We start from the raw sequence: 60,948 nt of genomic DNA on the forward strand, positions 1-60,948 counted from the left end.
TAGAGTATCTCTCCAAGATTTCCACTCCGCTGCTGTTTCATCAGAGAGAGGTTGGTCCCAATCGACGGTTTCTGATACTATTTTCCTTAATAGGAGTTTCTCTTGAATAATCACTGGAGCCAAAAATCCAAGAGGATCGTAGAGACTGTTTATCGTAGATAAAATTTCTCTCCGAGTGATCGGTTTGTTTTCTGATGATAATTGAAATAAGAAGTTATCAGTGTTTACGTCCCAGCTGAGACCAAGACTACGTTGTAGGGGTTTGCTGTCGCATTCTAAGTCTAGATCTTTAAGATTTGAAGCCAAATCACTGGCATGAAATGTAGACATAACTTCCGCACAATTAGAGGCAAACTTGTGAAGGCGTAAGTTTCCATATTTTGATAATGCTTGCTGTGTGTCCTTCATGAGCTTTACGGCTTCTTCTTTAGTAGGACATGACGTTAGACCGTCGTCGACATAGAAGTCTCTTGTAACAAAGCTAGTCACGTGACTGCCAAACTCTTGTTCTGATGCTTGAGCTGCTTTTCTGAGTCCAAGCGTAGCAACGGCAGGTGACGGACTATTTCCGAAAACATGAACCCTCATGCGGTATTCGACAAGGTTCTTCTGTAGGTCATTGTTTTTATGCCATAAAAATCTCAGATAATTTCGGTGGTCTTTTCTGACAACAAAGCAGTGAAACATATGTTGAACGTCTGCAGTTAAGTGAAACTCCGTTACATTTGGTGGAAGAATCAAACACACCTCTTATCTGATCGGGTTTCTTCGGATGATAAACACCAAACAATGGCAAATACCAGCACTCCTGATGTTCGTGCAATGGTGGAGCGAGCTCTGCATGATTATTATCTAAGATTTTACTCATAAATGTAAGAAAATGTTCCCGCTTCACTGGGTTTCTATTCAGACTGGCGTCTAACATGTTAGCACGGTGAAGAGCCTGTGGTCTGTTGCTTGGCAATGGCTGTCTTGGCACTCGGAACGGTAACGGTGCTACCCAACTTCCTTTCGAGTCTCTGACAAATTCGTTGTCCATCTGTTTCATGAACATTTTGTCCTCATATGACTGTCCAGGCTTATCATCGTCCCTTGTTTTTTCAAAGAGTGGCGATGGTAAATCTTTCGTTACAGGGTCTGTGTAGTTTTCCCGGATGTCAAACTTGCTTGTGCATGGTTGAAAGGTTGAAGGTTGTCCTGTAGGTAAAATGTTGGTTATTTTAACATTTAACTCAAGAGGAACATGCTGCTTGTTAATGCAGGTTTCTCCTATCACTACCCAACCAAGTTTCAATTGTTGTGCATATGGAGTTCTGGGTGGTCCTATGCGCTGGTCGAGGACATGGTGTGCCTCTATAAGGTCTCTGCCAATTAAGAGAAGAATTTGCCAATTTTCCTCTATAGACGGAATGCTACCTCTAAGTTCTTTTAAATGAGGGTGATGCATTGTTACTTCAGGAGTAGGTATTTCGTCCCTATTATTTGGAATATGATCACATTCAATCAGTACAGGAAGGTCAAACTTGTCATTACAGTTGATTGATTCCATGATGAAACCTCTTCCTCTTTTCCCGGAGGTGACTACTTTGCCGGAGCATGTTGATAAAGTATAGTTCTCCGGTTTATCTTTGACGTCGAAAAAATTAAAGAATTCGGGCGATGCTAGTGACCGGTTGCTTTGGTCATCAATGATGGCGTACATGCGAATAACTTTGTCCTGGTTATCTTTGTGATAAACATTCACAGGCAGTATTTTAGCACAAGATTTCCCGCTATATGTATCTTTGCAGATCTCAGTACAGGTAGAGTTAACTGAGGTTGCCTTAGTTTCAGCCGATTCTATAGGCTCCCCGCCGTAGGCTTGCTTAGGCGAGCTAGACTGAGAACTCGCAGGTTGCTGTGGTCTAGTGATGTGAAGTGCGGTAGTGTGTTGTTTACTTCCACATTCTTTACAACTTATGCGTGCGTTGCATTCCCGGCTTCTGTGTTTGGTAGAATCACAACACTTGTAACAGACATTGTTTTCTTTCAAAAGACCTTTGCGTTCCTCTATTGATTTGGCTCGGAACGCTCGACATTCATTTAAGGAATGCTTTGTATTGTGCAGAATACAAAGACCTTGTTTGCTGGCGTCTCCGGATAGCTGCTCAACCGCTGTTTTGTGAGTACCAACTTTAGTCTTGGGGTAAGACGTGAACCTTGGCGCAGCACCTTTTGTATTTGGTGTGACTTTTGACCCAAAGATTAATCCAGGATCGTTTTTAATTCTACTGATTTCACTGATGAATGCAGATAACTCTGTAAAAGGAGGAAAGGCAACGCCGTGATTAGATTTGTATCTAGACGCCCTTGTAACCCACTTTTCCTGAAGTCCATATGGTAGTTTTTCAATGACAGGGTTTATTCCGGTCGGTGAATCAAAATAAGCTAGCAGACATCCCAGCTTGGGATTTTCCTTGTGGTATTCTATTTCTGATAGAATGTCAGACAGTTCATAGAGACGTGCGTTGTCCTTATTCGTCAAGGTCGGGAATTTGTCAAGTTTACTCCTGAGAGAGGCTTCCAACATTTCTGGAGCACCATACCGCTCGTCAAGCCTCTTCCATAATCTCTGTAGACCTATTGTAGGATTATTGGCGTTCGACGCTCTTATGCTTATGGCATGTTTAGCAGACTCAGGACCGAGCCACTTGATTAATAAATCAATCTGTTCCGAGTCAGCTACTTGTAACTCGTCTGTTACGTTTTTAAAGCTTGCCTTCCATGTATGGAAGGATTCTGCCCGATCGTTAAAGCTTGTTAATCGGGAGAAAAGCAGGTCCTTACGCAAGAGAAATCTAGTAATCTCCGATGTTGGGTTGATTTGTTGCTGGTGTGCAACAGGGATCTCTTCTTTTACACCATGTTTTTTGTGTGAAACAGGGATCTCTTCTATAAAGTCTTGTTTTGTGCGTAAGACAGGGATCGCTTCTTTGACACCCTGTTTTTGGTGTTCAGTAGGGTTCTCATCTGAAAGGCCTAGTTTTTGTATGCCAGTTACTAATCCCAGATCTGGGATTAAGGTAACTTCCGGTGACTTAGTATCTGAAGGCAAGACGGCAGAGGTCTGCGACAGCAAGTTCAGTGCCACGGATGGCACGAACGCTGGTGCTTCGTGACTCAGCTCGATCTTAACAGGAATTTGTTTTTTCTTTTGAGGTCCTGTTACTTCCTTTACAACAGTTGATACAGGAAGTTTATTGACGAAATCTTGCACACGCTGGAGCGGGTCTTCCTTTTCATCAGGAAGATCGCTAAATGCTTGGCTGCCGTCGTATTCCAGGACACGAGCCTCGGCTTCTGCGGCTGCAGCTTCTCTTTGTGCTTCTAGAATGTTCATAGCAGCTTTAATTTCGGCCTTTTCCCGTGTTGCACGTGCAGCCTCCTGTTCCATTAAAGTTTTCCTGCGTATGGCCTCGCGTTTCATTTCAGCTCTCTGGTGTGCAGCCTCAGCATTTCTACGTATAGCCTCTTGCTCCGCCCCGGCTTTTCTGCGTGTGGCTTCTTGATCTGCTCTGATGGCTTCTTGTTCTGCTCTGATGGCTTCTTGTTCTGCCTCGGCCTTTATTTCATTTTGCTTGAAAAGAGTCTGTTCTTCTATCATTGCCTCCTGCTTTAGGAGCAAGGCCTGTTTTTCAGCAAAGGCTATCTGAGTTCTGGCAGCCTCTGCTTTAGCACGCTTCTTCCGTGCAAGACTTGAAATGTCAGAGACGTGGGAGCTCCCACTGTGTGAGGATTTCTTGCCTCTAGATGTCTTTGTTTTTGTAGATTTAGCCTTTGTAAGAGCGAGGCGATGCTCGTGTAGTTTTTCCATAACTAGCTCCACTTTGGACAGACGTAAATCCAAAGAGAGTTTACATGCATCAATTTCTTTTTGACTCTCCAATGTTCGGGTCCTTTTCAGAAAGTCTAGGTATTCATCTGTGAGCCTACGATAATTATTACAGGCTTTAACAAGTTTGTCCTGGACTGTTAGGAGTTGCTGGAGATCGTTAGGAGGCGTTGTTACTTCCAATAACTTGGATTCAATGTCTGCCCAGAGAGCTTCTAGTTCCTGACAGAACTTGTCACGTTTTTCAGTGAAAGCTCCTTGTCCTTTTTCCGTGAGGTCACGTACTCGCCTAGCCTCGGGAGTTTCATCTGACTGTGATATATTAGACGGATTTTCTAATAGTTCAAGGACATCTCCTTCTTGGGGCTGAATCTCTTCTTGTTGTTCCACATGACTGGGATCCATGTTGACTCAACGTTGTTGGGTTGCTGTCGAGTTCACACAAGATATGTAGTCCACTGCCAGTGTAAAGGTATGTACGTATGTACGTTGCTACGTTGTCGTTCCTTGTCTGGATATGTAAAGACAGGTTGTCGTCAATTTACTATGCTGAGCCTGACTCAGCTAGTATAACCAAGGGACTGTATCGCAATCTCGGCAAATTATAAAGAATAACAACTTGTGGGTGAAGATTGTAGATTATAATTCCACCAGAAATGATACAGGAGTTTTACAGCGCGTGTATTGTTTGGTAAACTGAAAGAAATAAAAATACAATATTTTACAATATGCACGAAAGAAATATATGAATGTTCAAAGCAACGTTAATATCAAGTCAAAAACGAAAGTAGAATTTGCAGTTCAATTCATAGAAATAACAATTACAGTTCGTATTTGTTGAATAAACGTGGAATTCAAGTTAACGGAATTAACGGTATATATATTTAACAGTTTATAATTGATTTGAAACGTACTTGACGGTGATTTGTCACAATATCCACAGGTGCAGTTTTGTCGTGGCATCCATTTGTAATAGACAGGCGAGGAAGAGAAAGTAAGCAGTAGTGAAAATACGGACAAGTCTAGATTATTTCCGGAAATACGGATGTCTAAAAATTCAATCCAAGAGACTATACAGTTAATATAATTGCGAATGTGATCCAGAATAAGTATAGATGTTTCAGGCTTTTGCTTTGTTGTTGAAAAGACCATACTTTTTGTTTTATTTATGTTTAGAGAAAGCTGCCAGTTTTCACAAAACATGGAAACTTTATTAAGACTATTTTGGAGACCCTCCTTAGATTCTGATAGTAAAAGCAGATCATCAGCAAACAGGAGGGAGCCTAGTTTACTATTTATGAGCTCCAATGGACTTGAGTTGTCATCTTCCAAACCTTTAGTGATATCATTTATAAAAATATTGAACAAAGTAGGACTTAATGAGTCCCATTGTTTCACACCTCTAGTAATGTCAAAATAGTCAGAAATGTGATCTTTATATTTTAAAGAGGATTTTGTATTTAAATATTGTTGTTTTATTACCCTGTAAAAAGACTTTCCTACTCCCATTTTGCATAATTTATATAGAAGGGCTGTCCTCCATACAGAGTCAAATGCCTTTCTTAAGTCAATGAAGCATGCATATATTTTTTTGTTATTTTTGTGTATATATTTATTAATTAAAGATTTTAATATGAAAATACTGTCAGCAGTTCTGTGGTTTTCTCTGAAGCCAAACTGACAGTTATTCAGCTGTTTATCCACAACTGTGATTAGTCTATTATTGAGTACAGCATTGAATATTTTAGGAAGATTACTGATTGAAGATATACCTCTGTAATTATTGGGATCAGATTTGTCTCCCTTCTTATGAAGTGCTATTATATATGAGTCCTTCCATGATTTTGGGTATATACCCGTTTTTAGAATTAAATCAAATATTTTAACAATTGACTTAATTATTACTTGATTTGAGGTTTTAATTATTTCATTTATAATGCTATCTGGTCCAGCAGACTTTTGAAGTTTTAGTCCTCTGATTACCTTATTTACTTCTGAACAAGATATTGGAGCATCTGTTTCAGCTTTGAAATCTATATTATTTTCTAATAGCTTTAATTGTGATTCAATGTCTATCATAAAAGTAAGAGTACCTTAATCTGAATTATCTGCCCTTGCATTTGAGTTGCCTCCCCTTATGTGGCAAAGTTGGAAAAAATTGATTAAACAAAATTTTTCTATTTTTTGTAAAATACAACTATTAATATGATAAAACATGTCATTTTCTATATCGAATTGAAAGTTCTTACACATGAATTACCTACTACTCTCAAAATGTGCACATTCTGTTAAAGATCTAGACCTTGTTTTCTGGTATTTTCAAATCCAAGATGGAGGAAGACACCCTATCTATCTTAATTCAAGTGAACTAGATTTTTTTTAAATTAACACACACACACACACACACACACACACACACACACACACACACACGCGCGCCAATAACAATAAAAAACATGAACATAATCTGAAACTAGTCCAACATCCATATAAGACAAGAAAACTATCTAAAACTAGTACAACAACAACCATGATAATACAAAAAACAATCTAAAACTTATCCAACAACCATGTAGTTCATGAAAACCATATAAAACTAATCCAACAACACTTTAGGACATGAAAACCATATAAAACTAATCCAACAACCATTTAGGACATGAAAACAATCTGAAACTAATCCAACAACCATAAAAGAAAATGTTGACAAATATGTGTCCATAGTTTATGGATGCCCCACTTGCACTAACATTTTCCATGATCAGTGGACCGTGAAATTGGGGTCAAAAATTTAATTTGGCATTAAAATTAAAAAGATCATATCATAGGGAACATGTACTAAATCCAAAACTACCTTGACCGAAAACTTTAACCTGAAGCGGGACAGACGGACGGACGAACGAACGAACGGACCCACAGACCAGAAAACATAATTTCCCTCTACTATAGTAGGTGGGGCATAAAATTTTAAAAAAGGCCGTCGCTGTAGACCTTTTAAAGTGAAAGGGACAACCACTGCATTTCTATGCACAAATGAGGGTTACATGCGTATAATTCTATAATTACAGTCACTTGCAGTTCAGTAGTCTCATAGAAAGACTTATTCAAAGGTGTAAGTTTGATTGTTTTATACATACTCGATGGGAATGAGTACAGACAGTGCTTTCTAACGTTCTCTCACGGTTCCCTCTGTGCCCAGAGAACATCTCATAATTGATTACTAAGTATCTGTTAAATTTGTTTAATTTAATGTGCTTATCTTGCCTGGAATATTTGATACTGGACGTAAGAAAACAACTGCACGTTAAATCTAAACGTCTTCCGGGGAGTTGGGTGATATTATGTAATTTTTTGGGTCATTAAATTTAACAGTACGTCGTTTTTTAATTATTCAAAATGTGATATCTGTACTTCTTTTATTCGATCGCCTACTTGACACCATGTTAATGTGTTTGTTATGATTTATTCGGGTTTTGTCTCATTGATGTTGATATTATACATTATTGATTTTACACTCATCTTGCAAAAATTTCAATTTAACCTTAGAATGACTCTATTCGTGGCTCTCGTCGAGACTATACATTTTGCTTTAGGTATTTTTGATTAAGCGATTGCGAACTCTTTGAAGTGGTGCTTTGATAACCATTGTCATGAGGATTTTACATGAAAATGTGTTTGTTTGGGGCTTTGTTCAGTATTATAATTCATTATATTAGGTGAGAAAAGACATTCATATTTAATGTGTCAAATTTCATTTCATCTGGTCTTATAAGAACAATCAATTGTCCGAGCTGGTTTTGACTGGGGATCAAAACACAAATTTACTTTCAATATCAGTCATATTAAATACGTTTTATGTGTCATTCATTCAACAAATTAAACTGTCTTGTATCTGTTTCTATTAGATATTTTGTTTAATATGTAAATACTCGGTAACTTCAAGTAAATATAAAATATAAGATCATCCTCCAGTTGTGAAAAAAGGAAATCAAATAGGGAAGTCAAGCGACGAGACCACGAATAATAAAAAAAAAACACCAATGAATTGCAAATGTCAATATAAATGGCGTGCAATGACTTTTCAATCTTCAAGTTAGTCGTTTTGTACTTTTCGTTAACCCATTTTGTTGTTTCCTTTTAATTTGGATTTATTACTTAGCTAAAAGTTTCTTGTTGTTTGCTGAAACGACCTCATAGTAGTTTATGGAACTCGAATATCGTCTGCTATACGTTCCACAATATTTTAATGTAGTTATCTATTTAACATTTTGCCAATGACGTTGAAATAGATAACAACTATACACCGTGACTTTTACAGCATTTTCTTAATCTAGACTGTTTATAAAACCAAGCCGACCGATAACAAAGGAACATTCAAAGTCATAAGTGGACAATAAATTGACAACGCCATGGCTTAAAAAGAAGAAAGAAACACGACTAGAAAAGCAACAGTATAAAAAAACACAACATAGAAAACTAAATACTGAACAACACGATTCCCATCAAAAACTGGTAATGATCTCATGTGCTCCAGAATTGTAAGCAAATCCTTATCCATATGTGGCACCCGTCGTTTTTCTCATGTTAGTACCAACTCGGTTGGTCCTTATCTGGAGGGTCATATTCCGGAAAAAAGATAGTACATCTGGTTCTCATTTGAATGCGAATTGTTTGTTGAAAACAATTCGTCCTTAAAACGTAATAAATATGTTGTTTCATTTAAAGGATTTTTTTTACTAAATACGAATTACCCTGCATGTACTTGTATCTTCTCAATGTTGAAATAAAGACAATATAAAAAAGAAGATGTGGTATGATTGCCAATGAGACAACTATCCACAAAAGACCAAAATAACACAGACATTAACAACTATAGGTCACCGTACGGCCTTCAACAATGAGCAAAGCCCATACCGCATAGTGAGCTACAAAAGGCCCCGATAAGACAATGTAAAACAATTCAAACGAGAAAACTAACGGCCTTATTTAAGTAAAAAAAATGAACGAAAAACAAATATGTAACACATAAACAAACGACAACCACTAATTTACAGGTTCCTGACTTGGGACACATACATAAATAATGTGGCGGGGTTAAACATGTTAGCGGGATCCCAACCCTCCCCCTAACCTGGGACAGTGGTATAACAGTACAACATAAGAACGAACTATAAAAATCAGTTGAAAAAGGCTTAACTCATCAGATGGACAAAAATACAGTGGACGTGGCCCGGTACTTATACATCCCGACACAAAAAGACACAATGAACAGATCTGAGAGTACTCGCAGTTATCTGACAGCTAGTTCAAAGCCACTAACAACTAATAAAAAAAAATCATGCAACTAAGACTAAACAAGTTCTCTTTTCATTTGGATTTTACAGCTCTTTTTTATGTTGATGTACCAGTGCTTTATTGTGTTGCTGTATCAGCGAGGTTTTGTCACGGTACTAAGATACTATATATACATTGTAGTAATTATTACAGCGAGGTTTTGTCACGGTACTAAGATACTATATACATTGTAGTAATTATCAAAATAAAAAAAATCATTTCATGGAAATAATAGATATATCACCTCTGTGGTAACCAGCATATTGCACTATTTATATTATGCATGTAGCGTTTAATTTTCTAATGGAGAATATTTTATTCCCTCAGATTATTATCTCCACGTATCAAATTAAATCAATAAACGTTGAAACGCAACAAAATATGCAGTAAAAATGTATCTAAGCTATTTAAACAAAACCTTTCTAAACAAATATTGTAGGTACGGTCCGACTTCATTGGAAACAGGTTAATAGCATTTTTTACCTTTATTAGTTTCGGATGATAATCAGGAGCGTTATTGTCTCTCAGTTTACAATTCAGTCTGTAGGATTTACAGCCATGCAATAATTATTTATCGGGATTCTAGTATTGTACGTATACATAATTAATATACAAGATACGACATAATATCAATAGTCTTGTGAACATAACAATGCCGTCGTAAAAACATATAATATAAAATATATTTTGCGTAATATTTACAAGTGCAGTGCAATTAACTTTTAATGTCTTAGTAGATATTGTTTTCTGTACCACTGCATAGTTTAATAGGATTACTCGGACTACTAGAAGTTGTTCATATAGTAGACATAACGCCATTGCAGAATGGAAGTTTTATGCTACGTTTACATAAGATGACATATATAAACATATTTATTTAGTTAGATTAGCAGGTTTGCATACCGAATAAGATGAAGGAACATTCAGATGGTCACCAACCAGAAACTGGTAAGTTCAAATGATAGTTATTAATGGTTAAAACTTATTTCTTCTGTCGCTTACTTTGCGTCCAGTGGCATATATTGCAATTTATACAACATGTACTATCTTCAAGGTTGGTCATCTGGGACGAAGGACTAGAATTTGGAGTGCCACTTACAATTGAAAACATATTGGATAGGAGCTGGACATTAACCTTCTAACATGCCACCTACAGACCACTCCGGATTCTTGTTGCAAAGACTCTGTAACGTGAAAAACACACACCCTATACGAGGAATCAATTAAACGTATGGGACAGAAGAGGTCATACATGTAGAATGCTCATATTTGATACCCTGACCAATTCCGTGGGTATTATCATCCCAATTTAGAATTATACTACATCCATTTATAAAATTTAATCCATTTACTACCTACATGTATTTTTACATTTTTCATTAGTTGTGCTTGGACTGCTTATGATCAAGTTTGTGTACGCGAGACATGTATGCATTTTTATTAGATTAGCAACAACGCAATCATTCAATGCTAACGCTTGAGGAACAAGTGGCAAGGCTTAAACTAATATATGTTATATTCATATGCGTTCTTTAAATGTTGTATCAATGGTAATTTTAAAAATACTCTTTCACAATCCGCGATCCACAAATTAAACTAAACAGAAAAGAAAAGAAAAAAAAAGTAAGGATCATGTTTTATGATGTTGCCATCATTGTAAATCTGGCTGCACATACATGTATGATTAAAACAATCAATTCAGATTCCTTTTTGTCCAAAATATCTATGAGCATAATCATTGTTCATGCTGTATCCCTTATACATTTCTGACATTCAAAGTTGTATGAACCTTGTTCTCATCTGATCTATACGAAGTTTGTTTCAATTTATGGACAATTAGTTTTTATTACGTCGCAGCGATAGCAACTAAGCTAGACAAAACAAAAATTGAGGTACAGAGACTTGAATAACAAACAAGTGTCCATAAAAATGCAGCAAGCTTCAAATGGCACGAAACTTTCAATCGAGTGAAAAACAACCAGCAAAATCTGTAAAATTACAAAATATTGTCCTGTCAACCAGAATAGGAACTACAGTGACAATTTGCCTGCATTTTCAAACTCAGTACAAAAACGTATTCTACAAATTATCAAAAGCAAACCAAATGTTTATTTAATCAGAGAGATAGGTCCGACAAAATACTTGGCGTAATTCTTAAAGAATCTCTAATTATTTTTTCAGGTTTATCTCTAGGATATATCTTTACAATTCTATCTGGGGTCATTGTATTGTTTGCTGCTGTTGTGGTCTATCTATCATGGATGTACTGTCGTCGAAAGAAGAAACTTCTTTCATCGGAACTGTCTATAGAAACCGATGAATCTCCGAACTCACTTCATAGTAGCAACCTTAAAATCAGTCAGAGCACCCCAGATCTAGCAAAGCAGTCTCAATCAAAATTAGACTTTTTCCGTCGAAGAGGACTTTTTAAATCAAACCAGAGACAAGCAACACTGCCAACTGTGTCGCAACGGCATCTAACATTCCAGCGACAGTTATCAAATATAGAATTTCAAATACAAAGTGTAAGACAAAAGGAACAGCCGAAACTTGGCAAAATAAAACCCGAATTATACAAACAATCGTCTGTTGATAGCATAAGGAGTGAGCATAGACTCTGTGGAAAACTATATTTCAGTCTCAATTACCTCCATGATAATGAGGAATTAAAAGTAAACATAATCAGTGCAGAAGACCTTCCTGCACGCGACTTCTCTGGTACATCAGATCCGTATGTCAAAATTTACCTGCTTCCGGACAGGAAAAATAAATGTCAAACAAAGGTACACAGAAAGACATTAGATCCAGAATTTAATGAGTCATTTACATTTTCGGCGTTATATCAAGAACTTCAAGATCGTACACTTCAGTTAAATGTCTACGACTTTGATAGGTTTTCAAGACATGATTTAATAGGTGCTGTTGTTTTAAAAGACATATTGTCCGAAGGAAGTTTAGCTAAAGAAACCTTTTTTGTCAGAGATGTTCTTAGTACAATGCAGGTAAGCTTTCAAGCATATAATTTAAATTAACTTTTACTTCTTCATGGATGCGAACCTTGTCATACGTGTGAAACTGGAAAAAAGTAAAAACTCTTTCCCCGTATTTATGAGCAATACGTTATATACCATATTCCAGAGATTAACCATATAGATATTTGGTTAATCGGAGATTATATAAGAATGGTGATTGAGACGAATATGTTGGGGGACATGAATTTTAGAATGAGATGAAGACAATTGTACTTTTATTCAAAGGGAGAAAATGGAGAGGTCTCATTGGTACTCATACCACATCTTCTTGTTTCCACTTACCTTTTGTATTATAACTATGAACTAGAATATGAAACTTTAGATGATCATAGAACAAAAGGGTCGTAAATTGTCATAGGATATGGCGTTCGTAAAGTGTATGTTTGTTTTTTTGTTGTTGTTGGTTTGGGTTGTTTGTGTGTGTGTGTGGGAGGGGGGGGGGGGGGGTGGGCGTATGACATTTGCGCCGATTTTGAAAATTTTCATTCTTTCATTTGCGCCGATTTTATTTTTTCATTTGCGCCGATTTTATATTTTTTCCTAATTGGATTTACAGGTAAGTTACAGGTAAATTCATACTTTTACATTGACTGATCACAGAGTGTAAAGACAAATCAAGTGACATTGCAATTGGTAAATGGCTATCTCAATGTTTCGGGTTACCATTCCTTTCCCTAAATGAAATCGATAACTGCTTCACATTTGACATTGTCTGACTCTCCTTCTGATGACAAAGGTCATATATTCTTAGACAACGTTCAAGTACATATTCCATAACGGTCAACCAATTCGTGATGGCGTCCATAAAATTAACGAAGGGATGATTTCAACTTCACCATTTGGAACTCTTGGTTTAATAGCTTCCTTGCGAGAAAATGCGAACTCTAGAAATGCCCCCACCAGTACGTATGCCAGACAAAGAAAAAATGGCCTTCGTTATCGACAATTACGCCAAATATAGAAGAGACGAAATCATAAGAAAGGAATATATTAGATGTGTTGCCTATACATTCTCGGCAAGATCAGATTTATGATTTGAATGTATTCCGTTTTTATGGATTTGAATGCGACACATATATTTTTAATTCGTCATTTTAGTATAAACAAAGTGCTTTTATCTTAGGTTTTTATTTCTTGATTTTAAGCAGGAGACAAGTTATATACATGTTATGATTGACAATTCATAACACATGTACAACTGGCTAACGGAAGAGTTCTTTAATAATAAATGAAAATAACATTACTGGGATGGAGAGTTGTCTCATTGGCACTCATACCACATCTTCTTATATCATTTCACCTGTAATTTACCTGTTATTTACCTGTAAAAAAAAATCGGCGCAAATGAAAAAAAAAATCGGCGCAAATGAAAGAAAAAATCGGCGCAAATGAAATGCAGATCGGCGCAAATGCAAAACGCCGGGGGGGGGGGGGGGGGGGGGGGTATAATAATTTTTGAGTGCAATACCTGCTATAAAAAGCCGATTGACAATTTAGTAATTTAGATAGCTTCTTTAAACGGTAATAAATAGATGTCGACATTCTTAGCATGTTTGATCCGGTGAGAATTTTCTTTGAATATAATAGTCTGCAAGATATATTACGATTACTTGCATGTTACCGATATGTAATATTTCAGTAATGGTATCTATATTGTCTGACGGAGGTCACCTAACTGTTTTAATGGCTAGATACTCTTAAGGTTTATGACCCCTTCTGTAGCCATTTTTTGTCGAGCCTGCAACTTTTGTTGCAGAAAGCTCGACATAGGGATAGTGATCCGGCGGCGGCGGCGTTAGCTAACTTCTTAAAAGCTTTATATTTTAGAAGGTAGAAGACCTGGATGCTTCATACTTTGTATATATATAGATGCCTCATGTTACGAACTTTCCGTCAGTCACATGTCCAATGTCCTTGACCTCATTTTCATGGTTCAGTGACTACTTGAAAAAAAAGTTAAGATTTTTTGTATTGTTAAATTCTCTCTTATTATAAGTAATTGGATAACTGTATTTGGTATGTGCGTACCTTACAAGGTCCTCATGCCCGTCAGACAGTTTTCACTTGACCTCGACCTCATTTCATGGATCAGTGAACAAGGTTAAGTTTTGGTGGTCAAGTCCATATCTCAGATACTATAAGCAATAGGTTTAGTATATTGGGTGTATGGAAGGACTGTAAGGTGTACATGTCCAACTGGCAGGTGTCATCTGACCTTGACCTCATTTTCATGGTTCAGTGGTTATAGTTAAGTTTTTGTGTTTTGGTCTGTTTTTCTTATACTATATGCAATATGTCTACTATATTTGGTGTATGGAAATATTTTATGATTTATATGTCTGTTACCCAGGTTTTATTTGACCTTGACCTCATTTTCACGGTCCATTGCTAAGTGTTAAGTGTTTGTGTTTTGGTCTGTTTTTCTTAATTTATAAGCAATAAGTCAACTATATTTGTTGTATTGAAGAATTGTTAGCTGTACATGTCTGGCATGGTTCATCTGACCTTGACCTCATTTCATGGTTCATTGATCAATGTTTCGTTTTCTTTGGTTAATGTTGAGTTTATGTGACAGTTGTAATAAAGCTTTATATTTAGGTCTATCAACACAATATCAATGATTAGTAAAGAAGGCAAGACATTTCAGCGTGTGCACTCTTGTGTACTAAATTTTCAAACTTTAATTGTATCAAAACTACAGATATAATGAATAATAGAGATAGGCCATTTTGTACATAGACCGAGGGGAAACTTGATGCAAAGCATTACTATTTACTGTTTCATTGCATTTAATAGAAAAAGAGTACTTTGTGGCAAATAAACCAAGATTTTTATAGAAAATCCACAGCCTTTATTACAAAGATTGTTGTTATAAAATTTGAAACATAGATAACTCACTTGCTTTTCTATGGGTGCTAGTGTTTATTTTTTACAAAAAGTTCTAACCAACCTGTAAATTCCAAATTACCTCGTGCTGAGTCACCAAAGTCGAGCGCACCCTAAAAGGTGTACTTTATTTGGTCCAAATTTTTATTTGTTATAACCAATAACTACAATAATAAACTTGTTTTAAGGAAATCAATGCTAGCACTGCATGCAATAATCCTATATCTATCAGTCATCAAATCGCCAAATATGAGAGTACAAGAATAAAGGTTGTGGATTTTCTACAAAATTTGCATATGTTTAGCATTGAATCAACATAAGGGTACATAATCCTTAAGAATGGGCGTGTCATGTTTGGTTCTTCTTGGCCCAGTTATATCAAAGGACACTTTTTTTTTTTTTCAAAGTTAACGGATGTCGTCAGACGACTATAATTTAGTCTATAGTGATAGCACTTTACCCAAACACTAATCAATTTCATGAAGAAAAAAAAATCTATTGCAAAATATCGCTTAGTAACAGTATCTTACAATATAATAGTTTAACTTTAAAATGTAGGACATAGTGCATGTTTATAACTGTAAAATTGATGTTCTTTACCATCAAAGATATAAGAAAAAATGGTAATTGTAACCATGAGATATGGACCAAACTATTTCTTAACACTTCAAAATCACATATATCAAATGTGTCTTTATCATGAATGTCACAATCATCTCTCGATGGAATTAAAGAACTTTCTTCACCGGACTTTGTGATTACATCTGGTGCTGTTTCGTTTCTAAGAAAACGAATCTGAGTGATTTATTGTAATTTAACTCTTCGATTGAGATAAAACAATCACAATTGGATATAAAACTTGGTGAAACAGATTTGATAATAACCTTCAGAAAGAGAAATGTATTTTATGCATGCTATGCGTAAAACAGGCAATTTAAACCTCTCGAATTACAAGGATTTATACGATTGTCTTGAATGTCACAATAATAATTTGTCTCAAATTATAGAACCAAAATATCTAACAGAAATGAGAGCTAAATATTGCTAGATGTATAAATTTGGGCACAGGACGTTTGCGCTTTTTTACCTGTAAAACGATAGGACATTTGCGCTTTAAATCTTGATTCACCTCTATTAATTTGACCGGACATTTGCGCTTTTTACCTATAGTCGTCTACTTGTAATTTTAATGAGAAGTAATCATTACGTTAATAAATTTAATTTTTATTTGTCATTAGTACGACAAATGGTCCAGAATCCTTCCATGCCCACTATAATGAACAGTTCTACTCGACTCATCCTGTAATATTTTTTTTTTTTACCTTTTTAAAGAGTATCATTGAACAACAGTCGGTGAATTACATTAATATTCATTACATTGTTGAATAGGCACCCCGGTCTAGAATTGAGAAAAAGAAACTTTATTATTTATTTGAAATGTGGGCGAAATACTAATCAGAACAGATAGCAAGAGCTAAATTTGTTCACTCCTTGTGCTTCAGTTATCCAGCCAAACTGACCTGTGATGACTACACATGTTTTATGTCTTTATAATAATAACTTTTAGCTGAATATAAACTTTAACACATATATCAATGTGCTATGAAATGTGCTATGAAACGATTTTTAAACTTTTAATCATAAGGAAAAATATAACTTAAACCCTTTAAGGTCAAACATGCCGGTCCCTAGCCAAGATAAAAGGGGAGGATAGTCATAAAAATCAAATATTGCAAAAGCACAAATGTCCTATGTAAAAAGAGCAAATGTCCTTTTTTTTAAAAGCGCAAATGTCCCTTTTTAAAAGCGCAAATGTCTTATGATATGAAGCGCAAGTGTCCAAAATAAAAAGCGCAAATGTCCTATGAAAAAGCGCAAACGTCCCGCGCCGATAAAATTTTACTGCCTTCTTTTTTTAATTGCTATGCAAATAATATAGTTATCAAAAGTACCAGGATTATTATTTAGTACGCCAGACGTTTTTTCTTCTACATAAGACTCATCAGTGACGCTCAAATCAAAATAGTTATAAAGCCAAACAATACAAAGTTGAAGAGCTTAGAGGATCCAAAATTCCAAAAAGTTGTGCCAAATACAGCTAAGGTAATCTATTCCTGGGACAAAAAAAAATCTTTGTTTTTCGATAAATTCAAAGTTTTGTATCAGGAAATTTATAAAAATGATCACATAATTGATATTCATGTCAACACCGAAATTCTGACTACTGGGCTGGTGATACCCTCGGGGACGAAACGTCCACCAGCAGTGGCATCGACCCAATGGTGTAAGTAGTTCGGAAAGATTTCAAATTGTCTAGATAGCAAACCATGATCACACACACATCATCATCTAAGTAAAATTATTTTCCCTTTTTTTTGTCCTTTTTATTTTTCGTTTTTTTAATTTCTTATTTTAATTTTTTTTTTTTTTTTTTATTTTAATTTTTTTTTCTTATGTTTCTGTTTTCTAAATATTCATTTATTTATATATCTTTTTTTCTGTATTATTATTTTTTTTTCTTTTTTCTTCAATTTTCCGTCTTTTGATCCATTTATATATATATATATATACTAAATAGATATACCATTCTATACATGCATGCTCATACATATATTTTTGTATTATATTGTTATAAATGTTAAATGGAGAAGACTTCATAAGTCTGTTTGACTTGTGTCTTATCCAATTTGTATTTAAACAAATAAAATATGTTTAAACTAAATAGTTATCAAAAGTACCAGGATTATAATTTAGTACGCCAGACGCGCGTTTCGTCTACATAAGACTCATCAGTGACGCTCATATCAAAATAGTTATAAAGCCTAACAATACAAAGTTGAAGAGCATAGAGGATCCAAAATTCCAAAAAGTTGTGCCAAATACGGCTAAAGTAATCTATTCCTGGGACAAGAAAATCCTTAGTTTTTCGAAAAATTCAAAGTTTTGTATCAGGAAATTTTTAAAAAAATGATCACATAATTGATATTCATGTCAACACCGAAGTGCTGACTACTGGGCTGGTGATACCCTCGGGGATGAAACGTCCACCAGCAGTGCCATCGACCAAGTGGTGTAAATAGTTATCAAAAGTACCAGGATTATAATTTAGTACGCCAGACGCGCGTTTCGTCATCATAACACTTATCAGTGATGCTCATATCAAAATAGTTATAAAGCAAACCATACAAAGTTGAAGAGCATAGAGGATCAAAAATTCAAAAATGTTGTGCCAAATACAGCTAAGGTAATCTATTCCTGGGACAAAAAAAATCTTAGTTTTTCGATAAATTCAAAGTTTTGTATCAGGAAATTTATAAAAATGGTCACATAATTGATATTTATGACAACACCGAAGTTCTGACTACTAGGCTGGTGATACCCTCGGGGACGAAACGTCCACCAGCAGTAGCATCGACCCAGTGGTGTAAATAGTTATCAAAAGTACCAGGAGTATGATTTAGAACACAGACGCGCGTTTCGTCTACATAAGACTCATCAGTGATGCTCATATCAAAATAGTTATAAAGCCAAACAATACAAATAATCTTTATCAAAACTGTTGGTTAGATAAAAATAAGAATAACGGACATATTTTCCTCTTGAAATCATTCAGAGTCGTGTTTTATTTGGTAGATCTGTTGTTGCCTGTAAACCTGGTGTAATCTCCCTTTTGCCTCTATAAGTCAGCAGTCGAGCAGTGATCAAGGATTCAAGACATTTTCATAGCTATTTTTTCATTCAGTGAAAAATACCCCTAGAAATATAAGTATTATAATTAATTTTTCACTATTTCAAGTATCAACTTTGTTGGCAAGGATTTATTTTCTCGATCATTAAGATCAAATAACGCGAGGCTATATGCTTGCAATTTTATCTTCCCTAAGTTATCAAAAGCGATACCCCTTCGCTAAATTTTTTTACTTCACAGTATAACGTTCCTCTGTTATTGTGCTAGAAAGTATAATCCACAAATAGTGTTGAGAACTTTGGTCATTAATAATGTAACAATATGTCCAGAGAACCAGTTAATGACAAAATTTACACACACAGTCAACGATTATCAATTACAAAAATGGTTTTGTCCGTAGCATTGATTGAAGTGCCCGTTAATGCGGCAAGGTAATTTGTCGTGGATGTCTGAGGATTTTATTGAAAGCAGACATTCCACTTATGTTCTGTGATTTATCCGTTTTTATAACCTGGATGTCATGTGACATTTTCAGCTGTCTATACTACCGTTATTAGTCATTTATTATTTTATCTCTTCAACAACACTTTCATATACAGCCGAATTAAAATTTCTTCCTGATTGTTCTGTACTTTTGTTTTATTATTATCCATCAATATTTCAGGATAACGTGATCGATTATTTACTGTTTTCTTAGAGTCCAATGACAAATAGTTCAAGAAATATGGAGGTTCTACACAGTAGTACGATCGGGAAAAAGGATGGGAATTTTCGATATCACTTGAAAACGAAGCAGGGTCTTTTGATAGGGGTAGACATTTTGCAAGTTCAAAGAGTTGTTGCATTGGTTCTTTAACTTGAAGAGATCTTAATACTTTCTTGTTATGAGACATCATGTTTCGACTCGGCGCGGCTGCGTATTTATTTGCATTTTTTTTATATACATCCCTTATAGACAAATCAGCAACCTTCTCGAACATCGGTTTAGCTACCGAACGAACGACTGAGATTTAAGGATGACAATATTTCTAAAACCATGGTGGCTAGCATGAACACAAGAAACAGTAATGGTTAACGTTGTGTTTCATAGGTGAATTTTAATATGATTTCTAAGGGAAAAAAAGGTTTTTAAACGTTTTGTTGCTATAAATAACCGTAGGTCTACTTACTTGACGGTCCAAGCTAACACCCAAATTATAGATAGTAACATACACAATCAAATTTTATAGTACACTTGGAAAACAGACACAATAAGCACAGCTGCCCTAAATTAAACCTTGTAAAATGAATTGCCTTCGGCAAGACTTCAGCTATCGTGTAGTGCAGAAATTGTAGAAAGTAAACTAAAAGCATGCTTAGAGCTCACACTTAGATTTGTTTACAGTTATACTGCATTTGTTCTTTTGATTTCTGCTCTCATTCGTTCTTAACAACAACTTGTTTCAATTTGTCTATCGGTTAATACTTTTATTTCCTTAAGTACATTCGATTTTTTGCCCTATCGCTACTCTATTACATATTTTATCAAGTTATCTAGAAACTATAGTGATATGCTTCGTAGTAATCTAAATGATTACATTGTTTATATCTTATTATATAATACTGCCATAATTTGAACTATATCTATCAATCATACCTTCATTTTCAAATGCAGTTCACATTTACCTTCCTTCACTGCAGTAACCTTATTATCCATAAAATATTTGCCACTGGGTATCAAGAAAACAAAAATCAATATTCAACCTCTGAATTTTTGTTGTTGACAATAGCTTGTAAGATGTTATAGCATGAAAGAAAATACACCATTTGCCATTACGCCATAAACGTATTGAGGTAACAATGCTCATATTGAGTTAATTTTGTTTCCTTATTTGTTTTATAAAAAGAATGATGAATTACCAAATATACTTGAACAAGCCAACTACTTTACCTACAACTGACTTTACAGAGAAAAAAATATATTCAAATCACGACCAACAAAACATTTGGTATATAGATTTGGAACAGTCACAAAAGTACCAACCTGTTTATAATTGACATATCTGGACTGTACGTCGTCATAATTAAACACAAGTAAACAGTCCAGCTTCAAATAAGATGAGTACTACGCAACATATGTTTAAATTTTTTATTATACTTCACGTTAAAATGCCATATTTTGATTGGCTAATACGAGGGTGTAAATTTACTTTATCACATGGCTGAGCGGGTGACAATATTTTTTAATGTTACCCTCTCATACAGACCAATAAAAAATCGATAATTTAAAGGACAATGAATTGAATTTACATCAAGTAATTAAATAAAATGCTTAAATTCTACGTTTTGGCTCAAATTTTATTATTTGACTATTAAAATAATAAAAATAAAAAAAAAAACATCTTGCTTTTTTTTTTCCTAAGACCCTTAACGTTGTTATGTACGTGACGTCATAGAAAATACTTTTGATATATAAGTAATCTGTTGAAGACAATAATAATAGGACCTTCGGTATAATAAAGTAAATAACACATAGCTGAGAGGGTGATAGAGCAGATTGGTACCCCTCGAAAAAGCATTGTCAACCTTGGCTGCGATTGACAATGTTTCTCGGGGTAACAATCTGCTCTATCACCCTCTCAGCTATGTGTATTTATATAATTTTCTCAATTAAAAACTAAAGTAGAAGGTTGCTACGATAGACAAATGTTTGGTTGTACACAAAAACGTTCCTAACAGGATTCAAGAAGTATCATACTCACAGTCACTTGTCTTAGAAAAACTTTATTTATTCCTTAATAGTAATGCTTATAGGAAAACAATTTCTGAGACAAGTGCCTGTGATCATAATAATAAAATCAGTATTTTGAGTCAGTTTATGTATTTAAATTCTTTATAATCTCTAGAAAATGTGATTTATAAATTGGTGAGAACTGCTGGACAATGGTTTCTATATGTAAATTTCAATATATCATTCTGATATTTACACGATAGTAATGGCGACTGTATTATCCTATGTAAATGTACTGTTGGTAAAGTAGGAAATGCTTACCCTCGGGAGGCCTAGTTTCAAGCAAGTTATTTCTGCTTCTATTTGATAATTTGTTTCGTATATATAATTCGTCTATGTCTGTATCTAAATGAAGTCGTTCTTCTGTGTATTTTTTATTTGTGTTTTCGTATATGTTTATGTACTATAACTAGCCATTTTGAAGCTTTATTATGAAGTGGGAATAAGTTGTAAATATGAAGTTTTAACAATTGTTTGTCAATTTTAAAAGGATTTGTTGATAGATCGGCTCGAGACTCGAAAACGTCCTTTGATCAATGACTACTCAATGTTCAATATAACCGGAATATCAAGTCAATCGGGAAATTACAGAATTTCACAGACAGTAATCCTTTATTAATAATTAATAAAACTATATAGACAACATCGATTGAAACTACATTAGTCTCTTTGAGAGGAAAATTATTTTGTATTATGGATTTAGACTATCAAATATATAGCCAAAAATAGAATTATTATTTTTCAATTTTAATAATGAAGAGGGCCATGTTCATACTTTTCTACTCACAAGAATGATAGGGTCAGTTACGGTGAATACCATTACTTCAATCAAATATCACTATCATACATGTATCTGCTGCAATAGCTAAAGAATGAAAATATACGGTTTATAACAACATATGGTCATCAAATGTAACAACCATTGTTACTTAAAAACAACAGTAAGCTATTAATACGATAAATTGTATGAATCGTAGATGAAAGCTTGTCTTTTATTGGGAAATCAAAGGTCTTTATTTCCAAAGCTGGACTACATTTTAAGCAACATTATATTGGAGAGTACGAGTGCAATAGAGTACAAGGTTTACACTTATTTTGATCATACACATATAAAGTTTGGGTTCTCACCGATAACTCATATTTCGTTTCATTTAACTATTTGTTTTATCTATTCCTTTTTAGACATGGCGTTGTCAGTTTATTTTTGATATATGAGTTTGGATGTCCCTCTGGTATCTTTCACCCCTCTCTTTTAATCATAGTTCTATATTCAATATGTCACACATGGTTTAATGACAGCCAACAGTATCTTATTTAATATGTTTACCCTTAAAAAAGTAATGACATCGTTTAACCATTGACAACTTATATAAATCCTCACTGACCTAGTTGGTTGCAATAATAAAGGAGGGAAACATATTCTCCTTTGGTTTTTCATGGTATTGTTGACATTTAATATGTTAACCCTGTAGAAGAATTGATGACATTGTCTTACCATTGACACAGTTATATCAATCCTCACTGACCTAGTGGGTTGCAATAACGAAGGAGTACCATATATGTTCCTTTGGTTTATCATGGTATTGTTGACATTTAATCTGTTAACCCTGTAGAAGAATTGATGACATTGTCTTACCATTGACACAGTTATATCAATCCTCACTGACCTAGTGGGTTGCAATAACGAAGGAGTACCATATATGTTTCTTTGGTTTATCATGGTATTGTTGACATTTCATCTGTTAACCCTGTAGAAGAATTGATGACATTGTCTTACCATTGACACAGTTATATCAATCCTCACTGACCTAGTGGGTTGCAATAACGAAGGAGTACCATATATGTTCCTTTGGTTTATCATGGTATTGTTGACATTTAATCTGTTAACCCTGTAGAAGAATTTTTGACATTGTTTTACCATTGACACAGTTATATAAATCCTCACTGACCTAGTGGGTTGCAATAATAAAGGAGGAAAACATATTCTCCTCGGGATCAAAATGGTATTGTTAACAAAATTTTGAAGTTTTTAAATACTAAGGCTTTTCTACATCAGGAATATATTACTTTAGCTGTATTTGGCAAAACTTTAAGCAATTTTGGTACTCAACGCTCTCCAACTTCGTACTTTGTTTCGCCTTTTAAACTGTTTTGGATAGGAGCGTCGCTGATGAGTCTTTTGTAGACGAAACGCGCGTCGGGCCCAAATTTAAAATTTTAATTCTGGTATCTATGATGAGTTTATTTACATTAATATGTGTACCCTTTAGAAGAATTAATGACATTGTTTTATAATTGACAACTTATGTGAATCCGCTCCTAGTGGGTTGCAATAATAAAGGATGAAGGCACATTCTCCTTCAGTTGAACATAGTATTGTTGACATTTAATCTGTTTACCCTGTCGGAGAATTGATGACATTGTTTTATCATTCAATTTGACACAATTATATAAGTCTCACTGACCTATTTGGTTGCAATAATAAAAGAGTATTAAAAATATCTTCTTGGGATGAACATGGTATTGTTGACATTTGATACAAATGTCAGATGATCAATAGACGCCATACTAGATTCATTAGGCAAGTGGGTTTTATGGATGTTCAAACACGAAGTGAAAACATTGTCATATATATTGTTGAGAAAGTGACAGACCTCATTGTTCTTAAATTAAAAGCAAGTCCAACACATTTCTGAATTGCATACTACCACAGCCCAATATGTGCACCGCTAAAGGTTCTTTATTTTTTATAAACATCCGAAGGTGGTTATATAAAATTGAGAATGGAAATGGGCAATGTGTCAAAGAGACAACAACCCGACCAAAGAGTAAAAAACCATCGAAGGACACCAAAAGATCTCCAATAGAGCGAGAAAATCCCACATCCGAAATCGTGCTTCAGCTGGCCTATAAACAAAAATGTATAATAGTTCAGTGATAATGGAGGTCATACTAAACTCCAAAACATATAAAATTCAAAAATCTTAGGTCATGGCAAACTGCATTTGTTTGAACTTATATTATAAGTATTTTTTCCAAAATCTGTACGATAAAATTCTGAAAGGTTATCAGTTAAAACACTGTTATAAGTTCTCTGAAAATTGTTTTTCATTGGTACTGATATAAAATCTGATATTTATAAATTAGAACTTGACTAAACGAGAAGCAAAAGATGTCAAAGGGACCTTCCAACCCATAAGCCGAGAACAAACTGACAACACCATGAAAAAATAAACCCTCCCCTGTACCTCTATTCATTGTGTAATATTTTTATTTGATTTGCATTGGAATGTTGCATCTTTAAGATTTTGAATCTGCGAGTAAAACAAAAACAATGAAAACACCCGCTTCATGTTTCCCCCTTTAACTTTGAAGGACATTAACCATCATACTTGCTAGAGCATAGTATGGGTTATTCATGCAAGTGTGTTGCTGTCTCGTTAACATATACCCAACCTCTCCTTTTCTTCATAAAACAATACAGCCCAAGTTATATACAGTTTGTTGTTAGATTTTGCAATGACATTTCTTATATTTCTTAAATTGGAATATGACGCGTACTAGGGGTTGAAATGAAATCATTACAGCGAAATAAGCTAATCTTTTAACTGTAAAAATTTAGCAAGGAAAAATTTAGAACGTAAAAATGTCAGAATGCCGAATAAGGCTTTAAAAATATTCCATCGTGTCACAAACATTTAAAGGTCAAATGTTATTTTACTCAAATCAATCACGTCGATTGTAAATTCCAAGTAATTTACATATTTGATTAATTAGCTGTTCATTGTATAGCTCTGATTTCTCATTATTTTGTTTTCAATATCGTGTGGTGAACAAACCTTTAAAGATACTTTTCATTAAAAGATTCTTGCATGCAAATCATTTCAAGAATGTAATTCGTGAAATCACCAAGTTGAACATGAAAGATTGTGTTCTAGAACAAATATGGTAGGGATTTGCGTAGAGAAACATAAAAATACATATTAGAAGTATGTTCGTTTGTGTAAAACTTTTAATTTCAATGAAGAGACAAATATGATAACTGAATACAATAAACTGCAGCTTCGTTAGATAAATACTGTGTGAATTGCTTCCAATACAAAGCGTCAACATGCTGTATTAATCTTCAAAAGGCCTGTGGAAGCTAATTTTCAAGCAGATTGCATTGTAATGCAAATATAACAAAGTACCTAGTCAATTAGTAAACTTTAAAAATCTATAAGGACATTAATCAATTGTAAAACTTCAATCAGACGTTGATAGTTAAATGTGGGTTGATAAAAAATGCATTAGCTCTCCAAGGTTAATTGTGACAAATCACAAACATGTTCGGATGTTATACATCAAACTAGTCAACTAGAATGATACAGTCGTTGAAAAAAACATCAGGTTAAAATCTGTTTAAAGTTTTCTGTATCGCTCATTTTGATATAGCGCTGATCCCTGTTGCAAATCCTGAATCATTTATATCAACTTCAACCAACTCCTTGGTTATCTGTTAAAGGAATACACTTAGCGTCAATTGATTGCACTAGTTGCATCTTGCGAACATTCAAAACAAACTACATATTGGAATCCATTTGAATATCAGATAGTTGCTATTACGACAAGGTAACCAAATGTCCTTGTCTTGGCGTTGGAACTTTTGTATTCCTGCTGTAGACAAGATGAAAATTCCTATTGACTGTCTTTCAGGTACTATCTGTTGAAGATATAAACTCTTTTTTCCAAGGAAATGCTATGAGGTTTCTTTTAAAAATATTAGCCTAAAGTCTAAAGAGAAATAAATTATGAATTAGTAAGATACATCAGGTATTACATTTGGTATATATGAATTATGACAAATTAATCTTAAGATAAGCAATGTATTTACAGTAATGAAAAATACATCTCATAAAACATAAATGTATAACAAGAAGTACATGTAAACAGGTTATGGTCAACTAAAAATATGTAAAGACCTAATATACTCTTGTAATTGCGGCTACAGTGGTACTTACAGATTACACCACAGGGACTGCATCGAGTGTGGAACGATATTTCTCGAATCGAAACAATTAGATATTTAAATTTAAAACTTGGCTTGTTGATCTTTATTTTAATAAAGAATTATTGATTAGCATGAAATACGGAGGACTAAGTTTATTATTGTGGCCAACTTTTATCTCTAATTCAGAATGGTCAATGAACAAATGGTGGTCTTTCTATATGACTTCATTATACGTGGTCGCTTAAAAGCGTTATAATTTTTTTAGGTTATGAAAAAACTGTTTTCATTATTATATATAGTAATAATCAGCAAACATAAAAGTCTTAATTTACGCTTTGATATGTATTATATATTTTTGTAAACCATACACATATGTGGGAAGGACCAGGAATAAAGTGAAAAGTAAAATCACAAAAATACTGAACTCAGAGGAAAATCTATTCGGAAAGTCCATAATCACATGGCAAAATCAAATAACAAAACGCATCAAAAACGAATGGACAAGAACTGTCATATTCCTGACTTGGTACAGGCATTTTCAAATGTAGAAAATGGTGGATTGAACCTGGTTTTATAGCTAGCGAAACCTCTCACTTGTATGACAGTCGTGTCACATTCCATTATATTGTCACCGATGCGTGAACAAAACAAACAGACACAATAGTTAAAAATGTCAAAAATAGGGGTACAGCAGTCAACATTGTGTTATCATCTTAATCACTATAAAAACAACAAATGTAACGAAGAGGCACAAAAAGGCATGCATCAAATTAACATCCTCATTTTGATTATATTATACGATTTTATTTGTTTATGTAAAATGCACCCATCAAGGAAGGAGGGTTTTGAGTACTGGAAATGCCTTCAAAGGTAGCAAACATAACTTTCACTTTAAAAGCCATGATATAAAAGAGCTTAGATAGTTGAAATGTTGCTCGCTTGGCATAGCATAATCATTAACTTGTCATGAGGATAATGGCATTTTGTCTTTATTTGCTATATAAATCCATTAGTTCAGACATTCTACGTGATGAGACAGGGGAGCAAGATTCTTGGGTAGAAATCATCGCTCTTTTGATCCCTGTATTCCCTACAGGGGACATTTTTACACTTTATCATCAAATGATTTCGTGTAGTAGTAGATAATCTGTTATGATTCTACTGCACCTTTAGTAATCTTACTTAAATCGAAAGTCAAAAGATGTTCGATTACGAAATGCTTTGAAATATTCCTGTGTGTATGTTAACCTAGTTCCAATATGACTCTCAGTTCCAAAGATATTTTTTTCTATCAAAAAAAATGAAAAAATGGTTGTCAACAAACTACAGGCTTAACGGTTTAGAATATGTATTAGGTCACTTGAAGTAGATAAATTAAGAGCATTCATTATTGAACGCATGAGTAAAGTGTTCTTTTTTTCATAAAAAGTGTTTATGTATGTATAACTTTTGTGTTTCCTCTTCATAATGCACTCAATATTCTTTTAATTTTCTGACTCGAAAGGGTTTATATAGTTTAACCCCGTCAGTTTCTCTATTTGCCCATCTATCCAAATGAAACACCCGTCGCATATTTTTCCATGAACTTAAAATCAGAGCATCCTGGTTATCAGTCTTTATGTTAAAACACTTTATCTCGAGATGTTTTATCAATTCCATCGATCCTCAACTTTCTGTTAACTTTAGGCTTTACCGTGTGATGCTTTTTCAGATAAAGGATTTTCTTATCCCAGGAATAGATTACCTTAGCTGTATTTGGCACAACTTTTTGGAATTTTGAATCCTCAATGCTCTTCAACTTTGTACTTGTTTGGCTTTATAACTATTTTGATTTGAGCGTCACTGATGAGGATTATGTAGACGAAACGCGCGTCTGGCGTACTAAATTATAATCCTTGTACCTTTGGTAACTGTTTACACCACTGGGTCGATGCCACTGCTGGTGTACGTTTCGTCCCCGAGGGTATCACCAGCCCAGTAGTCAGCACTTCGATGTTGACATGAATATCAATTGTATGGTCATTTTTATAAATTTCCTGTTACAAAACTTTAAATATTTAAAAAACTTAGGATTTACGTATCTCAGGAAAAGATTACCTTAGCTGTATTTTAGCACAACTTTTTGGAATGTAGGTCCTCAATGCTCTTCAACTTTGTATTTGTTTGGCTTTATAACTATTTTGCTCTGATCGTCACTGATGAGTCTTATGTAGATGAAACGCGCGTCTTGCGTATTTTATTTTAATCCTGGTACCTATGATAACTACTAGCACTGGTCAACTTTCCGAATACAGATATATTCTAACGCACACGATTCATGAAATTTATTTTGTATTTTTTCCTCGGGAACAGTAATAAGAGCTTCCTGAAATTTGATATAAGGCTTCAATGATATAATTTAAATGTGATTAGTTTCGGACTCTTCGCTTATTAAATTCGTTTTGATCGAACATTCATACCTTCTACTACGTTAAGTACAATGTATGAAATTTGTTATGTATTTTCTTCTAGATAATTGGAAATTAGAATATCCTAAATTTTTGTTAATATGCTATAATGTGTCTTACATTTTTTCCAAAGCTCTTTTCATCAAATTGTTAATGTTCAACGCTTAATGTTCTACTTGTTACAATGTTGCATTCACTATTTTGTTGAATAACGCTGGTTCCTCATGCTTATTTCAAAAGTTTTGAGACATTTTACGAAAATGGTTTTTTTTTTCAAATAGAAGTTGTAGTTACATTGCCGTTAGTAACGGTGACTGTTAGTTAGATTAGATTTTCATAGAAAGAATTATCTGAATTGATAATAGGTAATTCTTGTAATTTTTTTACGGGGGAGACCAATGTTCAAAATACAAATAACCAGCTGAGTGAAGATCATTGTAAGAATATTAAAACGATTCGTTGGTTTTAAGGACTATTTAGGTAATCGTCGAAAATACATTTCTTTTAAATGAAATACAGTATATGGTTACGAAAACTATCCACTAAATACAAGAAGTGAACGACTATACATATCATCATATAGTATTATCAATTAACCCGTATACTGTATAGTAAGTATCATCTTGAATGTCGAGCATCATTAAAATTAAAGCAATTAAAAAGGAAAAAATAAACGAAGTGATGTGTATTTCACAAATTATTGAAAACCAATTACGACGGAAAGAATCTCACGAGATCCACTTGACAGCCTGATATCTTTGATATGTTTTTTTCTAACATTGTTTATTCAAATTCTGATCCGATTAAATTTAATTGTGTTCAAACAGTATAAATCTATTGCCAGTTGAAGGATCGATAATAGCACACCAGGTCTCCTACAATCAATTGAACATCGTAATACTTTTGTCTCTTTTATTTTACATATCAGTATTGTCGAGATAAAACTAATACAATGTAATCAAGGTGGGCGACTCAAGACACACTACAATTAAACTGTTATAGAATAGAAATGTACAGTTATCAATTCAATCTAAAAAGCAGGACGAACATGAGTATTTGATATTTTGAAAATGACGGCAAGTAAAGCTAAATGAAATAAGAAAAAGTCATGATGAAAAGTAAAATCACAAAAACACTGAACTCCTAGGAAAATTCAAAAAGGAAAGTCCCTTATCAAATGACAAAATCGAAAGCTCAAACACATCAACCGAATGAATAACAACTGTAATATTTCTGACTTGGTATAGGCATTTGCTTATGTAGATTGAACCTGGTTTTATAGCTAGCTAAACCTCTCACCTGTATGACATACGCATCGAATTTCCAAAATATGATATAACAACTGAAATCAACAAATTCAGAGATAAACTGTATATTGAAAGTCAAATTTCGAAACACCATATTTGTTTCGATCCAGTCACTCTAGGTCATGAGAGACACGTTTGAGGAGTGTTTTATGTCTGTGTAAAGAAACTTTAACTTCAAGGTCAACAATTTCTCATGTAAACTGTAGGGATGAGGACACATTTTAGAACCATTTTAGAAAAATCAAAATGCAAGTGTGTAACTGTCATTTGTCAATGTAAAAAAGTCATTTTCCTTAAACTTTAAATGTCGTACAATGTTATATAATCTCTCTCTTAAATTGATTTACTATAAATTGAAATTGATGCATATTGCCTTGATCATATATATGGCCTTTTAATATAACACATAAATGGCGCAATATCATGATTAAATTCAATCTTAGTAGACAGAAGTGAATCATAACGGAAAGTAATGAATGATAAGAATTAATGTATACTAGTCTCGCCTGTCTGGTGACATTACTTTTGTAATCGTAATTAAAGAATTTTAGAACGTAGAGCGCCAATGAAAATTTTAACCAATTATCGCAGCTCACTCAATATATTAATGTGATAATGCAAGCGGTCTACTAAACACATGGTCCTGTTCTATAAGTTTTTTTATTATCTCTATGTATGCCAATAAGCGAATAACATTGTAAAGATATTATGCACAATATAGTTGGTATGCGTATAATATATTCAATATGGTTGTATTCCGTACAGTATCTTGACTTATTTTGTATGATAGCATTATCCCATGCATGCTGTTGAAATGAAACCAAGTCACGTGATATATGTTTAAATATGCAACCATCTTGGCAAAATACAATACAGCACAACCATTTGCATAGCAATGCAGAACAATAAACAATACACTAAACAATTGTGGTTGTGTTTCTCAATAGAAGTTGGTCTTGGTGCACCCTTTCAATAATGTTGCTGAAAAGTAAAATCACAAAAATACTGAACTCTAGATAAAAATCAGTCACATATATTTGTCGTTCAATGTATATACAAACAATTTTAAAATTTCACGTGGACAATGTTCGTATACAGGGTTAAAATATCAAAAGTATATAAGAATTAATTTCAGAAAAAAGACCGTGATTTAAAATAATTCAAAAGTTATATAGAATTTATAAGAATCCACAAATAGTTCATTTTACTACGCGATTGAAAATTGTTGACGTTTTTGGTTCAACGTATTTTGTAAGTCCTAATAGAAATATATCATAATGACATATAATAGAACAATATCATACTGACTGGATCTTTTAAAGTACAGAGTCACGTTATAAGAACCAAGAAACACAAAAAGTCGGATATACAAAACACACCAGCAAAAAAATGAAAAATAATACAAACACATTGACGGGATGTTTAAGTACCGTGCCACGTTAAATGGATATCACATAAAACAATCCATCAGTTAAAGTTATATTAATAATAGAACAAAGGCAAATGAAAAAACAATATAACACGTTGTTTAGATGATAAAAGAAAACAACATCAGAACGCAGAATCTATACATCAAGACCATCATGTATCATTTGAGAAGTTGATACGGAATATTTATCAACAAGGTCTTGGTACCTTCCGATGAACTTTTTTTTTAGAAAAAGGACGAGACGTTCTTTGACATACCCCTGGTTCATCAACTTTCTACTTAGACACTGATGATGTTTTACAAAGTCTGAGTAGAAGTGCAAGCTCTTGAATATCGAATAAGTTGAGAAATATATATCCCATATGCAGGTGAAGTTGGCATATTGCTAATAAGGTGGGGGGAATTTAAAATTTCAAAATTAAAATCGTCTCGTTTGTCATAGATTCTGGTATTGAGATGACTGTGTAAGATATAAGTCTAAAGATGAGGCAGAGGAAGCCGTGTCTGTTGTTTCTTTAATTTCTAGTTCTTGGAAAAAACCCTTAAACACGATTTAGTTTTTTAATTTCAGTTTTTACTTTGGAGGCTCTAAACGTCAATTTCACAGCGTTTCTGTATACAAAGAATTACATACACACTGTATATGTCTATTTGTTTAAACAAGACATGCATGCATTGGTTATAAGTATTCTCTATCGTATGGACTGACTTGTACGTGGTCAACCTGACATCCAGCTGCAACATTCAAGCTAAGAAACGATATATCTAAAAAAAAAAAAAAAACAAATACCCAGTCACGTCCGGACAGAAGAGTTACGTTAAGTCCCATTGTCAGTGTTGAAAGGGTACCACACTGTTTTTAGGGTCTAAACAAATATTTGACTATTTGCATCAGCGAAGAGTAAATAAGTATTGCTTTATAATCATCTATAGACTTACGGATAAGGCTGCATAACATACCTTAGAATTCTCTTGAGAGTTTCATAAACACAGTATTGCTCCCGGTATATAAACATTTCCTGTCATTACCATATGTTATAGAAGAATTTATGTAACTACTGTTATCCTCACTTGTCAAACGGATTCGATAAAAAAAAGAAATGTTCAATTTATCTAAAAATAAGATGAGACAGGATTGTTCAGTCAACACGACAAGAGATTGATTGTCTTCAGTTAATTGTAACTGAAATAATCAGGTTAATGAACGTTTAACTTAGTTCTATCCATGAATGTGTCAGAAAGAAAAAAATATGTTTCACATGTTAATTTTCATTCTTTTAACATAATACATTGAGCTTGTTTTGTGTTACGTTGGATTGTTTTTTGATTGGCGTAAACCCTAAGGAACTTTAAGTAAATGACAATCATATTAGATATATATGAGACAGATGTTCAAGGTTTTTTTATATTTCGCCATTCATAGTTCGTACCTTGATTATAGAAAAAGTGTGCCAATCTTCGCCCCTGTGTATTGAATGGTTAATATCCTAAATTTAATACATCTTTTTAATCAAATTGTAAACTTGGTATCTAAGATTAAAAATTATATTCACAAAAAAAATGCGTAAAGAAATAGATTAGAATATCGCTATTTTACGACATTTTCCTTTGATTTTACTGACTGATAATTTCCTTTCTAAGCGGAGTCGAGTGATATGAAAATAATCGCTAGAAACTAAGGGCGACTTGGTGTTGCTAATGAAATTGACAACGGCGTCATAGGTAAAATAGCGATAAACAGATTATCATTAGTCATCTCGATGAGCCGGGACGGCGAAAGCGAGACAAGCAATCGAGTTGAGATGACCAATGATAATCTGTTTATCGCTTTTTTACCTATGAAGACGTTGTCAATTTCATGTCAATTTCATTAGCAACGCCACACGCGTCCTTAGTTTCTAGCGATAATTGTACATCTCAAGCGAGTAGCATGATACGAAAAACTATCACAAAAAAAAATCAAAGGACAAATGCACAAAATAGCGATAATCTTTAATTATCTAATATACCGCCAATTTGAGAAAATTCGTTTAAATAAAAAATAAACTTCCCATTTTAATGAAACCGTTATACAAAATTCCCGAAAGGAATTTATGTCTTTGTCGAAATATTCTTTTATTTTTGTTTTCCGTGTCTTTCGTTTGTAGTAACTTATGAAAATTATGATGCCCTTGTTACATTTTGGTCAATGTGAATTGATTACTGGGCATGCGCAATGCGCAGTGTACTATTGGATCAGGAAGACCTACATTTTGGGCTTAAATTGTTGTGTCTGCAGGGTTACTTTCTGAATGTTTGACCAACATATATTACTTTATATGTCCTTCTACTTCAATAGAAATACAAAGAAGTATGAAGTGTGTAAAGCATCCACTGGTAGTTTTAATTAACATAGTTTAATTTGAAAGTTATAGTGGATTTGGCTCTTCTTTTTCGTTTTGCCTTTATATTAGAGGTAACGAAACACAATCTCGTTTGTATTGCTACTTATATATATAAGTCCCAGTTTGTCCTTCAAAATGGAGCAAAACCTCATCGGTACTGTAAGTTTGAAAACACCAGTTAATTCGGCATATTTTGTAAGATGATAAGTTAAATTGATTTATGTACTTCATTATATTGTTTGCTTGACTTCTTTTGATTAATCGAACTCGAAGAGTTAATAAAATTGTAAGTATCTGAGACAATTTGTTTTCTAATATTTTCAGGAAAAGTTTGACTTAGGAGAAATAATGATCTCATTATGTTACTTACCAACTGCAGGAAGACTTACACTGACCATTATCAAGGCCAGAAACCTTAAGGCAATGGACATTACTGGTTCTTCAGGTAATTTGAATCATCGTAGCAAACGCTACTTTTAATGACTAGTTCATATATCAAGATTATATAGAAGTGTCGCTATAATCGTTATCAGTTTCTACTGTTCTAGAACATAACATTCTTCATGAAAAAAAGCCGGTAAGCGGTCATTGAAGTTTATTTCAAGATACAGTTATTGTATTGGCATTAAAAAAGAATAATAATAGAACACTCATTTGAATTCTTCTGAAACATCTCTCCGCATACATGATACATGAAGTGTGAATGAACATGTGCATACTTAATTGCATATAATAGAGTAGTCCAAATAATTATGACGTCTGGCAAGGCTATTATATTTTTTTCTGGGATGCCTTCCTACGACGTCATAACGCTGAAGCCATTTTTTACGTCTGGAATTTGAGAGCAAATTTTGGGGGGAACTTTGACACCTGATTTTGACAAGAAATTTTCATTGCCGGTTAGAAATTTTTACGTAGTTACAAAGTCCTACCTTTTTGTGCTTATTGGTGTAAAATATTTCCAGAAATATCCAAAAGAAAGGATTAAATAAGATACGATTCCATTTGAAGTGGGGGAAGTTTTATTTTGTTTGGAAATGATTTCCCACAATTACCAACGAAACGTCACTTCCGGTGAATATAAAATTTAAAATCCGTTAAAATTTGACAGACCCGAATTTCCGGATAATGTAAATCGAACGTTCCGAAAATTCAAATCGATTAAAATTTAACGGATTTCAAATTTTATATTCACCGGAAGTGACGTTTCGTTGATAATTGTGGGAAATCATTTCCAAACAAAATAAAAATTCCCCCGTTTCAAATGGAATCGATTTAATCCTTTCTCTTGGATATTTCTGGAAATATTTTACACCAATAAGCACAAAAAAGGTAGGACTTTGTAACTACGTAAAACTTTCTAACCGGCAATGAAAAATTCTTGTCAAAATCAGGTGTCAAAGTTCCCCCCAATATTTGCTCTCAATTTCCAGACGTAAAAAATGGCTTCAGCGTTATGACGTCGTAGGAAGGCGTCCCAGAAAAAAATTAAAATAGCCTTGCCAGACGTCATAATTATTTGGACTAATAATAGAGGAGATATCACGAAATTGCAAAAATAGTAAAAGTATTCATGACTTCCAAAATATGATATTTTTTATTGATAACTGCTCAGGTGAAAGTTATCTTGAAACTTTAGTGTAGAAAAGTCAAATGTGATGTCACAATGATGTCGAAACTGACATATTTGACAAGGAATTGCCAAACTACGAATCGTACTTGGTCAAAATAGATGTGAACAAAGGATCTACTCAAAGTGATCTTTTACACACATTTGAACATACAAACAGTGATATAGATCCTACATGTAATATTGAAACGTAATAACACAACACTGTCTATCAAATATTGTGACTTTTTGCTTAAGATTGGTGATGGAAGAAAATCCAGATGGGCGATTGGGACGGACATAAGTTATTTAGTGTTTATTGTATTTTACACCTTTATTGAATACTGCTGTATATTATTGCCATATTTCGTTTAGTATACAGCCTTTGCTCATACCTAAGTATTTCTGACAAGATCTTAAAATGATGGTATTTTGACATAGTTTTCAGTTTGCACTAAATTCAAGAAGATTGAAGCTAGCTAGGCATTCTTCAAACCAGAATACAGTTTAAAAAAAATCGCCTTTTTTTATGTGAGACAAATTTCACAAAATTAATATAAATTGTTTTTTGTGACAGAATGAGGTCTGGTGAACATGAATTTAATTTCGTAAATCTATAATACTTTTGTATTGTTAAATTGAAGTGGTCAAAAGAGGAGCAATCATTACAATTATATCAACCCAAAATGAAAATTAATCAACTTTTTACAGACCCATATGCCAAAGTTTCATTGATGTGCGAAGGAAAAAGAATTAAGAAGAGAAAAACTTCTGTTAAGAAGTGTACTTTGAGTCCTGTTTATAATGAAGCTATGGTGTTCGATGTTCCAAGAGAAAACGTTGATGACATTCATATGGTGATCAAGGTCATTGATTATGACAGGTATGTCGGTAGGGGTACAACTAATAATTTAAAACTTTTCTTTAAATGCTTTCTGGCAAAATAAAGATAGTTGTATGGTTTATACATTTGCAAAGTTTCTCATCAACAGGTTTTGTTATTTATCATAAGAAAATGCCTGCATCAAGGCAGGAATATGGCAATCAATTCGTTTGATGTGATTCTAGCTTGTGTTTTAGCCATTTGAGTAGGAATTTTCCGTTTTGAATTTTTCCACGGACTTTTTTGTTTTGTGATTATATTATTTATATGTTTGATTCAATCCAACATAGTCAGTATTATATATTCAATGTTTTGTTAACATTTTGGTTTTACGTGCCATATTGTGTTACATAAATACTACTTATTGATATATGTTTTCCTTATTCTTTGATTTGTGTACTTTACATTAATATTAAAAAATGAAATCTTTGTAACATATATGTTTAATGACCAGTATAATATTTGGAGCATTAGAAACTGATTACTTTTATAGATGCGGGAATATGTTTATATGTGTCAGTTGTTTAAGAATTTAATGCAAGGTTCATGAATATTTATTTCAAAAGTAAACTAAAAAAAAACATTCCAAGGACAATCCAAAACAAAAAGTCCTTTATCATTTCAAAATCAAAAGCTCAAAACTGTTAAAAAAATGTCTAATTAATTTGTAATAAAAAGATGGGAAAAGAAATACAGGCAGATATAGCATATGGTGTAGCATTCTAATGTTTTCATTGGATATGCCGATCACGTGTTTCAAAGGTTATTTTAGGTGTCAGACCACCAATTACTCCCTCCAATTTAGAACGTATGTAAAAGTAGTCCTACTTTGACACAAAATAGTGCTTTTGATGTCATTGTTTACTTAAACTAACCAACAAATTTGCAGAAATGAAACTTTTGGTGAAAGGGAAATATATTTAGACCATTTTGAGCCAAAATTCACTTGTCTATGAGTTTGCATTAAAAATTCAGGATTAATGCGCTACATAGTACACTAATTTAAGATTTCCAGAAAACCGGGAGTTATTTTGGTAGTACCTGTCTTTTCAAAAAAAGGAATTTGTTACAAGACTTTAAACATTGGTTGAAAATTTTCATGTAGGAAGGTGATACATGTACAATTCAGGATATACCTGGTTTCCTTGAAGTTAAACTTAAGGTAAAATATTTAGAAAGCTGTGAAAATTGCAAAATTTGGTTGAACAGATAGGGATTTTTAATTGGTGGTCTGACACCTTTACGCATCTGACGCCTTGTTTTTATTTTATGTGTATTGACGCTATGTTTCTATTTATATGTATACTGATGGTCAATATAAAAAAATCTTGCTAAATTTAGATTTATGACGTCATGACGTCACACATAACAAACATCGAGAAAAAGTGCCGCAGCAGACGAAAAGGAAATTTGCAAGTTGAACAGGAGATATCAAGATTTTTTTGTCAAATGCAAACTCTGAGAATACAAAAAGCTAATGAAACAAGATATGAAGTTGCTAAAAGAATATTGATAAAGTTATTGCAAACAGCAATTTGAAAATACAAAGAAAAAATATTAAATGCTGTTTTCCAAATATATTATTTACAAATGTAATATGAAAATAAAGGACTTCCACTCGTCTTCGGCCAATATATTTAGAACAATGCTATATATAACGTATTGACCTCGTCAAAAGTCCCTAATTGATAAGTATCGTGTCATAAAGAAATTCTAGCATACTGATCACTTGTTCCTCGTTGTAGAATGCTTATAGTTTTGTTCACTATTACCAAAATATACCATTAGGTATCTGAATGCAAGGACTGCGTATGCTACCATTTAACAATACAATTATTAACACTATTTTGTTTTCTAAGAAAATTTTACTGAAATCGCAAACTTTACAAATTAACACTTTTTCCAGCATACCAGGCTAGGAATTTTCAACGACCTCCCTTTTTTTCCCTTTTTCTCTTTTGCTTTCCAATATCTAGAACTGACAATACAACTTTTGTATTCTAAATATTCGAGGTTTGAAATTTTGTATTTGCGCCAGACGCGCGTTTCGTGTACAAAAGACTCATCAGTGACGGTTCGAATAAAAAAAATAATAGGCCAAATAAAGTACGTAGTTGAAGAGCAATGAGGACCAAAAATTCATAAAAGTGTTGCCAAATATAGCTAAGGTTATATATTCCTAAGGTCACTTGTGGGTTTTTAGTGGATATCTAATACTCAATTTCAATGTTTTCTATGTTAAATTGGTTTATATGTGTCAAGTTATTATATTTTAGAATTGGCTGTAATGAAGTCATGGGATGTACTGCACTTGGACCTATGTTTGTTGGATTAGCAAGAGATCATTGGTTTGAAATGCTAGAAAATCCAAGGAAACCAGTTGCTCAATGGTACCCACTTCAGGAGCACGTGCCAATGTGTGCGACCAGTAGCATACCTGTAAACAAATGTAAAACGTGTCATTCTAGACAAACTACGATAGATTCAAGTGATGGCAGCACTTTATGAAGTTTGGTGTTATTGTTATTCTCTACGTGTGCTTACTATGTTAAAACTGTTAATTTATGATCCATGTTCATATCATTGATATTTGTATTTATACTTAAGCAATTGTGTTACCTATATTTTAATAGCATTTATCTCGATAATCATGCTAAATCCGTGTTTTTGTCGTAAACAAATTCTTAAAAACATTGAATAAAAAACAGTGTATTGTACGAAAACAATTAAACCATTTCAGTTTACCTATATTTTAGCTCACCTAGGCAATGTGAGATTATTACCTTTAATGGCGTCTGTATTTGTAAACTTTTACAAATATCTTTTTAAATGCAACTACTAGGCCAATGTCAACCAAACATATGGTAAATGATCCCAAAAGGATATTTGATATAACGTTTATGTTAATTTTTATGGGTCAGTAAAAAAAACATGGTAAGACTGAATGGAACAGAAAAAAGGATAAAAGGCAGTCCTATCTTTTGACCATGAAAGATAAACAAAACATGTGTAAGTAAATGACGATATTTGACAAATTTTATCGCGGAAATCTGTATGACGGATAATCCATGACGGTTCCTTAATCTAGGCTATAAACCGCGCAGAATTTCAATTAATTTCAGACAGCAAAAACTGATCATTATACTTTTTGTTATGTAGATACAAACAAATAACAATAATAAGTAGCTCCACAGTTGAGACATTGAGCTGGAGTATTTGCTTTAAAAAAAATTAAATAAGTTGCAATTGGCAAGTTCTATTTTCATTTTTACAAACGACTGGTTGATTTGCTGCTTCATTGGGCTAGTGTTGGAAGATTGCGGAATCTAAAAATATAATCAAAATCCATTGTGAACATTTTTGCATTATTTCTGGCTAACTCATTATAATGGAATTTAATGCGACTGTCATACAAGTGTGGGATTTTGCCAGCTATAAAACCAGGTTTAGTACACCATTTTCTACATAAAAAAATACCTGTACCAAGTCAGGAATCCGACAGTTGTTGTCCTTTCATTTGATGTGTGTGAGCTTTTGATGAGGGACTTTCCTTTTCGAATTTTCCTCAGAGTTCAGTATTTTTGTGATTTAATTTTCACTAACTATACTATTACATCAAGTTTATATTGACTTCATGTATTGTTAATCATGGGATCTTCATTACGCAAAATTCGTATAACATTTAATAGTGCGAAAGGGCAACCATTCTACTTACGCTACCTGATTTACAGATTTGAATATAAGATCTGTTAAATGAATGATAAAATAAAAGTTTGTATTGCAGATACAATGTTATAAGGTTTTGTTCGTTTACTCCTAAATGAGAACAATTACAAAATTTTGATTTTTATTGATCCATTATTTCTGGAACAAATTGCAAAATTCTTGTAATGCAAATTACAGTTGATAGCTTTGATAATATCAAATAAAAAAAGATATTGTAAAAACAATATCTGTGATGAACGAGAACATTTAAGAATAATAAAATCATAATTCTCAAAAAAGATTTTCAAAGGATACTACTGAGTGTAAGATGAAAAATTTAGCAAACCAATGTTTTTGTTGGTTTGTTATATAATCGGAAAATAGTATGCTACTTTACAACATTAGCTTTTGTTATTAAAATACGTTTTCTGTGATATAGCGTCTATTTTCTTGTTGACATGGCATATGTTATTTCTATTTATATATATTACTTCCTTATTAATTGTCATTCTGGCATACTTTTGTTAATTGTAAATGATTTTAACTTCCTAAATTGTTGAAATATTTTTGAAATAAAATATATAAAAATGTATGTTTGTTACAATATGTTACAAATCACTTCATGGTGCGTAAATCTGTCGTTTTTCAACAAAGGCTCAATAGGCAAAAACAAATAAATTTTCTTACAAAGAATGAAAACAACACTTCATGAAATGGTTGCGCACAAAGCGCTTTTTTCTGGATTTATTTCCAACAGGAACGCTCAAACCCGGAAGAGTTGAGTAAGATATTGGATGTTTGTAAATTTTGTTTGTTTTTGACTTCTGATTTTGAAAGTCCATTTGGTATCTTTTCCCCTTTCTCTACACTTTTCATTCTATTTTGTAATTACCTGTATTGTTATAATGGAAAGACATACATTATACAAGTCACATGAGTGGCGGTTTCTGTTATAACCATGATATGAAACAACCAATTTAAATGTAACGAACAACTTTTGATTGATGATATAGTTAACTAAATCCATATACGTCTTAAATAGGAATCATGTCTTTGAATACTTAATTTTTTCTTCTTCAATTAATCAATTATTTCTATTACATTCACAAATAACGAAGATAACTACTAGTTGATTGATTGCCCAATACTTTCTTTACGCCAGATCAATGCAAAAGACTATCTCTCTCGGTTAATACGGAAGACATGTAGATTGCAAAACATAAAGCAAATTGCGTACTCAAGCAAAAATGTAAAACTAACAGAAGATACACGAACACGTAAGCTTGGAGTAGATAAACACAGAACATTTCTTGCGATCTTTATAATACACGAATCTGTCATAATAAGTTGTTGCTTGTCATTACTCAACACACATTTTCTGTTCAGAACGAAATAGTTACAGATTTTGTCAAAGAACCCACTGACGACTTGCAAGACGGAAAAACAATGTTTACTAGCTTTTGATAACTATTTACCTTTGGGTTCACGGTCCGTTTGATATACGTTAATCAATACAGATCTTGAACGGTGTGAACTTAAAAATCATTCATATAAAGGGCTATAGTATGTTGGAATAATGAATGACGTAATAGTACATTGTTTGTATAAAAATTGGAAATATTGTACAATGTTTCGAGAATTTGGAAAGATGTATGGTTCATTACCAAAGTATGTTTCAATTCTTTCAAACACGTTTTATTGTGGGTAATTTTAAATGGAGCAAATCGAGAAATATGGATGGCTGCATGATTTATGCGGAATAGTGTATGGCTAATTGTGTATGATGCATAACGACAGGTGTATGATGTAGTTTTGTATCTTGAAAGTGGAAAGTTGTCACCATTCAATGACCCTGGGTTTTACACATAAATAAAATAAGATATAAGACATTAAATTTGATGTCTTTATTCGCGTACGGCCAATTTAGACGTGTACAGACTATGTTAAGTCTGTTCTGTATTTGTTATTCAATGCTATACATCAGCATCATACTGAATGTCTGTAAATCTATCGAACAATAATGGATGATTGCAATTGAATTGTCAAACAGAAAGAAATTCAACCCAGCAGTTCAATTTGAATATTGACTGAAAATGACTGAATAGTAAGCCATTATTTAAAATTTTTAGATGATTTTCAGGTCAAAATACCGTTTAAGACTATTTATAATAACTCATTCATTAATTTTGAAATTTTATCAAAATCCGAACATTATGCCGTTTTAAATTTAAAATACATATGATTGCGCCTGTCCCAAGTAAGGAACCTCTATTCCTTGTTAGTCGTAGTATTTGTTTTTATTTTTGTTTATTGATAATTTTACAATTGTGCGTGGCGTTCATTTCGCTGCAATTGTATCAATTATTGTTTTGGGGACAACTGAAGCCCTTCTCCGATTGTGGGGCTTTTTGCTGTATTTGTGGCCCGTTACTAGTTTCTGATTGAGTGTCGGATTGGTTTTCTCTTTTACACATTCCCCGTTTCCACTCTCAAATTTTTTTTTGTATTTCAAAATTGAATCAAAGGATTGGCTTCAAATTTTGTACGCAAATGAGATAACACCAGCTCAAGGTGTTTATCACCAGAAATATAAAAATGAACATAATCTTATAACTCAGAAAATGTAAGCTTAAATTTTCATTAAAAGATATTGTTAAATGTCATAACTATAACATATAAGAAATAATTAGGTTAATCATACTTGACGGATAGAAATCAAAACGTATATTAGGACTATATAGCATTGACACATTACAGTACCTTCATTACTAGTTTTATTATTTACGCAGGAAGAATTAAAACTGCAAATAACGCATTCAAAGAAAGTCAAATTCTTAGTTGACATCGATCACAGTAAAGAGGAAATAACATGGTTTTAAAAGTATTCTCGAACTGTAGTTTTGATCTCATTGCATACGGGATTTATTTCCCACGGGAAACATGCTTTTACTGTTGATAACTAACTGTATGTATGAGTATAAATCAATGTTCAAAAAACAAAGTATTCAGAAGACGATAATTTATTGAGAATAAAAACTATAGGTTGATCGTATAACACTCAATTCGAAGTGCTTCTGTTTAGTGTTTTATCATTTTTTTTAAGACTATATGTTGCATTTAAACGCAAACTTTTATGACTGTAAATGAATATATAAAACCAATCATATTGAAAACTTGCAAGTACTTTGTTCATTAGAAAAACGTGTATACACACAAAACTTTAGAAAGCAACCAAAGGTAGCTTGTTGGGTAATTTTTTGTAGTCAACTAGAAAACATTTATAAAATACTACGTACCGAAAAATAAATTCTGAAAGATAAATTTGCTGTATTGGTACACATAAAACAGTGAAATATCAATGTCTTTAAGAACACCATTTTAGTAAAGTCTTGGATTTCAATAAACGTAGTTATTTAAGTAAAACTGGTAAAAGATTTTAAGTCATAGAGTTCATTACTTGCCTTTCTTAATTATTTCATGTAAAAAAAAACTGGAAGTTAAGGTCTTCATGTAGGAATCTCACTACAAACGAGCACTAACATTCTAATTCTATGGTGAAATTGTATATACAAATTGCGTAAACTTAGATGCTATCCTCGAAAAAAATATTCTTCATCAATTTAACTTGCTGTGTCAATTCGTACTCGCATTGACATAATATATATTACCCAATTATTTACACTTATTTCCCTGCTTTTCGTCGAGACTTATATTTTGGCATTACATTATATCATGTTTCCCAAGTTTCAATGTAATATTTATTTTTTATCTGCGAGCTTTTTATTGAATAGTAAATATCATCATGTATGAGTTTAATTAAGGCTTATAACATGTAAAAACTTTCAAAAACTCGACGATTGGTTGTCATTTGCTTTTTGTTTTGTAATGCATTTGCAACTTATTTCTACAGTTTATTATAATGTGACACCACTGTGCAGGGTACGGGGGGATAGTTTACCACACATCAACAAGTTCTGCTCGTTTATGTTTTTTTTATACAAGACTCCGAAGTCCTTTGGTTGTCGTTGTGTTGACATTATGTTGACCCGGTGCTTTTCGTTTACCAACTATATTAATTATTGTAATTTTTGATGACCGCACGGTGACCTGTGTTAGTTGTCATTTTTGTCACATTTCTATTTTTGAAAGATGTAGATATATTATATTTTAAAGTAAAGCGTGTGTCCATTCAATGGAAACAACCGCTGATTTTTCTTTATTTTTATGATTCGTCAAATAACTTCCACTTCTGTACATCTCCCCTTTCAGATATGGCAATACTAGTAAGTGGCTTATACTCTAATAATCTAATATCAGATATCGATAATGAAATAGATAGTGACGTTTATTGGTATATAGTTGTTGTTAGATGAACAATCAGTAAATATTGGCAGTTGGTAGTCATATATTTTTTCAACAAACTGAAGAATGTTTCATTTTTTGCCAATTAAGCATTTATTCTAAAGCTTTGAAATGTATACTGTTTTGGGAGGGTAAAGTCATTTCGAGATTGCATAAATAAACCATTGTATGATAAAATTCAACATTTTTGTAGATTTTCTGGAAATTATTTTGATGTTTTTCATGACTTACTTTCATTTCGTGAAAATACTGAAGAGAAAATTAGAAACTAAGCTATTACTTTTCTTGATAAAGAAATATATAAGGGGTAACAAGATTGTGGAACATAATAACTCGATTGGCACAAAATAAATATGTGTATATATATATACCACACCGAACAATAATAAAAGTTCTTACCGTATATATGTTATAGTGAATATGTATAATCAGGGATTATTAAGAATCCCTAAACTTTTCAGGGATTATTTATTATCACTGTTTAGTTTAGGGATTATGTATAATCACTAAAACTTTCAGGGATTATGTATATTCATTAGAAAAAACGTCAGGGATTATACAGAATAACTGAAATGATACTAAAATATATAACATATTGAAATATCTTAAAAGTTAACCTTAATATATCATAATAATAACCTTAATATTGTAAAACGTTAGGCATAATTTATTAATATGAAAGACACAAAAATATTGAAATGTTATACACAAAATAATTAAATGATAAGCACAATATAATTAAATGATAAGCAAAATATATATAGAATAATTGATGTTTTGTTTTTAATACTGACTTTATCAGTAATAATATCAAGCGAGCCCTTTCTGATATTGACTATATTAGTATTAATAATATCAAGCGAGCCCACCGTGACGGGCGGGTTGATGGAGTCAGTATGGAAATATTAAATTGCATAATGATTATTCTTTTTATCGTATTGTTTTAGCAATTGTTTTTAGGTTGAGAATATGAAATAAAATGAAACTGTCATTAAAATTCTTTTTATGCGTACAGTCGTTTTGATAAATGTTAATGTTATGTATAATATTTTAATATTAAACAGTTTATTTACAAGCTAAATTTGGATGGCATCGACTATTACACATTTGCCCTGATTTTCTACAGACATATCTATCAAATTCACATCTGTTTTTACCACAATATCAACATTTAAAAAAAAACCTTGTCCTCCACATCAAATCAGATTTTACGGCACGTCTCAGAGAAATAGAGTTTTCAGCACAAACATCTGAAGGTACAAATTGTACCAATTAAGGGAAATCAGCAACCTCAAACTGATTTCTTGTATTAAAGATCCGAGCAGGATTCCATGCTATATAGCTTCTTCATTCTTTTCGTGAATATTGACCATTAGTTTTTTGGGATCTCCCTTTCCTGAAACCAAGGATTTGTATAGTAAGACTATACAAATCCTTGCTGGAACCACTAGTGTTATTGGTTTGAGATATCATCTTTGAAGCTTTTAATTATTGATAATCCCTGAAATCACATTAGGGAATTTGTAGAATAATAATTAAAATTATCAGTGATTATATAAAATCACTGGTCATTTTCAGAGAATCTATATAATCACTAGTGATTTTAGTGATTCTACATAATCCCTGATTATACAAATTCACTGTAACATATATATAAATATAAAAGAAGATGTGGTATTATTGCCAATGAGACAACTCTCCGTAAAGGACCAAATGACACAGAAATTAAAAACGATAGGTCATCATACGGCCTTCAACAATGATCAAAGCCCATTTCGCATAGTCAACTATAAAAGGTCCCGAAATGACAAATGTAAAACAATTCAAACGAGAAAACTAACGGCCTAATTTATGTACAAAAAAATAACGAGAAACAAAAATTTAATACATCAACAAACAACAATCACTGAAGTACAGGCTCCTGACTTGGAACCGGCACATATATAAAGAATTTGGCGGGGTTAACATGTAAGTGGACTTAAACATGTTAGTGGGATCCAAACAGCCTCTCTAACCTGGAACAGTGATGTAACATAACAACAACATAATAATAATCCGTTTGACTTCTAGATATTTGCAAAATTTATTTCATAAGTCATATTCAACTTCAAATATAAGATAAAATGTTGAATTTGTTTTTCTATAAATCAAGTGTACGTGAATTTTCTTGAAGTAAAATATGTTTTTCTGATGAGTCTTTTTAGACTAGCTTCACAATTTTATTATTGGTATCTCTGACGAGTTGAAATCATTTAACACATATGTTTGACGCAATATGAGTTACTGTCATCGACAATTTGCACCATCTGTTGTTCACACTGTATCAATAGATGTTATGTATCCTCAGTTAATAAACAATTATACATTGATAATAGTGTTACATAACTTTATTAGAGACCTTTATCCAAGCCCATGTGGTTATTTCAAAAGACCATAAACTTCCATTACTAATACAAACTATTTTAAGGTACATATTGGTTGCAACACTAATGGGCATTGCTGACCAGAGCCTAGGCCAGTCAATTTCGATGATGAAAATCGTAATTATATGTAGAATTTAATATTAAGTGTTTAAATAGTTATCAAAGGTAACAGGATTATAATTAAATACGCCAAACGCGCGTGTCGTCTATATAAGACTCATCAATGACGCTCAGATCAAATTGTCGTAGAGTCAAACAAGTGCAAAGTTAAATGCTACCAATATTAGCAATATTTTTCAACAGGGTATGTACAGAAAACAATTGATGATGACTTCTAAATGGGATTACAGCTGCAACATGCAGAAGCTGCGTCTTTGCTCTTACTCTCAAATTTCCAATGCTTAGCAGTTTTCAAGCCTTTATTTGACCATAACAGGGATTTACGACATTCCTCACTTGAGGTGAGCACGTAACGGTAAAATCATCATTATGAATTGAGTAGTCATATAGTATTCGCTATGTATGGTACAAATTGTTTACTAATAGAAACACTGAATCCGTCATTTCTAATTATGATACATTGAAATTTAATAAGAAATAAGATGGTGAACATATAAGCATTGGCTATGGTTGTCGAATCGTGTAAGTACATTATTTATTCATTAGTAAAAGATTTATAAGTCTCTGTTTTCTAATAATTGTACGAAAAAACCTGCTAAATCTTCGATGCTCTTGTGAATGAAATGTGATCTAGTATATCATTCTGATGGAATTTAGCACATATTTACAAAATCTACAGACTTTATGTTTCTATTTGATCATTGTTTGGCATCACAAGATAGTTCTAAAGAATAGATATTAGCGTGTCTACAAAATAAATTAAGATTAATTGACATTTACACAAAAAAATCATTGAGTTATTCATCTCAGAGTTCAGTATTTTAGATATTTCACTTTTTATCCCATCACTTGGCGTCCGTCGTCCGTCGACGCCGTTAACTTTTACAAAAATCTTCTCCTCTAAAACTACTTGGCCAAATTTAACCAAACTTAGTCACAATCATCACTAGAGTATATGGTTTATAAAATGTGTCCCGTGACCTGGCCAACCAACCAACATGGCCGCCATGGCTAAAAATAGAACATAGAGGTAAAATATAGATTTTGGCTTATAACTCTGAAACCAAAGCATTTAGAGCAAATCTGACATGAATAAAATTGTTTATCAGGTCAAGATCGATCTGCCTTGAAAATTTCAGATGAATTGGACAACTGGTTGTTGGGTTGCTGCCCCTGAATTGGTAATTTTTAAAACATTTTCCCCGTTTTTGGTTATTATCTTGAATACTATTATAGATAGAGATAAACTGTAAACAGCAATAATGTTCAACAAAGTAAGATCTACAAATAAGTCAACGTGACCAAAATATTTTTCTTTGTATCTAAAGGGCCAAGTTTATTATAGATAGAGAAAATTGTAAGTACCAAGAATGTTCAGTAAAGTATGATCTACAAACACATCACCATCAGCAAAACACAATTTTGTCATCAATCCATCTGTGTCCTTTGTTTAATATGCATATAGACCAAGGTGAGCGACACAGGCTCTTAAGAGCCTCTAGTTTTGTAAGGCTGTCAAATGCTTGAGATCGAATACCATTTTAGTCTCGAACATTTTGCTAAATTAATTTCATAAACTTTAAAAAAAAAACATTTATTCCATCGCACTTTTATAACAGAAAAGTTTTTGAATGAAAAAATGATTTTTTTCAATGATTTGGAAGACTAATTTCTAGATAGAATGAGGCTTGTATGATATTTGAATACTAATTTTTTTATATGGAATATATGTTGTGTAATATCCTGATAAACTCCTCGTTTCCTTTTTAAGCACACTTTTGCCGACTGATATTTTATAAACATCCGAAAAATAAACAGTGGTTTTAAATTTCTTCGAACTCTAGCCCATTTCTCAAAGCAAAAAAAAATCGTTCCTGTTTAAAGTTTGATCATCGCAAATGTCAACTGGTTCGTCAGAAATATTTGGCTTAAATTTCTCATTTGGAGTGTCAAATTCATTCTGTCGGAAATTTTTAGTCTAAATTTTCATGTCAGGATACAGTACTACCTGTGACATTATCTTATTCATGGTGGCCATAAAAATTATGTACACCATGGTGGCCCTATATGTCCATCATTATACCCCAGGCCTGTCGCTTAATTAATACGCAAGGTATTAATCAAAAACTAGTCAAGGATAAAGGGAAATCTTGAATGCATTGAAGTGTTAAAATTATATAACTTACAGGTCATGTGTCTCAGGTAAAATATACATGTATGTGTTTGTGAAATTTAATTACTGTGATTATGACAAGAAAATTATAAAATAAAATGAAATAATATAACTAGTTGAATAAATAGCTGATTTTTTTTAATGACTCATGACTATTTGTTTTGACATTATACCTTTTTAATCAATTTAAGTTATTTTTTACATGTACATGTACTTAATGGTAAGTGAAGAATAAATGAATATCATCTTCTAATATAATGCAAACTTTCCCAATGCCTGCCTTTTTCTATTGAAAAGTTGTTTCTCAAATTAATTTTCTTAAATCAAAATGATTTATACTTAAATCATAGTAGACTTATCTGCATTCAATACTGTTTAACAAATGTTAAAGATTTTCTTTAGAACTTATTCTAAATAAATTGCTTACTTTAATTTCTCTATTGAATAAATATATTCAAAATATTCATTAATTCAACAAAATTTGATAATATATGTATTGTCATATAAACATATGGTATTTAGTTTGTGACAAAAAAACAAACAAACAATAAAAAAAAATTATAATGCAAAGAATTAACAATTCTTTAATTTAAGAAATTAAAACACATGGATTTTTTTAGGTTTCTGCCCTCAGTTCTAATTAATGACTAATTAATAAGAGAGCCAATATTTTCAACATATTCATGTAATAAAGGTTTTGCATTTCCTTCACTTTTTGTTCTTGGGTAAAAGACAATATTACGAGAAGGTAAACAATTTTCAAATATATTATCTTAAGTTGTTTTGTTAATTTCACAATTAAGGAAGGAGTGGTCTTCATTGTCCAGCAAGTGGTACAGTTTACATATTTTATCCTTTCTAGGAATTTTATATTGTCCACTATTTTCTATTTCTAAATTATGACCACTAACTCTCTATGTGACACATTTGAGTATACAGTTTTTACCAAAGTTTTTATTCTTAAATCATTTGTAAATCTATTTTCAAAAATGTTCTTATATTTTTCTTTAAATTAATTTTTCATCAAGGGTTTTAAAGTCTAAATTTATTCAAGTCCCTGAAATTGTTAACTTTATCTAAAAGGCCTTGGTTTAGGGCAATATTTGCAAATGTATACCAAGAATATGTATCATACCAGTCCAGCACTTACAACAATATAAATGTACACAGACAAAAATGATTTAATTAATAGACCATAAAAGTGTAACCATCTATATAAGTGTATTTTGTCAAATTTTGGCTTTTAACTGACAGATATATGCCAAACTGAAGATGTCATATTTAATAAGTTCACATTTGTTTCAAAAAAGCAAAGCAAGACAGTTTTTTTTTCTTTAAATATTTTTTTGGAAAATAATTAAGTCACATCAACATGTCCATTAATTGTTCACGCACAATGGTAACTCCTGATATTTGTAGTTTTCCTGAATAATAATAAATGTTATAAAAATTTATTATAAGAGGATTGATATTGTCTGATCATTTTATTTTGTTAAGAAACAGGCTTGCTAAAAATACTTCCTTCATGGTTTTTTTAAAAATATCATTTGCTTGATTATTAGTTATTATTAATGATAATTCATTAAATAATGCAAATAAACAATTAAATACAATGAATATCTTGTACATTATTTTTTACTTTTAAAAAAAATTAATTAAAGTCTGTTGTCTTTCAAATGCTAGTCAATAACTTTATCTTTGACATTTTTGTCTCTTTGCCTCTCAAGGTTCTTACTAAGAAAACATTAAAAGAATAAGAAACAAAATCATACAAAATGAATAAAAACAAATAAAAAATTAAAAAAAATAAATTTGAATAAATTCAAAGACAGAAAAATCAAAAATAATATTAATTAACAAAGACTAAAACAATGTCTTATTCAACATTTTCCAAAATAAAGGTGAAATGTCAATTTTGAAAGAAACCTAAGTTACCTGTACAGGTAAATTTTAAAGAAACATACAAGTTGAAAACTTCAACCCTGATTGATTACAACAGGTAACATTATTAGATAAAACATCAACCTATGTTTTATGACCCCAATAAATGGCCACCATTGGATGTTGACCATGTAAGAGGGTGGACATAATTAAGAGGATGTCACAGGCTGTACTGTATTTCAAATGTCGTGATTTCAACTCATAAGGAAACGATCAGGTGACATTCAATTAACGTAAAGAAATCAAAACATAATAAGGACTATTGAAATAACATATCATATACCAGCTACGTGTATTGTCTATTATTGTTTACGTATTACGAATTAATACTGAAGATAAGTATATATAGAAAATATAACTTATGGATTGACATCGATTATCAAACATAAAAAAAAAAGATTTTTAAAGGTTTTCTCGAATCATAGAGTTTTCTCATTGCAACTGGGATTCATATCGTAAATCATTATCCTGGTATCTTTAGTGAATTTAAACAACCATTAGTCAATGTTAATGTGGTTAGAAGTTTCTTCTCGAAGTTTTTCACCATCTCAATATTCAGCAATTTTATTTCGCCATGTAAAGTCTTTGAACAGATTTGTTCATTTTCTGAAATTTGAATTTGCTTTATTGGTACACATAATACAAGGAGATATCAATTTCTTTAAGAAGACTATTTTAGTAAAGTCTTGGATTTCAATAGTTATTTATGTAACACTTGTAAATGATTAAGTCATAGAGTTCATTACTTGCCTTTCTTAATTATTTCATGTAAAAAAAAATGGAAGTTAAGGTCTTCATGTATGAATCTCACTACAAACGAGGACTCACATTCTAACTCTATGGTGAAATTGTATATAGAAATTGCGTAAACTTATTCTTCATCAATCTAACTTGCTGTGTCAATTCGTACTTGCATTGACATAAAATATATATCCCAATTATTTACACTTATTTCCCTGCTTTTCGTCGATACTTATATTTTGGCATTACATTACATCATGTTTCCCAAGTTTCAATGTAATATTTATCTGCGAGCTTTTTTTAATAGTATTCAGGTAAATATCATCATGTATGAGTTTCATTAAGGCTTATAACATGTACAAGCTTTCAAAAACTCGACGATTGGTTGTCATTTGCTTTTTGTTTTGTAATGCATTTGCAACTTATTTCAACAGTTTATTATAATGTGACACCACTGTGCAGGGTAAGGGGGGATAGTTTAACACACATCAACAAGTTCTGTTCGTTTATTTTTCTTTATACAAGACTCCGAAGTCCTTTGGTTGTCGTTGTGTTGACATTATGTTTACCCGATGCGTTTCGTTTACCATACTATATTAATTATTATCACTGTTGATGACCGCACGGTGACTTGTGTTAGATGTCATTTTTGTCACATTTCTATTTTTGAACGATGTAGATATATTATTTTTTTAAAGTGAAGCTTGTGTCCATTCAATGGAAACAACCGCTGATTTTTCTTTATTTATTACAAGTTTGTTAATAATAACATTACAAATATATCATAATCCGTCAAATAACTTCCACTTCTGTACATCTCCCCTTTCAGATATGGCAATACTAGTAAGTGGCTTATACTCTAATAATCTAATATCAGATATTGATAATGAAATAGATAGTGACGTTTATTGGTATATAGTTGTTGTTAGATGAACAATCTGTAAATATTGGCAGTTGGTAGTCATACATTGTTTCATCAAACTGAACAACGTTTCATTTTTTGCAAATTATGCATTTATTCTAAAACTTTGAAATGTATACTGTTTTGGGAGTGTAAAGTCATTTCGAGATTGCATGAATAAACCATTGTATGATAAAATTCAACATTTTTGTAGATTTTCTGGAAATTATTACTACTTTTCTTGATAAAGAAATATATAAGGGGTAACAAGATTGTGCAACATAATAACTCGATTGGCACAAAATAAATATGTGCATATATACACCACAACGAGCAATGAGAAAAGGTTTTACCGTATATATAAAAGAGAATGTGGTATTGGCTCTCAATAATGACGACTTCAGTATGTATACTAAAGAAATTTATCCTGTTGAACTTACTTTAAATAAAGCTAATACTAACAATGACCACTGCCCTTTCCCCGATCTTGATATCTATATCATTAACGGGAAGCTCAAAACAAAAATTTATGATAAAAGAGATAATTTTTTAATTCCTATTGTTAATTTTCCATTTTTAGATTGCGACGTTCCCTTGTCACCATCTATGTTGTTTATCTATCTCAACTTGTACGATTCGCTCGTGTATGTAACAACGTATTAGAATTTAACAAGAGAAATTTATATATCACTGAAAAATTATTACACCACGGTTTTCGATATCACAAACTGGTCAAACCATTTACTAAATTTTATCACTGGTATAAGGAAATAATTCGTAAATATAACTCTACATGCAGACATCTTATACGTTCAGGTATTTCACATCCAATTTTTTATGGTAATATTCTTTACAAAGCACAAAAATGTCAGTATTCACCTCAAAAGCTTACAAAACCTTTGAACAGACTTATTAAGAAGGGATATAGTTACGATATTGTTGTCAGGTCATTAAAGATTGCATATTTTGGCTTTAATATTGATTCACTTATAGGGTCTTTGCATCGGAACTAAACACATTTACTTATTTATTTTTTTCAAACAGTTGTTGGAATGACACGGGTTATGTTCTTCTCATATATTTTATGATAGTAGGATACTGACCCCTAACGGGAGAGATTGTACCTGATATTCATATGATGAATACATAATCTTTCAATCAGTTTAATTCAGGTCTGGAGCTGGCACGTCAGTTAACTGCTAGTAGTCTGTTGTTATTTATGTATAATTGTCATTTTATTTATTTTCTTTTGTTACATCTTTGACATCGGAATCGGATTTCTCTTGAACTGAATTTTAATGTGCGTATTTTTATGTTTACTTTTCTACAGAGGTATAGGGGAGAGTTGAGATCTCACAAACATGTTTAACCCCGCCGCAATTTTGCGCCTGTCCCAAGTCGGGAGCCTCTGGCCTTTGTTAGTTTTGTATGATTTTTAATTTTAGTTTCTTGTGTATAATTCGGAGTTTAGTATGACGTCCATTTTCACTATACTAGTATACATATTTTAGGAGCCAGCTGAACCACACGGGTGCGGGAATTCTCGCTATATAGAAGACCCATTGCTGGCCTTCGGATGTTATCTGCTCTATGGTCGGGTTGTTGTCGCTTTGACACATTCACCATTTCCTTTCTCAATTTTATCATTGCCAATGAGACAACTCTCCGTAAAAGACCAAATGACACAGAAATTAACAACTATAGGTCATCATATGGCCTTCAACAATGATCAAAGCCCATTTCGCATAGTCAACTTTAAAAGGTCCCGAAATGACAAATGTAAAATAATTCAAATGAGAAACTAACGGCCTAATTCATGTACAAAAAAATAACAAAAAACAAAAATTTAACACATCAACAAACGACAACCACTGAAGTACAGGCTCCTGACTTGGAACCGGCACATGCATAAAGAATTTGGCGGGGTTAACATGTAACCGGAAATTAAACATGTTAGTGGGATCCCAACCGTCTCTCTAACCTGGGACAGTGGTGTAACGTAACAACATAATAATAACAATCCGCTTGACTTCTAGATATTTGTGCAATTTATTTCATAAGTCATATTCAACTTCAAATATAAAATAAAATGTTATATATGTTTTTGTATAAATCAAGTGTACGTGAATTTTCTTGAAGAAGAAATATGTTTTTCTGATAAGTCTTTTTAGACTAGCTTCATAATTTTAATATTGGTACCTAATGACAAGTTTAAATCATTTAACACATATGTTTGACGTATTATGAGTTACTGTCATCGACCATTTACACCATCTGTTGTTCACACTGTATCAATAGATGTTATGTATCCTCAGTTAATAAACAATTATACATTGATAATATTGTTACAAAACTTTGTTAAAGACCTTTATCCAAGCCCGTGTGGTTATTTCAAAAGGCCATAAACTTCCATTACTAATACAAACTATTTTAAGGTACATATTGGTTGCAACACTTATGGGCATTGCTGACCAGAGCCTATGCAAATCAATTTCTTCTTCGAAAGATGATGAAAATCGTAGTAATATGTAGAATTTAATAATAAGGGTTTAATACTTATCAAAGGTAGCAGGATTATAATTAAATACGCCAAACGCGCGTGTCGTCTATATAAGACTCATCAGTGACGCTCAGATCAACTTGTCTTAAAGTCAAACAAGTGCAAAGTTAAATGCTACCAATATTAGCAATATTTTTCAACAGGGTATGTACAGAAAACAATTGATGATGACTTCTAAATGGGATTACAGCTGCAACATGCAGAAGCTGCGTCTTTGCTCTTACTCTCAAATTTCCAATGCTTAGCAGTTTTCAAGCCTTTATTTGACCATAACAGGGATTTACGACATTCCTCACTTGAGGTGAGCACGTAACGGTAAAATCATCATTATGAATTGAGTAGTCATATAGTATTCACTATGTATGGTACAAATTGTTTACTAAAAGAAACACCAAATCCGTCATTTCTAATTATGATACATTGAAATTTAATAAGAAATAAGATGGTGAACATATCAGCATTGACTATGGTTGTCGAACCGTGTAAGTACATTATTTATTAATTAGTAAAAGATTTATAAGTCTCTGTTTTCTAATAATTGTACGAAACAAAATACTAAATCTTCGATGCTCTTGTGAATGAAATGTGATCTAGTATATCATGCTGATGGAATTTAGCACATATTTACAAAATCTACAGAGACTTTATGTTTCTATTTGATCATTGTTTGGCATCACAAAATAGTTTGAAAGAATAGATATTAGCATGTCTACAAAATAAATTAAGATTAATTGAATTTTACACAAAAAAAAATCATTGAGTTATTCATCTCAGAGTTCAGTATTTTAGATATTTCACTATTTATCCCATCACTTGGCGTCCGGCGTCCGGCGTCGTTAACTTTTACAAAATCTTCTCCTCTGAAACTACTTGGCCAAATTTAACCAAACTTAGCCACAATCATCACTAGAGTATATAGTTTATAAAATGTCGCTTGTAACCTGGCCAACCAACCAAGAAGGCCGCCATGGCTAAAAATAGAGCATAGGGGTAAAATATAGATTTTGGCTTATAACTCTGAAAACCAAAGCATTTAGAGCAAATCTGACATAAATAAAATTAATAAAAAAAAGATATATCTGTCCTGAAAAAATCAGATGAATCGGACAACCGGTTGTTGGGTTGCTGCCCCTGAATTGGTAATTTTAAGGAAATTTTGTCGTTTTTGGTTATTGTCTTGAATATTATTATAGATAGAGATAAACTATTAGCAGCAATAATGTTCAGCAAAGTAAGATCTACAAATTAGTCAACATGATCAAAATGGTCAGTTGACCCCTTAAGGAGTTATTTCCCTTTATAGTCATTTTTTACCAATTTTTCGTATTAAAATTTTTGCAATCTTTTATAAAAATCTTCTCCTCTAAAACTATTGGTTCAAATTTAACCAAACTTTGCCACAATCATTATTAGGGTATCTTGTTTACAAAACGTGTGCAGTGACCAAGCCAACCAACCAAGATGGCCGCCATGGCTAAAAATAGAACATAGGGGTAAAATGTAGATTTTGGCTTATAACTCTGAAACCAAAGCATTTAGAGCAAATCTGACAAGGGGTTAAATTGTTAATCAAGTCAATATCTATCTGTCCTGAAATTTGCAGATGACTTGGACAACTGGTTGTTGGATTGATGCCCCTGAATTGATAATTTTTAAAACATTTTTCCCGTTTTTGGTTATTATCTTGAATACTATTATAGATAGAGATAAACTGTAAACAGCAATAATGTTCAGTAAAGTAAGATCTACAAATAAGTCAACATGACCAAAATGGCCAAGTTTATTATAGATAGAGAAAATTGTAAGTACCAAGAATGTTCAGTAAAGTATGATCTACAAACACATCACCATCGCACTTTTATAACAGAAAAGTTTTTGAATGAAAAAAATGAGTTTTTTCAATGGTTTGGAAGATTAATTTCTTGATAGAATGAGGCTTGTAAGATTTGAATACTATTTTGTTTATATGGAATATGTTGTGTAATATACTGATAAACTCCTCGTTTCCTTTTTTAAGCACACGTTTGCCGATGATATTTTATAAACACCCGAAAAATAAGCAGTGGTTTTAAATTTCTTCGAATTCTAGCCCATTTCTCAAAGCAAAAAAAAAATCGTTCGTGTTTAAAGTTTTATCATTGTAAATGTCAAATTCGTTCCGTCAGAAATATTTGGCTTAAATTTCTCATTGGGAGTGTCAAATTCTGTCGGACATTTTTAGACTAAATTTTCATGTCAGGAAATTTCAAATGTCGTGATTTAAACTCATAAGGAAACGATCAGGTGACATTCAATTAACGTAAAGAAATCAAAACAAAATAAAGACTATTGAAATAACATATCATATATTTAATTAAATTCCCAGCTACGTGTATTGTCTATTATTGTTTGCGTATTACGAATTAATACCGAAGATAAGTATATAGAGAAAATATAAGTTATGGATTGACATCGATTATCAAACATAAAAAAAAAATAAAGGTGTTCTCGAATCATAGGGTTTTCTCATTTTGCAATTTGGATTCATATTGTAAATCATTATCCTGGTATCTTTAGTGAATTTAAACAACCATTAGTCAATGTTACTGTGGTTAGAAGTTTCTTCTCCAAGTTTTTCACCATCTCAATATTCAGCAATTTTGTTTTTCCATGTAAAATCATTCATCAAATGTGTTCACTTTCTGAAAATTACTGTTTATACAATGATGAGTTATTTGGAAAAAAAAACTCAAGGTTTATGCCAGAGGAAATAGATTGACTTTGTCGTGTTCAGCACTTTATACATTTTTTAGATTGTTTAATTGGTCTTTCAACCTTTCTATTTTGGGTGCCTATTTTTTTTTTTTTTTTTTTTTTTTGATTGGTCTTTCAACTATCCTATTTTGGGTGCCACCATAAGCATTGTATGTTGACGCGTTGTTTCGGCAGGCAACATGTTTTAAACATTTTTTTTAACAAATTGGACATGATATGTAGATATTATTACATATAAAATTAAAGATTTTTTTTTGTGTAAAATTAAAGTTAACAACGATCGTAGGGCGACAAGAGCATGAAGTACAAAGGAAACCGTATATTATATACCACTCAAATTGAAATGTTGCTGAAACATGTTGTATTATAAAAGGACTATATCAAGTGTAAAATTTTATACTGACATTTACAACTGCAAATGAATTCATCATGCAAAAGGCCATCATATTGAAAGACGAGCACTTTATCCATATGAGTGTTTAAATTCAAATTAAACTTGGCTAAGTAACCATCCTAGAAAAAAAAATATTGGGAATCTGTAAGAAGATCTTTGAGTGTTGTCAGAACTCACAGTGACTAAATACAGCAATAACAAATATTTTACCCAGTTGTTTAAACCTACCCGCATCTTGTCGACAGTCCTATTATACATATTTCCCCAAAGTAGTAACTAAATCTCAACGCTACAATGTATATGTATTGGCGTTTCACTCCCTGATGCAGAGAAAGTTAATCAATCAATAGTTGAAATTTTGCTTTGAATAACTTACTCTTTTGTCGTTTTTTATGGCTATTGTCATTTTATACGTTTTTAATTAATGCATTTTCAACTGATTTGTAAAGCTGTTTTAAATGCTGCACTCTTACACCTATGTCCCAGGATGGGAGGTATTAACGCGGTCACTAACATCGTAACTCCGCAACATTCTTTGTGTGTCTGTTCTGAGTCAGGAACCCGAAATCCATTGAATTCCATTGCTTTCGACTTATTTTTAACTTTGTGAACCAGAAGATTTTTATGACTAACCGCACTTTATGGGTTTTATGTTGTTGAAGGCCACACGATGGCTTGCAGGTGTGGACATCGATATCCGTGTTGTCGTCGGTAGGTACACCTTTTGTTTTACATAATTATACATAAGATATTTTGTTTTATCAAAGCAAAACTGGTATTTATTCCATGAAACCTTATCGAAGCAGGCGATATTTATTCATTATCTACATTTTTATTATCAATGTGATTATTAGAATTATTTCAGAATCCTTCATATAATTTCAACATCTATACATTTCTAATATTTAAACATTGTAATTAGTCGGTTGTACTTGGATAATCAACATTATACAATCAATGCTGATAATGAAAAAGATTATTGAGGAGCAATTGCTTTATAAACTATCGGTAAATGTCCAATGTCTAGTTAAATATTTGTGGCAATGCCTATTTGCAATTATAGAAGAAAGTTTCATGTTTGCCAATTAAGCATTATGAAGCTATGAACTATTGGCTATTCAAAGAGTAATGCCATATAAAGGTGAAAGATTGTTGTATTTTGCATTTACATGTGTATTATTCACCAAATTTGTAGGATCTTATAATTTTCATTTCTAACATTCAGTATTTGGTTATTACATATCTTGTACACGTCGTTTGCTTTGATATCATTGTAACTATGAATTATTGAATAAAATATCAGTAAAGATGCACTTTTGATACAATTACATAACATTTCAAATATCTATAATGTTATAATTACTATTTGTACAGTTGATAAGTTTGGTTTATTTATAAAATCAATGTAACCAACGTCCTTTTTAATTTCAATAATTATTAAACAACTGTTTCCTCTATAAACACATGCATGTCGACAAACAGCAAATAGATTACATATGATAAAAAAAATCCAGTTGTTAATTAATATTGTATGAACAGATAATACTTTTACATTGTTAATGTCAAAATGAAATACAACACAATTTATACAGTTGGAAATTTCTACACCTGTTCGTCACTATTGTTAACATCTGTGCATACTTTAATTTAAATACCGGTCTATGAGCAAATGTTTCACTGCAGCTTTTTTCTGGTATGTTAGGGTATATTTACAATAGACATTCAATACGGCTTGCATGCAACGTCAATTCCACCTGCACCTAGCCGGCGATGCACTCATCACCCGCTCTGAGAATAGACCATCAATCAAAATTTTACAATCGGTCATAATCGGTAAAATAACACATTAGAGGACATTCTTGTATATAAATATCGAAGGCAGTGCAAATATGTCGCTAGTGTGTTTAGTTGAAGACGTCGTATCGCCTCAACCGACTGATGATGGCGACGTAAAATGATTTCAGGTGTTGTTCTTCATAACTTATTTAAAGTTGTTTTTGGTAGTGATACACTGTGTGGCTTCGCATAATGGTCCCTGTGGCCAAGTACTAATTTAACCTTTAAAGTTAGATTATAAGGACATCAAGATTATTTCTTACATGTTTTATGGACTATTTTCTGTTTGACTCTCCGTATTTTCATAGCTAGACCGTCCAGTGTTTGTCTGTGTTCAGTAAGGATTTGTATGAGTAATACTTCATATGAGTACAAAAACAATAAACTAGTAGTTAATAAGTACAAATC

General features: G+C 32.4%; 2 protein-coding genes and 1 long non-coding RNA gene across 3 annotated transcripts in view; 1 reads left to right on the forward strand and 2 right to left on the reverse strand.

The window, feature by feature from the left end:
• LOC143048397 (uncharacterized) overlaps positions 1–621 on the reverse strand; it is a 3,351-nt gene extending 2,730 nt beyond the window's left edge. Inside the window, exon 1 of the long non-coding RNA XR_012969813.1 lies at positions 1–621. This exon is cut by the window's left edge and continues 2,435 nt beyond it. This is a non-coding gene — a long non-coding RNA (uncharacterized LOC143048397).
• A 2,054-nt stretch (positions 622–2,675) lies between these two features.
• LOC143049577 (uncharacterized) lies at positions 2,676–4,916 on the reverse strand. The gene is made up of 3 exons (XM_076223179.1): positions 4,786–4,916; positions 3,259–4,567; positions 2,676–2,689 (listed from the first exon to the last, which is right to left on the reverse strand). Exons 2-3 carry the CDS (start codon positions 4,274–4,276, stop codon positions 2,676–2,678), a joined length of 1,032 nt encoding a protein of 343 aa, XP_076079294.1. The 5' UTR covers positions 4,277–4,567; positions 4,786–4,916.
• Positions 4,917–9,616: 4,700 nt separating this feature from the next.
• Positions 9,617–40,927, forward strand: LOC143048398 (synaptotagmin-9-like). The gene is made up of 5 exons (XM_076222076.1): positions 9,617–10,153; positions 11,387–12,207; positions 34,463–34,583; positions 36,459–36,630; positions 38,907–40,927. The coding sequence occupies exons 1-5, from the start codon at positions 10,117–10,119 to the stop codon at positions 39,136–39,138; spliced, it is 1,383 nt and encodes a 460-aa protein (XP_076078191.1). The 5' UTR covers positions 9,617–10,116; the 3' UTR covers positions 39,139–40,927.
• Positions 40,928–60,948: the final 20,021 nt, after the last annotated feature.

The sequence above is a fragment of the Mytilus galloprovincialis genome, chromosome 10, assembly GCF_965363235.1.
Source record: "Mytilus galloprovincialis chromosome 10, xbMytGall1.hap1.1, whole genome shotgun sequence".
NCBI lineage: Eukaryota > Metazoa > Mollusca > Bivalvia > Mytilida > Mytilidae > Mytilus > Mytilus galloprovincialis.

Coding starts and splice junctions, on each gene's coding strand:
- LOC143049577 (XM_076223179.1), bottom strand. CDS start 4,276: ATGGATCCCAGTCATGTGGAACAACAAGAAGAGATTCAGCCCCAAGAA.
- LOC143048398 (XM_076222076.1), top strand. CDS start 10,117: ATGAAGGAACATTCAGATGGTCACCAACCAGAAACTG. Junction 10,154..11,386: donor TGGTCACCAACCAGAAACTG/GTAAGTTCAAAT, acceptor TTATTTTTTCAG/GTTTATCTCTAGGATATATC. Junction 34,584..36,458: donor GGACATTACTGGTTCTTCAG/GTAATTTGAATC, acceptor AACTTTTTACAG/ACCCATATGCCAAAGTTTCA.